This window comes from Nicotiana tomentosiformis, chromosome 9, assembly GCF_000390325.3.
Source record: "Nicotiana tomentosiformis chromosome 9, ASM39032v3, whole genome shotgun sequence".
Taxonomy (NCBI): domain Eukaryota; kingdom Viridiplantae; phylum Streptophyta; class Magnoliopsida; order Solanales; family Solanaceae; genus Nicotiana; species Nicotiana tomentosiformis.
In genome coordinates, this window is record NC_090820.1 from 42,036,698 (window position 1) to 42,108,786 (window position 72,089).

General features: G+C 39.6%; 3 protein-coding genes across 3 annotated transcripts; all 3 read left to right on the top strand.

Moving 5' to 3' along the window:
* Nucleotides 1–1,700: 1,700 nt before the first annotated feature.
* LOC138898661 (uncharacterized) lies at nucleotides 1,701–5,702 on the top strand. Its single transcript, XM_070184742.1, has 5 exons — nucleotides 1,701–1,983; nucleotides 2,685–2,845; nucleotides 3,396–3,593; nucleotides 4,092–4,661; nucleotides 4,905–5,702. Exons 1-5 carry the CDS (start codon nucleotides 1,701–1,703, stop codon nucleotides 5,700–5,702), a joined length of 2,010 nt encoding a protein of 669 aa, XP_070040843.1.
* Nucleotides 5,703–8,380: 2,678 nt separating this feature from the next.
* Nucleotides 8,381–8,917, top strand: LOC138898662 (uncharacterized). The gene has a single exon (XM_070184743.1). It carries the CDS (start codon nucleotides 8,381–8,383, stop codon nucleotides 8,915–8,917), a length of 537 nt encoding a protein of 178 aa, XP_070040844.1.
* A 27,353-nt stretch (nucleotides 8,918–36,270) lies between these two features.
* Nucleotides 36,271–37,323, top strand: LOC138898663 (uncharacterized). Its single transcript, XM_070184744.1, has 2 exons — nucleotides 36,271–36,343; nucleotides 36,569–37,323. The coding sequence occupies exons 1-2, from the start codon at nucleotides 36,271–36,273 to the stop codon at nucleotides 37,321–37,323; spliced, it is 828 nt and encodes a 275-aa protein (XP_070040845.1).
* The last annotated feature ends 34,766 nt before the right edge of the window (nucleotides 37,324–72,089 follow it).

The following is a 72,089-nucleotide window of genomic DNA, read 5'->3' on the forward strand; positions in this document are numbered from 1 at the left end:
TTGTATGTCGCTTAGTATTTTCCCTTTTGAACAGCCTAAGTTAAAGTCTAGAACCACCCTAAAATAGAGGTCCAAATGCCTCTTGGACCATAGGCATGGGACGGGTAGTGCACGCATAGGGTACGATTTAGAATTAAATAGAGCACTTTAGGTAAATAACTTAAAGATAGTAATTGTGTAGCAGGAGATGATAGTTTGTGCCCGCTGAATAATATGAGTAACACCCCGTCTTGAGGGAGTTACGAAGTATTATTTATGTTACACGGGGTGACCCTTTAGGCTAAAACACTTAGGACCCCCCCCCTCCCCCCTTTTGTATAAAGTAATTCATTTATTGCACTTGTCCAAACTGTTTCCTTTCTCTTAGATTAATTCATATAATTCGAGTTCGGCCGGGACCCACCGTTGTGTACCTCGAGGAGTACCTAACACCTTCTCTTCGAGGTAATTTGAGCCCTTACCCGATCTTTGGTGACGCAAGCTAGTAAACCCGAGTCATTTGCAAATAGGTTCCCTAACGCACCTTAATCCATTATGTGGCGACTCTCTCTTTTAATAACCCTTCCTTTTAAAGAGTTGTCAACGTCGAAACCCGATTTCGCGAGAAAAAGGGTCGAAACCCGATTTCGCGAGAAAAAGGGGTGCGACAGCATGGCGACTCTGCTGGGGATATCCTTAGGCTCTTACCATAATGAACTTGGTCTGTGTGAATTAGTCTCCCTCGATAAGCACGTCTTTATTATTTTATGCTCAAATTCACCATTTATTTGCTACATGCACACCTCCTTCCCTATTTTCACTTTTACATGAATTTACATGCAACTCTTCGTTTAACCTTGTTCGCTGGCTTCAATCTTTATGTCTTTCCCAATCCCTACCCCTTTTACCGCTTTATTATAATTTTTCCATTATGCGAACTAAATCCTTCTTTGTTTTTCTTTCTTTCTTGTCTTTACATTTATTAAATATCGTATTTATCGCTTTCATCATGCAAAATACTTGACAAGGTGTTGTTTTACTTTTTACATAATTACATGCTCTGCATCATATTTCACTCGTGCGTAATTAATACCATAGCGGAACTTGATGAGTGTCCACGCTCTTCCTTTATTACCCTTTTTAAAATTTGGAAAGGCTTATTTGTGGTAAAACTAGTCGATCAGCAGTGCAGTCGACAGTTCCGTGTCTTTCCCTCTCAAGTTGTCCACTTGAGGGTACCGGTCTAGACTTTTATAGAAAACCCCACTCTGATGTTAACTGTGCATGCATCATGTCTTAACCTAGTACGGGTTAGAATATTGTCTGCATAATAACTCTCTAAGGCAAGCCTTATCCAAAACCCATTGGGATTTCCATTATCCCAACAGGGCACAATCATGATATGTGCATTATTTGGAGAAAACATGTTGATATGCTAATCATTAATGGGTAAGTAGTCAAGTCCATAGAGGGAGAGGGCTAACTTTTTTTGTTTTGCAGAAATGAGGCACGAAGTCCCCAGGTTCGACATGGTCCGAAGTATCTCACCTCTGTTTCTAGATTAGTGGAAAAATCTCTCGCCAAGCGACAAAAACCATGTGAAAAGAATTCTGGGAAATTTACCTTCTTTGCTGGACATTCAGCCAAACAATGTACTGATCGAGGCCGCTACTATATTCTGGGATGAAAAGACGGTTGTATTCTGTTTTGGTAACATAGAGATGACTCCCCTTCTTGAGGAAATAAGAGGTTTTTCCGGGCTACCCTGGGATAGCCCTGGTCTGCTAGTACCGGAAAATCGTACTTCTAGGGGATTTCTGAAAATGATGGGTCTTAGAAAGAATGACGAGTTAGTCTGCCTGAAGAAGTCCTACATACCTTCTGACTTCCTCTACGAGCGTTATGGGCACAGCACATCCTACCGTATCTATCATGATGAGTTTTCCATCACTTCCCTAGGCTGGACTCATCGTCGGGTTTTTGTGTTCATCATCTGTTTTCTGGGTATGATAGTATTTCCAATTCAATGAGACAGGATTCACACCGTTTGGCTATAGTTACCAAGACCTTAATGGAAGGGATTGAGGGATAGACTTACACTATTGTCCCAATGATCGTGGCAGAGATATACCGAGCTTTGGACCGCTGTAAGAAGGGATTCAGACATTTTGAGGGTTGTAATTTGTTACTACAAATATGGTTATTGGAGCATCTTCAAAGAGGACAATACCGTCAGGAATTTCTGCGGCAACCATGGAATGACCACATAGCCTTTCACCATCCAAAAAGAATGACTTTCATCCCAGACAGGTTTTCACAACCGAAAAACGTCGTGGATTGGGTACACTTCTTTAGCAATTTGACTGATGACAAGGTCCATTGGATGTTCGAGTGGTTCCCTACTAGCGAGTTCATCATCAACTCCAAGGATGTTCCTCACTTAGTGATGATCGGGTTGAGGGGTATCTACCCTTATGCTCCTATCAGGGTCATGAGACAGGCTGGGAGAAAATAAGTCATACCGTGAGTTTTTAAGATGGTTCACTACAAAGAAGACTTTCAGGGTGGTGCCATTCCATTCAAGTGTGAGGCCCAACACATGTGGCATCTGAAGATTATTGTGGAAAAGGATACCATCGAACCATATCGGTACCACGCCGGTCATGTGTATTTCTACCTATCATGGTTGGATGATGACATAGCAGGAGAAGTCAAGCCAGGGATCGATCGAGGAAACATGGTCATAGATGATGATGCTGAAGCACAAGTAAAATACAAGAGGTTGCGCAAAAGAATCCTTGAGTCTGAAGCCAGACATTTGGAACAACACAAGATAGACATGGAATCAATCAATGAATGGAGGGAAGTTTGTACAAAATCAACAAAGAGGTTGGAGTACTTAGAGCGGGTGTGATGGAAATTGAAGGGAAGATGAGGAAAAGGATCGTGGATTGTCAGAATGCAGAGGGCAACGAAGGAAGACACCTAGCAAGGGCGCATCTACTGATGTACATACGCGACCTGGGGAATCTAATCGATGGGGCCAAGAAGGCCAAGCTTGGAGAGGGTCCCTCCGAGACCAAATAGAATAGAATTGCTGTTTATTTGCTTTTCTAGAGTCATTTTAGAAATTGATTGTAATGAGGCAAATGCCACTAGAAACTCTTTTAATTATTGTCATTTTAGAGGTTTGATCTATTTATTACATTAATGAAATGATGCAGTTATCGGCATCATGTTTCTCCAAATCTATGTGTCGCTAAGCCTACCTCAGGCACAATGAGGTCCCCAAAATTAGGACGTGAATTTATAATTCCGCAATACATGTTTAAATACTGCAAATATCCTTCCAAAATCCCCTACTGACTTGTTTACCTTTTTGCTTTTCTTTGTTTTGATTATTCCCATCCCCTAAGATTGGTTCTTGTATACTGGCATCATCAGCGTATCATACCAGATCCAGAGGCCCTCCAACTCCTCCTCCTCCAAGTGATCCTAAAAGTAAGGGAAAGGCTAAGATGGATGACATGAGTGGTATCAGGAAAGATAATGTTGCGCATGAGGAAAATTTTGAAACTTCAGATGGTCGGAGTACTCCGGCACAGAATGATTTGGTTCTACGGTTGGAGCAGAAAATACTCGGATTGCAAGGGGAACTTGAGTAGGTCCGCAACTTGGCAAACCTCTCCCTCACCTTAAACGTCTCGTATATTAACCAACAGAATGCCCAAAACTCAGCACCTCCTCAAAACATACCAAACCAACATCTACAAAATCCTCCTGCACCTCATCAATACGCCACACCTCCTCAAAATCCTAACCCTCCACCAGTGCCAACTCTTCCTCAATGCCAACATCTTCCGATTCAGTATCCACAAACTACTACCTACCATACTCCTCAAAATACACCGCAACCTACCCCTGATCCGCAGAACTCAACCAATAACCATCACTACACCCAAATCCCCAGTATCCACCAAAGTAACCTCATATACGTAGAAACTATACCTCACCCCACTCAACAAACCCTATATACACCAGAATCCGCCGAGAAGAACCTGCTCATCAAGAATATGGTAGAGGAACTTAAGAAGCTCACAATCTGAGTCCAGGGTGTCGAAGGGGGTAAAGGCATTGAGGGTTTGAACTATGAAGATCTGTGTATTCAGCCAGACATAGAACTGCTGGAGGGTTACAAACCTCCTAAGTTTGAGATGTTTGACAAAACAGGTGACCCAAAGGTGAATCTAAGGACATACTGTGACAATCTCGTAGGAGTTAGAAAAGATGAAAGGATTCGCATGAAACTATTCATGAAAAGCCTCCTTGGAGATGCCCTATCGTGGTACATCAGCCAAAATCTAAAGAAGTGGGTTAGCTGGGTAAGCATGGCATCGGATTTCATGGATCGGTTCAGGTTTAATACGGAGAATGCACCAGATGTCTTCTATATCCAGAATCTCAAGAAGAAGCCAACAGAGACTTTCCGCGAGTATGCTACTCGATCGAGATCGAAAGCTACGAAAGTAAGGCCGGTATTGGAAGAAGAGCAGATGAACAAGTTCTTCGTCCGGGCCCAGGATCCACAATACTACGAAAAGTTGATGGTTATCGAGAATCACAAATTCTCCGACATCATCAAATTAGGGGAAAGTATTGAAGAAAGGATCAAGAGTGGAATGGTAACTAATTTTGAGGCTTTACAAGCTACAAATAAAGCTTTAAAGTAAAGGGGTATATCCAATAAGAAAGAAGTAGGGACCGTGATGGTAGCCCAAGGTCCAAAATCTCCTCTTACATACCAAACACCTCCACCCACATATCAGCCTTCACCTCCCAGATATCCATAACCCGCCACTGCCTACCATACTTATAACACCCAGCCAGCATACTATCACTTTCTGCCAGCCGACCAAAACTATCAGAAACCTAGACCAAATTTCGACCACGGGCCTCCCAGACAATACACCCCTATTACTGAAACTATCGATCAGTTATATGAGAGACTAAAAGCTGCTGGATATGTCACCCATATTCCCGTTGTTGCCATGGAAAACTCCTCTCAATGGGTCAATCCAAATAAGACATGTGCCTATCACTCAGGCATGAAAGGTCATACTATTGACGAGTGTCGTACTCTGAAGGATAAAATTCAGACATTACTTGATACCAAAGTTATACAGGCAAAGGAGGCCGCACCTAACGTCCGCAACAATCCCCTCCCGGATCACAGGGGCGAAAGGGTGAATGTGATAGAGACTGGTGAAGAATGGGACTCAGAGAGGTCAATTGGACTCATTCGAGAAGGGCATAATCCTGAAACATCTCTGGTCACTCTCACACCTATCATGATACAAACTCAGACACCAATCGAAGTTGAAGTAGTTGCACCAACTCTGTTTGAGGTTGAAGTAACAACACCATTCATCGTGATGGTAGCAACTACACCGTCTTATAAGTCTAAAGCTATACCATGGGATTATGTTGCAGAAGCAAGAAGGAAAGGAAAGGGGAAAATGGAAGAAACTGGTGTAGCACAAGGTATGACCAGAACTGGTAGGGTTTACACACCCGAGCATTTGGGGGGAACAAGTGAAGAAGCCGTTTCCAAGCAACCCATCATTGGAAACGGCCCTGATGATATTTGGAGAAAGGTGCAAGCAAGGGAGTATTCTGTGGTTGATCATTTGAACAAAACCCCTGCTCACATATCCATTTTATAACTACTGCAGAATTCGGAGGCACACAGGAACGCGTTGATGAAAGTGTTGAATGAGGCTTGTGTACCCAACAACATTATCAGTGGAGAGATGGTTAATATGGTAGGACAAGTATAAGTTCATTGGCAGAGTCCTGATAGAAGGGGGTTCGAGTCTTAACATATGTCCACTAACTACTTTGGAAAGATTGGGTAAAGGCCTACACGAGATACGAGCAGGAAATATGAATGTGAAAGCATTTAATGGGTCTCAAAGGGCCACAATTAGGGAGACCAACCTCAGCCTACAGATGGGCCCAACCTGGTTTGATGTGGAGTTTCAAGTGTTGGACATATTTGCTACCTACAACCTATTGTTGGGACGACCTTGGATACATGCCACTAGGGTCGTAGCTTCTACTCTACATCAGGTCGTGAAGTTTGAGTGGAACCATCAGGAAGTGATCATCCATGGAGACGGAAGTAATCCCATTTACACCAGTCAAACTGTTCCAGTCATCGAGAATAGAAGGGAGTTAGCGAGACTTATCATCGCATCGAGTGCGTCAATGCAATTGAGAATTACAAGTGGTGGAGAAGCAAAATAGAGAGCATACTAGCATGGGCAGGGTATGAACCCGGTAAAAGGCTCAGGAAAAATCTCCAGGGGATCACCAAACCAATACAGCTAAAGCGTCACGGCACAACCTTTGGGCTTGGGTATGAATACACTTGGCACGAGTATCAGAATTGGTTGCCATCATGAAGTGGTCCTTTTTACCCTCTAGAGCAACCAGTACCACATTTGAGCCAGTCATTTCACCAAGCTGACATGATGTGGGAGTTCGAAGAAGATGAAGTTCTAGCCGGTATAAGGAATCTGTTTCTGGATGATGGAGACATGGATTGCAGTGCAATAGTTGAGGAGGAGGAAGAGGAAGGCCTCATTATTTAGACCGTGGAGAAAGGAGTTGTTCTCAAGAACTGGAATGCTGCACCATCAAGGACCCATCAAGTTCCAGGGTAGCCTGGTAATTTGCATCACTTATTTTTAAAAGCAATTTTTATGAGAATTTAAGACGTTTTCAGCATTTTGTTTTAAGCATGTTTTGTTTTGAAATAATTGCTCGGGTCATCGAGCCACACCTGTTTGACGTTTTAAAGATTTATCTAAATGCATTGATGTTTTTAGTATTTATTATTATTCTTTACGTTTTTTTTTCTCTACAACATTATTATTATCTATCCCGGTGAACTTACGACTGTGACATGTAATGAGACAACGCAACATAAGGATAATGATTCAGAGAATTTGGAAGAGGATATAATGCCCGAGGAAATTGTTAGAAAAGTGGAAAACTTTGAAAACAAGCCTAAGTTCAATTTGGATGAGACTGAAACAGTTAATCTAGGAGACTCCGAAACAGTCAAGGAAACACGTGTAAGCATTCACCTGTCACCATCAGAGAAAGAAGAATACACTCATTTCCTGAAGGAATATGAGGATATCTCTGCATGGTCCTATGATGATATGACCGGTTTGAGCACGTCCATAGTAGCTCATAAACTACCTACCAACCCAATGTGTCCGCCAGTAAAGCAAAAGCTCAGAAAGTTCAAGCCAACTATGAGTTTGAAAATCAAAGAAGAAGTCACCAAACATATCAAAGGTAAGGTTCTCAGAGTGGTTGAATATCCAACTTGGTTGGCTAACATCGTTCCAGATCCAAAGAAGGATGGGAAAGTCAGAGTATGCGTCAATTATCGGGACCTAAACAGAGCAAGTCCCAAAGATGATTTCCCATTACACAACATACACATACTGATCGATAATTACGCCAAGCATGAACTCCAATCCTTTGTGGATTGCTTCGCGGGATATCATCAGATCTGGATGGATGAAGAGGATGCCGAAAAGACAGCTTTTATCACACCATGGGGGGTGTACTGCTATAAATGATATCGTTAGGTCTGAAGAATGTTGGGGCCACTTATATGAGGGCCATGACAACTATTTTCCACTACATGATACACAAGGAGATAGAGGTATATGTGGATGATGTCATCATCAAATCCAAGAAGAGTACAGATCACATAGCAGACATGAGGAAGTTCTTTGATCGGCCTTGGAGGTACAATTTGAAATTGAATCCCGAAAAATATTCTTTCGGGGTCCTCGCAGGAAAGTTATTAGGGTTCATCGTCAGCCGCCGAGTAATTGAGCTAGACCCATCAAAGGTCAAGACTATCTAGGATTTGCCGCCTCCAAAGAACAAGAAAGACGTGATGAGCTAATTGGGACGTCTTAATTACATTAGCCGCTTCATAGCACAATCAACCGCGATCTGTGAGCCGATTTTCAAAATGTTAAAGAAGGATTCCGCAACCAATTGGACTGAAGACTGCCAGAAATCTTTTGACAGAATCAAAGAATATTTGTCCACACCGCCAGTCTTGGTCCCTCCAAAACCTGGTAGACCACTGCTACTCTATCTCTCCATATTAGATGGGGCTTTCAGTTGTATCTTGGGACAACACGACAAGACGGGAAGGAAAGAATAGGCCATATACTATTTGAGTAAGCAGTTCGCACCCTACGAAGCACGGTATTCTTTGCTAGAACGCACCTGTTGTGCTTTGACCTGGATAGCCCAGAAACTGAGGCACTACTTCTATGCCTATACCACGTATCCCATATCAAGGATGGACCCTCTGAAGTACATCTTCCAGAAACCCATGCCTACAGGGAAGCTAGCAAAATGGCAGATATTGTTGAGTGAATTCGACATTGTCTATGTGACTCAAAAAGCGGTAAAGGGACAAGCATTAGTGGATCATCTTGCGGAAAATCCTGTTGGAGGAGAATACGAACCATTAAAAACGTATTTTCCTGATAAAGAAGTATCATTCGTAGGAGAAGATATCGTCGAAGCCTACGACGGGTGGAGAATGTTTTTCGATGGAGCCGCAAACTTCAAAGGAGTTAGTACTGAAGCCATTTTGGTGTTAGAAATAGGTCAACATTATCCGGTATCCGTGAAACTCATATTTCCGTGCAACAATAATATGGCAGAATATGAGGCTTACATATTGGGGCTCAATTTGGCTGCTGACATGAATATCCAGGAATTACTGGTAATTAGCGATTCAGATCTGCTACTACATCAGGTGCAGGGAGAATGGGCTACAAAGAATACCAAGATATTACCATATCTATATCATGTGCAAGATATGATGTAGAGGTTTAGGAAGATAGAGTTTAGACAAGTCTTGAGAATCCAGAATGAGTTCGCAGACGCATTGGCCACTTTGTCCTCTATGATATAGCATCCGGACAAGAATTTCATCGACCCCATTCTGGTAAGGATTCATAATCGGCCGGTTTAATGCGCTCATGTTGAAGAAGAAGCAGACGGGAATCCATGGTTCCATGATATCAATGAGTACTTGGCAAATGGAGAGTACCCGGAGCCTGCAAATCATACTCAAAAATGCACGCTCCGAAGATTGTCCAACCATTTCTTCCAAAGTTGAGGGATTATGTACAGAAGGACTCCATACTTAGGATTATTACGATATGTTAACGCCAAGGAAGATTACAAACTACTCGAAGAGATACACTTTGGAACTTGCGGCCCACATATGAATGGTTTTATCCTAGCCAAGAATATACTCAGAGCCGGATACTTTTGGATGACTGTGGAAACAGACTGCATCCGGTATGTCCAAAAATGTCATCAATGCCAGATACACGCAGATATGATACGGTACCTCTAAATGAACTTAATACAACCAGCGCACCTTGGCCTTTTGCTGGCTGGGGAATGGATGTCATTGGGCCAATCGAGCCCACCGCTTCAAACGGGCACAGGTTCATTCTAGTGACCATCGACTATTTTACAAAGTGGGTTGAAGCTGCATCTTACAAAGATGTTACCAAGAAAGTCATCGCAGATTTTGTCAAGGACCGTATTGTTTGTCGATTCGGGGTTCCAGAATCCATCATCACTGACAATACCGCCAATCTCAACAGTGATCTAATGAAAGCCATATGTGAAACCTTCAAGATCAAGCACAAAAACTCCACAGTATACTGACCCCAAATGAATGGAGCTGTGGAAGCCGCCAACAAGAACATTAAGAAGATACTAAGGAAGATGGTAGAGAATCACAAGCAGTGGCACGAGAAGCTACCATTTGACTTATTGGGATACCATACCACGGTCTGCACATCAACCGGGGCAACTCATTACCTATTGGTCTACGGTACTGAAGTCGTTATTCCCGCCGAGGTAGAAATCCCTTTCTTTGAGAATCATACAAGAAGCTGAACTCAATGATGCTGAATGGATAAAGAGCCACTATGAAAAACTAGCTCTCATTGATGGAAAAGAATGAATGCAGTGTGTTATGGTTAGCTCTATCAAAATAGAATGTCCAGAGCTTTCAACAAAATGGTCAAACCTAGAAAGTTCGCACCGGGGCAGCTGGTGCTGAAATGGATCTTTCCACATCCGGATGAAGCCAAAGGAAAATTCTCACCCAATTGGCAAGGACCCTACATGGTTCACAGGGTACTAAAAGGAGGAGCACTCATACTCGCAGAAATGGATGGAGAAATTTGGCCAAAGCCTATCAACTCAGATGCAGTCAAAAGATATTATGTTTAAACTGTTTACATTTCTTCATATGATGTAATTGAACTACGCTTGACCTGATTCCCATTTAAGAGGGAATACGTAGGCACCCCTGTGGGTTCGGTCACAATTCAATAAAATTTTATTTTCTCCATAATCGAAAATTGGGGCAGAATATTAAGGAGGACCATCAAAATTCCGAAGCAAGTTCAGCCAACGGCACTACATGCGAAACAGCCAGAAATTCGTCTAGATAACTGGGATAGAATTTTGAGGAGGACCCTCAAAATTCTATGGCAAGAAGGTCGCAATGTCTCTGATGGTGTCACAATTACCGATTCATCTAATCAATTTTTAAATAGCATATTACTATGTTTTGAATAACTATGCATGCATATTTTTGAAAACTTTATTCTTACCCAGATGCTACCCATGGTAACTCGGACAGGATTTCAATATGGAACAGAGCAAAGCAAATAGACAAAGGCACGAACTAACCTCTCCCGCAAAACTCACTATTTTTCTTTGAATGCGGAAACAAGAAATAGTCGCCAGTACGTGCGCACCTTAGAATCACTGTCTTCATAACAACAAAGCTACCGAACTCATCTCCGGCTAAGAAATACTTTGCTATCACTTGTTATTTATTCATTGCATGAGACTAAGCATTGTCTCAAAACTTGCATGAGGCTAAGCCATGCCTCCTCAACTGCATGAGACTAATCCCTGCCTCCTTAATTGCATGAGACTAAGCATTGTCTCAACCTTGCATGAGGCTAAGACCTACCTCCTTAATTGCATGAGGCTAAGAACTTCCTTCCCACTGCATGAGACTAAGCATTGTCTCAACTTTGCATGAGGCAAAGCCCTGCCTCCTTAATTACATAAGGCTAAGCCATGCCTTCCCATTGCATGAGACTAAGCATTGTCTCAAATCTTTGCTTGAGGCTAAGCCCTGCCTCCTTAATTGCATGAGACTAAGCATTGTCTCAACCTTGCATGAGGCTAAGCCCTGCCTCCTTAATTGCATAAGGCTAAGCTATGTCTTCCCATTGCATGAGACTAAGCATTGTCTTAAATCTTTGCATGAGGCTAAGCCATGCCTCCTTAATTGCATAAGGCTAAGCATTGCCTTCTCATTTCATAAGACTAAGCATTGTCTCAAATCTTGCATGAGGCTAATCCCTGCCTCTCAACTGCATAAGGCTAACCTCTGCCTTCCCCCGTATGAGACTAAGTATTATCTCCCCTTGCATAACCACAAATGTTGCTATTCCAAAACATTGCATTATTCTCTTCTCTCGAGGCTAAGCTCTGCCTCCGATTTTACACAAGACTAAGCTCTGTCTTGTTTCATCTCAAGCATTATGTCTTTGTCTCTCATGGGTTGATACATAGCCAAATCTTCCGAGGGCGTAAGAGTCCGAAGGCATCATCTTCATAGCCGGAAGACACCATGCCATGGCCTGAGGATCTCTTAATATTACACATAATTATTCAAAGGCATCATGGTTCAGAGGCACCATCTTCATAGCCCGAGAACATCATTTCATCGCCTGTGAATCCCCTATCTCACAACTCATGGCTCGGGACGTCATGGTCTAAGGACATCATCCTCACCGTCCAAAGACGATCTCCATGGTCCATAGGAAATTTGCATCATGTTTAAATTTATGCGATAATCTATATGCATGCATTGTATTTTGAATTTGTAGGTGATCCAGGAATAACCGTTCTCTTAACGGGAGCAATCTTCGCTCCAGTTTCCATTCAATGTTCATATCCTTCAATTATTTCAAATGTAACTAATTACCATACCCGTTCAAATATCCATACACATCCATTCCCAATCCCGATTTGTCCTATCCAGAATATTTTATATGTTCTTACAACTCCATTGATTTATTCCACTGTTGGGTCCGGAACTACACATGGCCTAATTCCTGTAAAACCAGGGATATGTAGGCAGCTGAGAGACTAGGGTGCGGCCTATATTTTTCAAAACACCTCATTCGGTCAAAATCGGTCATATATATATATATATATATATATATACACTTTCAAAATAGTGCATATGCATAATCTTTTGATTTACAAGCATATACAAGTATTTTTCATAATCTTTCATAATTTTTAAAAGATTTAAATCAATTTGTTTCTACATTTTTATTATATAAATATCTATTAATTACCTTACAAATTATTTTTATGAAGATGTTATCTTCTAAACTTATCATTTACACCCATATAAGATTTTAAATATTTTTAGTGCATTTCTTATAATTACATTTGTATTTTTAAGGCTAAATTGCACATTTTGCAATACTAGCCTATATGCATGTATAATTACATTATTTATGCAAAAACAAATAACTTTTTATATTTTTATAATGTTAGATAATTGTTTTAAATCATTTTCATGCACAAATAATAAAATTTTTTTGTTATTTATCTATTATTTTTATAAATTATTATTTATTAAAATTGGGTATTTAAAATCTGACCCTAATTTCATAATTAATTTCGGACCTAAACTACACAAACATAACCCAATCACACCAAGCCCAACACCATTATCCTAGTCCCTTACCCATTTAATTAAAACCCGACCCAACCCCTGCTTAAATCCCAACCGTTGATCAAAAACGATCAACGGCTCATAAACGACCCCTCATTTTCCTTATATCACCCATCTCCCAAACCCTAACCCCATTTACCCTAATACGCCGCCTCTCTACTCCCTTCCTTCTAAAGAACCCTAACCCGCCGCCTCTCCAAAATTCTCCCCTAATCCCGTTCCTAATGGGATTTTCTTCCCATTTACTTACCATTTCGACATATTTCTTTTATTGGTTGATTCTTTGCGGTATTACTTAGTACTTGTCTAAACATGGCAAGTACCCTACTTTGATTCTGTCCTAATCGATCTTCATCTCTTGAATCTGGACGATATTAAGTCCAAACACGTTATTTTGCACTATGTGAGTCCGATTTGTCCGTATCTTGATGATTCATACTTAACCCAGATGTTAGGTTTTACAGATTCTCATTGATTCGAACCTAAATTGGTTCAGGCTTTAATATTAAGTACTATCGCATCTATATTCGCCTTATTATGTATGAATCTGTCTATTTTTGCCGATTATTTTTACTTGCCCTAAATTAGGGTTTCAGATCCTTTTTATTTGAACTAAATCTGGTTCGGTTCTGTGTTTTATGAATAACATTCATGTCTATGTTCATTTTATATAATATGTGATTCTTTGCATTTATTTTCTGCTGATTTTGTGGGGTTTACCTAAAAACTATGGTTTCAAAAAATTTCTTCTTTACTGATTGTTTGAATTAATTATATTTCCATATTTATGTGTTTAGTTCCTACACTATTTAAACCCCTCCCCATTCCCCTTTGGTTAAGTTCAAAAATCCTTAAAAAACACTATAAACTAAGGTTGTACGTTCTTCATTCTTGAATAAACTTGTTCTGTATTTTTGATTCCTGGCCGGCTGAAAGCCAAGGCCAGAAATTGCTAATTTCTTCCTTTGTTTGGTGATACCCACAATACTGTTGGATTTCCTTCTTCCTTGCTTCATCTTAAATGGTGAGTTATCATATCTCTGTCATTTCATTCTGATTATTTGTTTAATGTGCTACTTAAATTAGACTATGTTATCCTAAATGCTATTACATTTGTAGTTTGAGACATGCTTAAATCTACTTTGAGTTTGTTAGTTCAATTCTGCTTAACCTATATGTCACTTATAGCAATCTCTTGAAGTTTAAGTTTGTTATTATCTTGATCTTTGAACATGTTCTCACATCTCCTGCTATAGAATAGTTAACTAGGTATAGATGTCTTCCTTAATAGGATAACAAGTCTATTTCTGAGTGCATCATAATGTGGCATGTTTGACTTTGTTTTTATTATATTTTGACACCCCTAGTAACTGCCCTAATTATTTCCTAACATGTCATGATCTATTGCTAATTGATTTCTTCTTATGACACCAGTTTCTGCACTTAACTTAATCTGGATCCTCCTTTATCAATATAAAGGATATTTGTATGTATATGCTCAATTTGGATTCTATCCTTCAGTGAAATACCTTGACTACATTCTATTCCTTTACTATTTGGTCCTTCTAAATTCTTATTCTTAGCCGGCTGAAAGCCAAGGCTATTTAGGTTCTGTCCTTTGACCTCCCTAGTGTGAGCACTGTTCAGACTCCATTTGAGACCCTTGTGAACTCTGACACACTAGGACATGGTTCATAATCTTTCCCTGAATTGTTTTTGATCAACCTCCCTAGTGTGAGTATTGCCCTGGGTTCTTTAAGCCCTTGGGAACTCTGATATACTAGGGTCTTGGGTTCTGTATGCTCAGCATTGATATATGTTCACTGGGTGAATCACTCAACAATTGACCATTTGTTTTTGGAGTTGTTGAAGGCCTGGCATGTCCAGGTATATTTGGGCTTGTTGTAGGCTCCCTATAGTTATATTTATTTTGTAATTTACTACATTGAATTATGGGTGTGTAATAATTATTGTAATAACAATTCTGAGGTGTTAGTGAAATTGGAAAGGGGTTCTTATCTTACACTTGCAACAAAGTTGGGTAGAAATCCTGCCTATAGGTTCGATACTGTGTTGTTAAATGTTGTATGTTAGAAATCATGTCTATAGGTACTTTACTATGTTCAGTCATCATATGCTAGCATCCATGCCCATTGGTTCAATGCTTGGTTCAATTATGTTCTGTTAGAGACCATGCTTATAGGAAATCGTGTGATTCAATATGTGTGCAAAATCCTGTTTACATACTGTTCTGTTCACAATTTATTGAAACCATGCCTATAGGATCTAAAACTGGATCAAATTGTAGAAAGTATGTCTATAGGTCTGAATCTATTTAATTATCATTTTTGCCCGTTGGTTTTACATTGTGTTGTTACTCTCATTAGAAAACATGCCTATAGGATTAAAACAAGTAATTCTAGATATGTTTATGTGATTACCACTAGTTATTATCACGTGAAACACCTAGATATCATGCTGGTAGGCTTAATCATATTATGCTAAAATTAGTAGGCAAACTTACGTAGGTCATGGTAATCGTATTAAGAAACTGGTTTTTGGGCACAACTGTCTGATCATTCGTTCAGTATCACATAGCGATCCTGCCTATAGGATTCTGCAAATTAGTTATAATCTGTCAACACTAATCAGTTTGGCGTGCATTTGCTGTCTAAATGCGGAGGCTAATTTGAGCCAATGCTTGCTTATATTTGAAAGTCCTAAACTATTTTTGTATGTCGCTTAGTATTTTCCCTTTTGAGCAGCCTAAGTTAAAGTCTAGAACCACCCTGAAATAGAGGTCCAAATGCCTCCTGGACCATAGGCATGGGACGGGTAGTGCACGCATAGGGTACGACTTAGAATTAAATAGAGCGCTTTAGGTAAATAACTTAAATATAGTAATCAGGTAGCAGGAGATGATAGTCTGTGCCCGCTGAATAATATGAGTAACATCCTGTCTTGAGGGATTTACAAAGTATTATTTATGTTGCACGGGGTGATCCTTTAGGCTAAAAAAATTAGGACCCCCCCCCCCACTTATGTTTAAAGTAATTCGTTTATGGCACTTGTCCAAACTGTTTCCTTTCACTTAGACTAATGCATATAATTCGAGTTCGGCTGGGACTCACCGTTGTGGACCCCGAGGAGTGCCTAACACCTTCTCTTGGAGGTAATTTGACCCCTTACCCGATCTTTGATGATGCAAGCTAGTAAACCCGAGTCATTTGCAAATAGGTGCCCTAACGCACCTTAATCCGTTAGGTGGCGACTCTCTCTTTTAATAACCATTCCTTCTAAAAGAGTTGTCAAAGTCAAAACCCGATTTCGCAAGAAAAGGGGGCGCGACAATGGGGGCATGAGCTGCCATGATCGCATTTGCAATCTCAGGATCGCTTTTGCGAAGCGCCTGACTTCGCAAATGCGAAGTCAGGATCACATTTGCGACTTTTCCTAGGTTGATCAGGCGCTGCATTTGTTATGGTTTGTCCCCATTTGTGAGAGTTCACATTTGCAAACCTTGGGTCGCATTTGCGATTTCTACACCTGAACAAAAGGGTTGGAAAACGGGACTTAGCTTCATTTATCATATTTTAGAACCCTAAACCCGGTAAGAGGCAATTTTGAGGAGGTTTCTTTTACATACCCCTTAGGTAAGTGATTTTGATCAATTTTTAATTAAATTACATGATTATATATGAGGTTTAACATTTAAATCATAAGATTTGAAGGGAAATTTGGGATTTTGTCTATGTTTTAAAAAATGAAAAATTAATATTTGAGAGTCGAATTGGACTCAAATTTGAAAACAAAATACATATATGGACTCGTGGGGTTATGGGTAGTCGTGATATACCCTTGGGCTCGAGTTTTGACCAGGCAAGTCAGGAGTTGACTTTTGTTGACTTTTGGAAAATTGTGTAAAGATCTTAACTTTATTTATTAGAATTAGGTTCTCATGCATTATTTGTTGTTATTAACTCAATTTGATTAGATTTAAGCCTAGAGGTGGCAAATTTTAGAGGAAAGGCATTTTTAGAGTATTGATTGAGGGATTTTGAGGTAAGTATCTTGCTTAACTTTGTATGGGGGAACTACCCCCTAAGATTTGGCTTAATTACACTATTTGAATTACGTGGAACATATATATACGATGTGACGAGTGTGTACACGGCCTTATATGTGAAAATTGACTAGTTTAGACTCTTAAGCTTCTTATATACATGTAAATAAAGTCGTCATATCATGTTATATCTTCCATTGTTGAGTTTATTTTTATATGTTTTAATTGAAGTTATTCTTATATATTACCTCTTTGATTGTTGAGCTATTCTTATTTAAATTTGTTATTATATGTTACCTCTTTCATTGTTGAGTTAATTTTTCTGTTACATTGTGTTGTTGTAATTCTTGTGTTGATTTACTTTCCGTACTCTTGTATTATTGTTATTGTTTTTGTACTTGTTATTGTTGAGTTGTAGTTTGTGTATCGTTGTGGTATTGGTATTGTTGTTATGGAAATGTTGTGGCACATGGGCACGTGTGGTGCGAGTGGTTATGTTGTGTTGTTGTGTTTTTGGCACATGTGGGCCTGTTAAGAGGATTGTTAGGGTATTTGCACGCGATTCTACCATGCTATTGTTATTATTGATATTGCACATGTGAAGAGACAATTCAGGCTATATACATATGTTGGGTTTGCGCATGTGGCGAGACAGGGTGGGATAATTATTGATGCACGTGTAGCAAGACAAGACGAGCATTTACTATATTGTTGTGCACGGGGCGAGACAAGGGAGGCTATGTTAGGGATGATATGTAATGTCCTGGGGCATATTATTGATGATATTTGTGTAATGGTATGATGTTCCTTGTGTGTTTCATGCATATTACGTGACTTGTGGTGTGGTTTCCAATGAGCTACTCGATGTCTCTAATATTACTTGTTGACTTGGATTGTGATAATACACTTGCACATGAATAATCCGTAACATGTCATTTATGCTAGTTCAGGAGAATGAAACATGATATGTTTTTATCATGCACGTGTATTCTTGTATATCCGTTTTCTCTACGATATGGTTGGACTATTAGCATGTGATCATGGCGGGCGGATTGTGATATTGGCACGTGAGTTATCCGTGCAGCACGTGAGTTATCTATACAGTCGGGATTGATAATGTGGGCATGAGGTTCCATGCATAAAGGATCCGTGATTCGGGACTCGTGATCTGTGATTTCGAGGTGTGGAACCTCGGGGTGATTCTTGTTGCAAACCTGGTATTAGAACGACTTGAATATTTGGTTGACATTTGTTTTCCCTCATTGGTCACTAGTACTTTAACTGTGTTCTGATTATTTTGTTGTGTTATCACCTGGTTACTCTTTGTTGTCATTTGTTACTTTTATTTCCATTGCTAGTTTTAAATTGTTACTCTTCCCATGTTTAGCCCTGTATTGATGATTGTTCCTTTGTTAGCTTTATATTAATACTTTGCATAGGTTATTATGTCTAGTAGGTGTCTCGACTTATACCTCGTCACTATTCCATCGAAGTTAGTCTTGATATTTACTGGGAACCGTTAAGGTTTACTCATGCTACACTTCTGCATATTTTTGTGCAGATCTAGGTACCTCGGATCGTACCGGTCATTAGTTAGTTGATTGTGAGTTGTTGTGGAGACTTCAAGGTACACCTGCTATTGCGTTCGTAGACCTCACAGTCACCTTCTGTTGTCTTTCATTACCACTGCCTATTTTTATTCCAGAACTGTATTGTATTTAGATATTTAGTGTACTCAGTAGAGCTTATGACTCCGTTCTATCGGTTTTCTGAAAAATGTATAGCTATTGATCGTTTTTAGCTATGTATGTCATTAAACATTTTATGTTCAATGATAAAATAGTTTAAATCTTTTAATAATGCATCATGTGTTAGTCTTACCTAGTCCTAGGGACTAGGTGCCGTCACGATCCTTAAGGTGGGATTTTGGGTCGTGACAAGTTGGTATAAGAACTCTAGGGTCATAGGTACTACGAGTCATAAGTAAGTTTAGTATATTCTTATGGATCGATACGGAGACGTCTGTACTTATCTTCGAGAGGCTACAGAACTATTAGGAAACTTCACTTCATTCATTCCTATTGTGCAGACTTATTGATTTTGGATTTTGAGCATTTGTGCTTGTATTCTCTCACAGATGGTGAGGACATGAGTTGCAGTTACTGACGATGCTACCCCTAGATCTGGAGTTGATAGGGGCCGAGGCAGAAGCTGAAGAGGAGCACGTATTATAGTTATACCACCTACTAGAGCAGCAGCTGAAGATCCACTAGTAACTCTGGTCAGGGGACAGGCACCGGAGGAGCTTGTTGCTACCCCTAGATGTCAGGAGACTTTAGCGCAGTTCCTGAGCATGTTTAGTAAACTAGCTCAAGCGGGGGTAGATTCCAGTTGCACCAACTACTTAACACGTTGGGGGAGGAGCTCAAACTCAGGCGGGTCGTACTCTAAAACAACGAGTCCATGTTGATCAGGTTCTGGGAGTTTTGCCAGCACATGCAGTTATTCCGGTTCAGCCTGAGGCCAGACTAGAGGCATCAGAGGAGGAGAAGAAGAGGCTTGAGGGGTTCAAGAAGTATGATCCTCCTACTTTATATGGCGTAGTTACTGAGGATGCACAGGGTTTTCTAGATAAGTTCAACCGTATTCTCCACACCATGGGCATTATGAAAGTGAGCGGAATCGCCTTTACTACAGTTGAGCTGTCAAGGGCAGCATATAGGTGGTGTCAGGTTTATGAGAAGGGTAGGCCAGCTGATGCATCGCAACTCACATATGCTCAGTTTTCAGATATGTTTTTGAGGGAGTTTTTTCCCCCAGACCCTCCAGGATGCGTGGTGCACAGAATTCGAGTATCTACGTTAGGGGACTACGACGGTGTCCAAGTATGCCATCAAGTTTAGTGAGTTATCTTGTCATACACCTACTTTGCTTTCTACAGTCAGAGAGCGAGTCTGCAAATTTATCGAGGGGGTCAGTTATGGTCTTAGATTCAATATGGCTCGGGATTTGGAGACAGATACTTCATTTCAGTAGGTTGTGGAGATCGCCATGAGGATGGAGCGCATTCGCGGTCTAGAGAGGAATGATAGGTAGGATAAGAAGCCTCGTAGACTAGGAGGTTATACTGATCCCTATTTGGGGGGTAGAGCGCATCATGGTAGAGGTTTTGTTGGTCATCATGTTCAGTCCGCACTTTAGGTTTCACGTGGTGCTCCAGTTTTCCACGTGTCCTAGATTACCCGTTACGGACAGTTTCCACAGCCCTGTTAGTAGAGAGGTTACTTTGAGTGTAGGGATACCAGGCACATGATGAGATATTGTACTAGACTCTGGGCAGTGGTGCATTAGCAGGGTACTCAAGCTATGGGTTCTGCTTTAGTTGCTACACACCGGCAGAGCCAGCTAGAGATAGGGGGACAGGCGAGTAGAGGGCGTCCCAGAGGGGGAGGCTCGACCCGTTGTTATTTTCCTTAGTAGGGCTGAGACCATTGCACCAGATAATGTCCCTATAGGTATGGTTTCGGTTTTTCATAGAGATGCATCAGTTTTATTTTGATCCAGTCCTATTCATCGGTGTGAGTCATCTTACATTACTTCATATATAGGTATGTTTTGTGATTCTTGTACTCTATTTATGTGTCTACCTGTGGGAGCTCTATTGTGGTAAGTCGTGTTTATCGCTCTAGTTGGGTCACTATGAAGGATTATGAGACTAGGGTAGACTTTCTAGTACTTATATGGTAGGTTTTGATGTGATTTATAGATGGTTTGACCACGACTTGTGAATTGGGTGTTCTACAGGTATGGGAAGTCTGTTACGTGTTGTGCTTTTGTTCTACGGGATTGAGTTAGTAGAAGGTTTTTAGTTAATGGGATGTTTATCCTACTAGTGGTTCTAAGTGAAGGATAGGAACCTTGTGTTCCTTGTGGATAGGTATGTTTGGACCGGGCTATATGTCGCGGTGGGGTTATGTTAGGGTAAGATTCATTGTGGTTGTTGCGTGTGTCTTGCTTCTTCCTTGTGGAACAGATTTGTAGTATGGTACCGATGGGGAGTTGTACCTGTTGGACTAGTTTGATAGTTCTCTCATGTGTTTCTTTTCCATATTCAGTCATAATCGAGTTGTGCTTGTTGGGTTTGGATTGCAATATATGTGCCCAGGTGGCGTTTGGTGTGACTTGTTGGTCAGATGAGAAGTTATGAGTTTCACATATTTCTTACCTCATTAGCAGGGATGCGAAGGTCTGGAATAAGTTTCTAGTCGTTATGAGGCTATTTACCAGTACCGGGTGTGGTAAAGGGCAGTTATTGTGGTTAGAGTTGTTGCTATGGTCATATGGTTGATGTCTTACGTCGTGTATTTACACCTTATGGATGTATGCATGAGTTGTTGTGGCTGATTGAGGTTGATATAGTGTGTTTATGTGAGAATTGGAGCTTTGGGTGGATGCTGAAATTTGGTTCTAAGGCTTAACGATATAAGTGGAAGGAATAATCTTTAGTCGAGATGGTATTTTCAGGCTTATATAGATTGAGGTGACGTGGAATCACATGTGTGTATGTGTATGGTGAGTTAATACAATGATTTAATGGATTTGAACTGACTCTTGGCACGTTCAAGGACGAATGTTTGTTTAAGAGGGGGAGAATATAACGACCTGATCGGTCATTTTGAGCTTTAGCATTCCGTTTGGTGGTTTGAGGTATTTAGTGGTTTAATATTATGTATTATGACTTGCGTGCATGGTCGATTTTGGTATTCGAGCGATTTGAGATTGATTTAGAATAATGATTCTCATTTTAGAAGCTTTAAGTTGGAATAATTGATCAAGTTTGACTTTTTGGCTACCAGGTTCGAATTTTGATTTCGAGACTTGGAATAGGTCCGTTTTGTTATTTGGAACTTGTTTGCAAGATTTGGTGTCACTTCGAGTTGGTTTGATAGGAATCGGACGTATGATTGTGTTTTAGAAGTTCTTGAGTTTCATTGTAAATTTCATATGTTTTGAAATCTGATTCGTGGTTTTGGATCTTATTTTGGTGTTTTGATCACATGAGAGAATCCGTATGATATTTTTAGACTTGTGTGGATGTTTGGTGTAGAGCCCCGGGGGCTCAGGTGAGTTTCAGACGCGTTCTGGAGTGTTTAAGTGGTTTTAATTTTTGCTGGTGTTGTTGGTGCCTCAGGTTTTGCAAATGCGAGATACTGTTCACATTTTCGAACACCGCATTTGCAAGGTGGGGATCAAATTTGCGAGGTTCACTAAAAACTGATTAGTTTTCCAATATCGTATTTGTAACGACCCAATCGGTCGTTTAGAGATTTAGCATGTCGTTCAGCGGTGTGAGGCCTTGAGTAGCTTCACTTCAGGTATTATGACTTGTACGCATGGTCGGAATCGAATTTCTGGAAGTTCGAAGTTGATTTGGAAAGAAAATTCTAAATTCGGAAGCTTTAAGTTGAAAAATTAACAAAGGTTTGGATTTGTAGTAAACGACCTTGGAATCAGGAATTCAAGGTTCCAATAGGTTTGTATGATGATTTCGGACTTGGGTGTATGTTCTGGTCGAGTATCGGGTGGCCCGGGAGTGTTTCAACGCTTATTATGGAAGGTTGTATTTTGAATGTTTAAGAATTTTCTAAGTTTGGGTTTAAGTGAATTTTGATGTTATCAATGTCCGTTTGGGATTCCGATCCGGGAAATAGTTTCGTATGGTGATTTCGGTCTTCGGAGCATGTCCGGATGTTGATTTGGAGGTTTGTAGGTCATTTTGGCGTCAATTGGCGAAAGTTGAAAATTTGATGATTTTTGGGAAGTTTGACCGATAGTGGACTTTTTGATATCGGGGTCGGATTCTGACTACAGAATTAGGAGTAGGTCTGTAATGTCAATTATGATTTGTCTGCAAAATTTGAGGTCAATCGGGCTTGATTTGATAGGTTTCGGCGTCGAATGTAGAAGTTTGAAGTTCTAAAGTTCATTAGGCTTGAATTGGGGTGCGTTTCATGATTTTGATGTTGTTTGATGTGATTTGAAGCCTCGAGCAGGTTTGTGTTATGTATTGGGACTGGTCGATATGATTGGACGGGGTCCCGGGGGCATCAGTAGTGCTCAGGGGTGGTTTCAGACCAAGTTTGGCTGATTTGCAACTGCTGGTGCTGGCGTCTGGTTTTCTTTGTCGCGAACGCGAGAGGATTTACGCGAACGCGAAGAAGGATTTTGGAGGCTGCTGATTTTGTTCATCGCGAACGCGGCACAGGGTTCGCGAACGCGGGGAAGGGCCTGAGAAACCTACGCGAAAGGGTGGTCGTGAACGCGTAGAAGGAAAGGGGGAGCTGGGCCTGGAGCAGGTTGGCCTTCGCGAACGCGGCTCGTGGACCACGAACGTGAAGGGGTAGGGGTCTGAGGCTTCGCAAACACAACGAGAAGATCGCAAACGCGTAGAGGAATTTTGGGGCAGTGACATTTGGCCTTCGCAATACGAGGCGTTTCACACGAACGCGAAGAAGGAGCGGACTGGGCACTGTGTAAGTTTCAAAACTGGGTTTTGGCCATTTTCATTTTATTTCCTCCATGAGAGCCGACCTTGGAGCGATTTTGGAGTACCATTTTCACTGTCAATCATGAGGTAAGTGATTTCTACCAGTTGTGAGTTAAATATACGAATTTAGGCTTGTAAATTCATGAAAATTAGTAGAAATTTGGGATTTTGAAGAAAAACCTAGAAATTGGTATTTTTAGATTTTGACAACGAAATTGGACATGAAATTTGGAATAAATGATATATTTGAGTACGTGGTGTTATGGGTAAAGTTTATCTTCAAAGAATTTCGGAATCCGGGCACGTGGGCCCGAGGGTGAATTTTATCGAATCTTTGAGCGGAGTTGGAAATTTCTTAAATTGATTAGTTATAGGTATTAGAACACATATTGATTGATTTTCACATTGTTTGCATAGTTTTGGATTGACAAACATCGGTTTAAGGTGTTAGAGTGGCGTTGGAGCCGGCTATAGAACTTCAGAGCGAGGTAAGTCTCTTGTCTAACCTTGTAAGATGGAATTTACCACATAGGTGAATTAAATTAATATCTGCTTCTAATTGTGGGAGCTACGTACGCACGAGGTGACGAGAGTCCATGCGTAGCTACTAATTATGCTTATGTCCGGGTAGTTTAGGACCCAAATCATGAATTAGTTGTAATGTTTGCATCCTTTGTCAATTGAAGTACCTAAATTATATTGAAAATTGTTAGAGAAAATAGTAAAAGACCGAAATTTCACGTACTTGAATTCTCGTGTGAGTTACTCGACTGTTAATAGAAATTGTACATCCTTATATGTTAGCCTTGTGATAACTTCTCATTCCGGAGGTTTATAAAGTGTCCTCCTTTCTTGTGGAGCCGGCCGAACGCCTCGGCAATATAGATGCATCTATGGATCGTTCTGCACGTCCTTCGGCAGTGTACATGTTATTCTGGATCGAGCCGAACGACCTCGGTAGAATCGTGCATTATATCATTAGTAGCCGAATATTCATGAGCAAATATTTCCATTAATGCCTCGCATTTTATATGGCATTCCTTATTTATTTGATAATGACACTTGACATTTTTCTGAGTTGTTATGGTAGAGTACAAGACATAGAAACTCATGCTTTAAATGAAATATTTGAAAGACTTGTAACTTACAGATTTACCCCATTATTTCTGTATGTTTCATATCTTCTCACACTTTTATTATATTTTTCTATTGGACCTTTAGTAAGTGTCGATGTCGACCTCTCATCACTACTTCTTCGAGGTTAGACTTGATACTTACTGGGTACGCATTGATTTATGTAATCATACTACACTTGCTGCACATTTTGTGCAGGTGCATATATGTCTAGTGGTCTTTTGGGTGCAGAGGCGCGGCTATTGCGGGGACTTATGGTGAGCTGCATTCCATGTTACGAATCCGCAGCATACAGAGTCTCCATCTAAGTTATTTTCATTTTCTGTCTATTTGTATTCCAGACAGAGGTTGTATTTTATCATATTTTCTAGATGATGCTCATGCACTTGTGACACCGAATTTTGGGGGTTCTTTCAGGTTATTCATTATTGTGGTTCGTGCAGATATTTTCATTTACTCTGTAAGTTTCATTTTTTTATACTGTCTAATCCGGAAAAAATTTGATTTCAAATTTCTGAAATGGGTAATTAAATTGGTAAAATTTCCGTTGGCTTGCCTGACGACGGCGTTAGGCTCCATCACGGCCTATAGTGGATTTTAGGGTGTGACGGTATTTGCAATATCAGGATCGCTTTTGCCAAGGGCCTGACTTCGCAAATCCAAAATCAGGGTCGTATTTGCGACTCTCCCTGGGTTCATCAAGCGCCGCATTTGCGATGGTTTGACCGCATTTGCGAGGGTTCGTATTTGCGAACTTCTGCACCTGAACAAAAGGGCTGAAAAACGGGACTTAGCTTCATTTATAATATTTTAGAACCCTAGACTTGGTAGGAGGCAATTATGAGGAGGAATTTTCACATACAACTATTGGGTGAGCGATTTTGATCAATTTTCGATTATATTACATAATTATATATGAGATTTAACATCTAAATCATGAGATTTAAAGGGAATTTTGGGAATTTTATCTATGTTTTGAAAAATAAAAATTTGAGATTTGAGAGTCGAATTGGACTTAAATCTGAAAACATAACACATATATGAACTTGTGGGGTTATGGGTAGTCGAGATCTACCCTTGAACTCGAGTTTTGACCGGGCGAGCCCGGGGTTGACTTTTGTTGACTTTGAGGGAATTGTGTAAAGATTTTAACTTTATTTATTGAAATTGGTTTCTCTTGCACTATTTGATGTTATTAAGTAGATTTTTGTTAGATTTGATCCAAGCAAAGGCGAATTTTAAAGGAAATGTATTTTTAGAGTATTGATTGAGGGATTTTGAGGTATGTATCTTGACTACCTTTGTGTGGGGGAACTACCTCGTAGGATTTGGCTTAATTATACTATTTGAATTACGTGGAAGACGTGTACACTAGGTGATGAGTGTGTACATGGCCTTATATATGAAAATTGACCGATTTAGACTATTAGGCTTGTTATATGCAATTAAATGAAATCGGCATATCATGTTCTATCTTGCATTGTCGAGTTTACTCTTATATAATTTAATTAAAGTTATTATTATATGTTGAATGTTTCATTATTGAGTTATTCTTATTTGTAGCCGTTATTACATGTTACCTCTTTCATTGTTGAGTTAATTCTTTCATATCATTGTGTTGTTGTAATTCTTGTGTTGATTTACTTTCCGTACTCTTATGTTATTGTTGTTTTTTTAATACTCATTGTTGTTGAGTCGTGGGCTCTATATCATTTTGGTATTGGTATTGTTGTTATGGATATTTTGTGGCACATGGGCATGTGTGGTGCGCGTGGTTATATTGTGTTGTTGTATTTTTGGCACTTGTGGGCCTGTTGGAGGATTGTCAAGGTGTTTGCATGAGATACCGTCATGCTATTGTTATTATTGATATTGCACATGTGACGAGACAAGGTGGGCTATATACATATATTGGGTTTGTGCATGTGGCGATAGAAGGTGGAATAGTTATTGATGCGTGTGTGGCGAGACAAGGAATGCATTTACTATATTGTTGCGCACGCGACGAGACAAGAAGGGCTATGTCAGGGATGATATGTTATGGCCTGGGGGCATATTATTGATGATATATGTGTAATGGTGTGATGTTCCTTGTGTGTTTCATGCATATTATGTGACTTGTGGTGTGGCTTCCAATGTGCTACTCGATGTCTCTGATATTACTTGTTGGCTTGGGCTATGATAATACACTTGCACATGCATACACTGTAACATGTCATTTATACCAATTTAGGATTATGAAACTTGATATATTTTTAGCATGCACATGTATTGTAGTGTATTTGTTTTCACTGAATATGGTTGGATTGTTAGCTTGTGATCATGTCGGGCGGATTGTGATAGTGAGCTTGTGACCATGTCGGGCAGATTGGGATAGTGATCTTATGACCATGTCGGGCGGATTATGATATTGGCACGTGAGTTGTCCGTGCAGTAAGTGAGTTGTCTGTGTCGGTATTGATAATGTGGGCACGAGGTGCCATGTGTATATGATCCGTGATTCGGGACTTGTGATCTATGATTTTGAGGTGTGGTACCTCGGGGTGATTCTTGTGGCAAACTTGGTATTAGAACGGCTTGACTATTTTGTTGACATTTATTTTCACTCATTGGTTTCACTGGTACTTTAAATGTCTTCTAATTATTTTGCTGTGTTATCACATGGTTACTCCTTGTTTCCATTTGTTACTTTTACTTCCATTGCTAGTTTTAAATTGTTATTCTTCCCATGTTTAGCCTTGTATTGATGAGCGTTCCTATATTAGATTTATATTAATACTTTGCACATATCATTATGTCTAGTAGGCGTCTCGACTTGTACCTCAGCACTACTCTATCGAGGTTAGTCTTGATACTTACGGAGTGCCGTTTTGGTGTGCTCATGCTATGCTTCTGCATATTTTTGTGCAAATCCAGGTTCCTTGGAGCGTGCTTGTCATTAGTTAGCTGATTGTGAGTAGCTGCGGAGACTTGAAAGTATACCTGCTATTGAGTTCGCAGGACTCAGTCTCCTTGTGTTGTCTTTCATTACCACTGTCTATGTTCATTCCATAATAGTATTATATTTAAAGATTTAGTGTACTCAGTAGAGCTTATGACTCCGTACTACCTATTTTTAAAAAAATGTATAACTATTGATCATTTTTAGCTATGTATGTCATTTTACCAGTTTATATTCAACTAAAAAATGGTTTAAATTTGTTAATAACTCAGTATGTGTTAGGCTTACCTAGCCCTAGGGACTAGGTGCCATCACGATCCTTAAGGTAGAATTTTGGGTCGTGACATTAGAATCGTGTTTATGCATTATCAGGCCGACAGACCTAGAGTCATCTCCGGATGTAGTGATAGGTATATTATCCATATTCTCCCTTAATGTATATGCCTTGATAAATTCAAGTTCTACTTTGTTGTACATTACTCCCTTTGTTGCTGGTAAATGTGGTAAAGAACCTGAATTGTTACATCGGTCATTTGAAGTGTCTAGACCCGTAGGTGAATCTGTGATAGTTAGGTGAGTATATCGGGGTTGAGATGTGATGATTTATGATCATCACACCTTAGCCGATTTGCACGAATAAGAAATGGTGGAGTTCGGCGTTATTATGGGTAAGGACTGGCTGGCTTCTTGCTACGTTACATGGATTGTTGCTCATCACTGAATGGAAGGGTAACATTGTAGCAGCTAAGGGGAGGTTTATTACTTACCTTACGGCTCGGAAGATGATCTCGAAAGGATATATCTATCATCTAGTGCGAGTATAGGATGTGAAAGAAAAGTCTTTAGCCCTTCAGTCGGTTCATGCCGTTAACTAATTCCATGATGTATTCCCTGATGAACTTCCTGGCATTCTTCCCGAAAGGGAAATTGAATTCGCTATCGGCATGTTTCCTAACACCCAACCTATATCTATTCCTCCTTACAGAATGGCCCCTGCTGAATTGAAAGAATTGAAAGCTCAGTTGAAGGATCTTTTGGATAAGGGGTTTATCAGGCCCAGTGCTTCCTCGTGGGATGCCCCAGTGTTATTTATTCAAAATAAATACGGTTCACTAAGAATGTGCATTGATTACCATCAGTTAAACTTGGTAACTATTAAGAATAAATATCCGCTTCCAAGGATCAACTACATGTTTGATCAATTGCAAGGCACCAAGTATGTCTCAAAGATCGATCTCAGATCTAGGTACCACCAACTAAGATTCAAGGAGAAAGATATTTTGTAGATAGCCTTTCGGACTAGATGTGGCCATTATGAATTCCCAGTTATGTCATTTGGCCTAACCAATGCACCAGCGGCTCTCATGGACTTGATGAATCGGGTGTTCAAGCCATTTATGGACATCTTAGAGATTCTGTTCATAGATGATATTTTGGCGTATTCCCAATCCAAAGCGGAGCATGCATATCTTTTGCGAACGGTGTTACAAACGCTCTAAGATCGTAAGTTGTACGCTAAGTTCTCCAAACGCGAGTTCTAGTTGAACTCTGCGGCTTTCCTTGGTCATGTAGTATCGTATGATGGCATAAAAGTTGATAATCAAAATATTGAGGTAGTTAAGAACTTGTTGAGGCCCACAACTCCTATGGAAGTGCGTACTGTTTTAGGCTTGACTTGTTACTATCGGAGTTTTGTAGAAACTTTCTCTTCTATTGCCGCTCCACTAACTAAGTTGACACATAAGGCAGGTAAGTTCCAGTGGATCGATACTTGTGAAAAGAGATTCCAGGAGTTAAAGAATAGATTAACATCAGCACCTATTTTAGCCCTTCTCGAAGGATCGGAGAGTTATGTTGTGTACTATGATGCTTTCAGAGTGGGGTTGGGTAGTGTTTTGATGAAGCATGGTAAAGTTGTCTCCTATGCTTCAATAAAACTAAGGAAACATGAGAAAAATTACCCGACTCATGACCTTGAGTTAGTAGTTGTTATATTTGCTCTAAAAATATAGAGTCACTATTTGTATGGAGTTCATGTTGACATATTTACGGATCATAAGAGCTTGCAACACATATTCGGGCAAAAAGAATTGAACCTGAGACAACGAAGATGGCTGGAATTGTTGAAAGATTATGATGTTGATATTTTGTACCATCCCCGCAAGGCAAATGTTGTGGCCTACGCGTTAAGTCGGAAATCTATTGGCAGCCTGAGGCATGTGATAACTGATAAATTATAAACAACTAAGGATTTGTACCGATTGTTAGTTTTAAGTGTACGATTGCTTGATGCAGGCAGCAGGGGAGTCACGGTTCAGAATGCCGTCGAATCCTCGTTAGTGGTTGAAATAAAGGTGCGGCAATTCGACGATCCAGCCTTAGTAAGATTAAGGGAAAGCATTTCCTTTCAGAAAAAGTAGTTGTTCAAATTATCTGAGAACGGAACCCTTAGATATAAGGAATGATTGTGTGTACCCAATGTCGGGGGACTCCGAGGACAGATTATTGGGGATATTCACCAGTCCCGAAATTCCATTCATCTAGGGTTTATGAAGATGTATTATAACCTTCGACAGATATACTTGTGGAATGATATGAAGAGAAACATTTCTGAATACGTCATTCAGTGTCCATATTACCAACAAGTTAAGATCCTGACCTAGAAGTGGGTGACAATCAATTTGGATTTCATTACGAGATTACCGAGTTCTCACCGGAAGATCGATTCTATATGGGTTATCGTGGATAGACTTACAAAGACATCTCATTTCTTACCCTTTAGGGCTGCCTTTTCGACTGAGGATTATGCCCGACTATATTAAGGAAATAGTTCGACTTCATGGAGCTCCAATTTCTATTATATCGGACAGAGATGCCTAGTTTATACCTGACTTCTAGAGGTCCATCTAAAAGGTTTGGGTATGCATATCAATATTAGCATAGATTTCCATCCGCAAACAGAGGCTGAGCGCACTATTCAGATGCTCAATGATATGTTTCGAGACTGTGTCCTAGACTTCAAGGAAATTTGGGAAGATCACCTACCGCTCATTAAGTTTTCAATAGTACCTACCATTCCAATATCCGGATGGCACCGAATGAAGCCCAATACCGATGGAAATATAGGTCTCCTATAGGTTGGTTCGATGTTGGCAAGACAAAATTATTAGGCCCTGATTTGGTGCAACAGGCCACAAAGAAGGTGAATATGATTCAAGATCGATTATTGACCGTTCAGATATGAGAAAAGTCCAACTCAGATAACCGGCATCGAGACTTAGAATTTATGGTGGGAAACTGAGTTTTCCTGAAGGTTGTCGCCTATGAAAGGTGTAATGATGTTTAGCAAAAGATGAAGCTTAGCCCCCAGTATGTCGGACCATATCGGATTATCCAGAGAATTGTCCAAGTAGCGTATAAACTTGAGTTGCCTCCGAAATTGGGAGCAGTTCACTCGGTGTTTTATGTATCCATGATTTGTAAGTGTTTGGGTAATCCCTCTTATATTACCCCCATTAAATATGTTCAAGTCACAGAAGACCTATGCTATGAGTCAATTCTGGTAGCTATCCTAGATCGCCAAGTTCGTAAGTTGCGAACCAAAGAAGTGGCATACGTTAAAGTACTTTGGAGAAACAATAATGTAGAGGAAATGACATGGGAAGCCGAGGAGGATATGAAATCCATATATCCTCATTTGTTTCAGATGACAGGGGTAATGTGGAAACAAAATATGGCAAGCACAACTCAAAGTACGGCGAAGGATGGTTGAGGAATATTGGGAGTTAGAATATCATTTAACATTCGAGGATGAATGTTCCCTAGAGGGGATGATGTTACACCCCATACTTTTGACATTTATTTCATTCATAAGTTTGTTGAATTTGGGATCAGCATTTTTCACAAGACTGCATGTAACAGCCGATTTGGGCGACGGCCAGTTGCGCTGCCCAGTGCGCGGCGACTTGTTTAGCACCCTCGGGGCGGTGGAGTTTCCGCTTCTTTCTAGATTTGCTGTAAAAATCAGGGCAGTCCCTTTATCTTTCATTTTACACGATCCTAACAACTTCACACTCTCCCAAAACACTCCCAAATTCTCTCTAAGAGTTTTCATACGACCAAAGGCTAAATCAAAGGCTAACCCAGTGAATTTAACATGAGGGATTTCGTGATCATCACATTATGATCTTTCTTTTGTTATACTGATTTTTGGAGACTCATTGGAAGTGATGTAATCTCAAAACTGAGAAGGGATTCTTGTGTTTGGAAGTAGTCGCCATAGAATGTAAGAGGGTTTGTAGGACATAATTAGCTCCATAAACAAGGTATGTAAGGCTACTTTCTTTCTTGGCATGATTGATGGAAATATTCCCTTTGGATTCATCTTCATATCGCAAGATTTAATAGTCATAAGCCTTCCCTGACAAAATATTGATCAGGTTCTTGTTTATTTCCTTCCGATGGCATTCTTCTGGATTCATGATATCTCTTGTGATTGGTCTTGCATATATATATGTATATATACCGAGCCATGCTATAGTCAGTCAGGTACGGTACCTATTGTGCAACCACTGATCAGTTGGGTATAATATGAGATATTAACGAGCCCTTTGTGGCCGAGTACGACCGAGTCCTCCACTAGGCCGGGTATGTAATGACATGTTATGAGATATTACCAAGTCGTTTTTAAAGTCCAAGTATGACCTAGTCCTGTTGAGGCCGAGTACGACCGAGTCCTATCAAGGTCGGGTACAATTGAGCCCTCTTGAGTCCGGGTACGACCGAGTCCTGTTGAAGTCGGGTAAAACCGAGCCCTCTTGAGGCCGAGTACAATGTGATGAGACATGAGACTCTACCGAGATCTCTTGAGGTCAGGTACAACCGAGTCCTATTGCGGCCGGGTACAACTGATCCCTCTTGAGGTCGGGTATGGTATGATATAAATTTCCCCACAGAGCAGCTTAATGTTATATTGTATGTCCCCATTGAGTGGATTGATTTATACAAAACATTCATATACATATGTTCATGGTTACAGCAGTTGTACGCCCTCAGTGGTTCCTTCAGAGTTCAGGTTGATTTCTGTGTCCATATCTCTGGTACTATATCTTTTGTTTACACATGTTACCAGCTTTACATATTCAGTACATCTTTCATACTAACGTCCCTTTTTCTAGGGAGTTGTGTTCATGCCCACAGGTACAGATAGAGCGAATGACTTACCTCCTCAGTAAGGTCCCCGTTTCAGCTAATGGTTGTCGCACTCCAATTCTTCGGAGTAGCCGTACAGGAGTCGATAGGTACCATTGTATATATGTTTGTCATTTTGGGTACGGCTGGGCCATATCTCAGCCTATGTATGTATTGTAGCACTCTTAGAGGCTTGCAGACTAGTGATTAATGTGTATACGTATAGTTACGGCCTTTTCGGCCTTGGTTTTATGTATATATTCTGTGTTGGGGCCCATGTGCTTATAAGTTATTGTGTGTTTTTGTTTTTATTAAGTTGTTCATAGGTCTTATCGGCCCAAGTTCCATGGTAGAGGTTCTAAGCACTATAGTTGGTTCGCATGGGCCTTCGGGCGCCGTGTGTCGGCCACAGCCCCAAGGTTGGGGTGTGAAAGTTGGCTAGTTAAGAACTCTCATATCCATAAGATAAAAGTAGTGAAAATAAGGATACTGATATTGATGTGTGGGCATACTAGAAGAGATATGATTAGGAATTAGGATATTTGGGACAAGGTGGGAGTGTCATTTATGATGGACAAGATACGGGAAGCAAGGTTGAGGTGGTTTAGGCTTGTGAAGAGGAGATGCATAGATTCCCTGGTGAGGAGGTGTGAGAATTTGGGATTGGTGGATCTAAAGAGAGGCAGAGGTAGGACAAAGAAGTATTTGGAGAGGTGATTAGGCAGGACATGAGATATTTTCAGCTTACTGAGAACATAAATTCTTCAAAGGAGGGTGTGAGGTAAGAAGTGTTTTGGAGCTAATATGGAGCATTGAAGGCCAAGTAAAAGTTTATGGAATAAATTGGGATCCCATTTGAGGATCGAAGGAGGTTAGCGCACTTAAAAAGAAGAACAAAAAAGAGTGCATGAGATTGCCCAGGTGCGCGGTTAGTGCACGGCCGTGCACTGGGCTGCGCAAGTCAGGCAGAAACTGGCCAAAGTGTGCGGCCAGATGCGCGGTCACCTACCCAGGCGCGCGGCCGCGCACGACCCTCGGAGAAAAAAATATTCCAAGGCTAAAATTGTAATTCTAGAGGCGACCATCCTTGACCTATATGAAGCCCAGCTCGCCCAAAAAGAGGGTATCTAGGTTTTTAGAAGAATCTTGAAGGCAAGAACAGGCAAGGAGTAAGGCGGAAGATTCAGAAACGAGTTTTTATCTTTCTTTCTCCCTTTTTTATCATTGATGATGAATTCTTATGTTGTGATTGTTAAAACAATTATGAGTAGCTAAACTCTTTGTTCTAGGGTTTGATGAAATCTCTTGGAGGATGAATCTTTGTTATGTTTAATATAAATTCGCCATTGAATTTTCTCCACTTGTTCAACTACGTGATTATTGTAGTTGATTGTAGGGCCCTCAATCGGCCATGTCTATTTAGTGTGTATTACTCGAAAAAGGGTACACGTTTAGGTAGTTGTTGAACAACATCACTCCTAACGTATATGAGGGATCAATACGAAGGGTTTAAAGGTGGGTTTAGGAATAACGAAACCTTGGTGTGATTGTAGTGAGCGGTAAACCAGTGCTAGCTAGCGTAATTCGGAAGAATACGTTTAGTAAATTATTGTATTTACTCGAAAGAGAATTACGACACGTAAAGTGCTCACGATCGGTAAAGAGTATATAGGCGAATTTGTAGCAGACGTAGCAGGGAGGATTTTGATAAGAGGGGAAATCGTAACTCTAGATCTTCCTAATCTTATCTACAACAGTTGCTTTGTTAGTAATAAAATTTACAGCTTTTTAATTACCTTGTTAATTATTATTAAACACTCAAGTCATTATTCTATCTTATTGGAAGTTGAGTATATGGATTCTTGCTGAACTAAAAGTTGTGATTAGTACGTTAATTCCCTGTGGGATTCGACTTCGGACTTGTAAAACCGGATTATATTTGCAACGACCGCTTAGTCCTTTTTATAAGGCATAGTTGGGCGTGATCAAATTTTGGCATCGTTGTCGGAGAATTAACGGTGTGATCAATTGCAGCAAAAAGAAGAGCTAGAATTCTTAGTGTAGTCAATTTTCTTCATCTTAAACTAAATACATTGAATTTCTAACGTTTGTAGTCTTGGGCGTTACAGGTGCATGCCTAGAAGCTCTTCAAGAACTGGTGAATTACTCGACGCATTATCAGATCTTGAGAAAGTTTTCAAGGCATTGAATCGTGCGAACAAGAAAGACAAACAGCAACAGAATTCAAAAGAACAAATCGAACCAGAAATGGATGACGGAATAGAAAATGCAAACAACAACAGAAACAATGCGAATGAACCAAACAATCAGGGTGTGGTGCCTCTTAACCAGAAGCAGCCTTGTATGATTGGGCACAGCCCACCGCCGAAGATCTGGCAATAGCAATTGCAGTCCCTCGGATACAAGCAGAATCATTTCAAATCACGAACAACATGCTACATTTGTTGCAGAACAAGGAACTGTTCTCAGGGTCTTACATTGAAGATCCTCAGCAGCATTTGAAAACTTTCCTGTCGATATGTGTCATGCAAAGGCAACCAAATGTGACACCGTAAGCAATAAGGTTGTTGTTGTTTCCATTCTCGGTAACGGAAGAAGCTCAGACTTGGCTCAATTCACTCCCCATAAATTCTATCACTACTTGGGAGGAATTAATCAAGTAATGTTTGAACAAGTTCTACCCACCTAATAAGACTGCCAAACAAATTGACGAGATATTAAGCTTCAGGCAGAGACCAACAGAGACACTACAAGAAACGTGGGAGAGGTTCAAAAATATGCTAGTTAAGTGTCCTCATCGTGGCATTCCAGATCAGATGTTGGGGAAAAGGTTCTACATGGGATTGGCAGACATCTTGAAGGCTAATGTTCATGCTTCAGCAGGAGGAGCATTTTTGAGCAAATCATTCATAGAATGCAAGATTTTACTAGATAAAATGGCTCAAAACTCAGGATGGATGACAAGAGACTCTACGATCACTCCTGTTGTTCACTCAATGGCTTTGGATCCAAACAACTCCATAGCTGACAATATGGTCACTTTGATGACGCAAATGAGTATCCTCACCAAAACGATTGATGAATCAGGCCAGAAATAGAAGGTACATATAGTTGACGTGACTAGTGGGGGTTTATGTAGACCATGCATCAACCAACCTTATGTATGCTCGTGGAGTGTGGAAAGTGACAACCAGAACCATCAGGAGAATATGAACTATATGGCCAACTATGGAGGACAGCGGTAAGGTGGTCAGAATTGGGGGCAGCAGAATCAACAGTATAGACCAGCACAGCATCAGTACGATAATGGTAACAATCCTGGAGCCATGAGACCACAAGGTCAAGTTGTGTCGTACCAAAGACAACAGAGCTACAATCAGCAAAATCAGCAAGTAGCTTATCAACAGCCTCAACAACAACAGATTGTGAGACAAGATGATGGGTTTGTTGAACTTAAGGGAATGCTGGACAGCAACAACTGAATGTTGCAACAACTGATTGGGTCTACTGGAAAAATGCAAGAGAGAGTGGACTCACATGAATCAGCGATAAAGGGTATTGAGATTCAGTTAGGGCAGATCTCTATGGCTCTAAACAATCATCCCCAAGGGATGCTACCTGCAGATACACAAGTCAATCCAAAATAACATAGCCCGAAGCAGCTTATGGCGGTGAAATTAAGAAATGGTAGAGATCGTGATCTAGAGTAAGAAATTGCTCGCGAAAGTCAACCAACTGAAATACTTGTGCCAGTACCAATCGATATAGATGATTCGACAGGGTTAACAGAGGTGACGGTACAACATGCACCAGCTGAATCTAACAAAGAAAAAGAGATTGCGAAGGAAACTGAGTTAGTGAAAGAGAAGACAATCGAAGCAGAGCCCGAGCAGGTTCAAACTCAAACCACAGGAAAGAAGCGGCCTCCAGCACCTTTCCCCCAGAGATTGGCCAAATATCATAAAGATGAGCAGTATAAGAAATTCATGGAGATGTTGAAGCAAATCCAGGTGAACAGCCCATTGATTGATGCCTTTAAGGAAATGCATGGTTATGCTAAAATGATGAAGGACTTGATATCTCGTAAGTTCGACTTTCAAGACTTGGCCACGGTTACACTTACTCAGACATGTAGTGCTGTTGTGACAAGACTCATAGCTGAGAAGCTGTCTGACCCAGGGAGTTTCACAATTCCATGCACAATAGGTAACTATGCTTTTGCTAAGGCACTTTGTGATTTGGGGGCGAGCATAAACCTGATGCCATTGGCTATTTATAAAAGGTTAGGCATTGGAAGAGAAAGACCCACATCCATGTTACTACAGCTAGCCGACCGAACGGTGAAGAGGCCCTCAGGTATACTTGATGATATGCTGGTGCAGGTTGGAAAGTTCGCATTTCCGGAAGATTTTGTCATTCTGGACTACCGAGTTGACGAGGAGATTCCCATAATTTTGGGGAGGCCATTCTTGGCCACTGGGAGAGCTCTAATTGATTGTGAAAACTGGGAAGCTAAAGATGAGACTGAACGATGAAGAGATAACGTTCAATGTGCAGAAATCTATGTGGCGACCCAGTGAGTTTGCTAACTGCTCTATGATAGAGGCTGTGGATGTAATTTTGGAGGAGGAAGATGAGACTCTGAACGCAAAAGACCCTCTAGTAGCATGCCTCATGAACTTAGAAGAAATAGATGGTGAGGACTTGGCAGAGTGGGTTTTGGCCCTTGAAGGGCGAGGGTACTGGAAAAGAGAGCTTGAATTCGAGCCCTTACACTTATAAGAAATAAAAATACCTCCAGCTAAGCCATCAATTGAAGAGCCACCACATTTGGAGCTAAAACCATTACCGTCTCACCTCAGTTTGTTAGATGTGCAGGCAGAATAGCTTTTGCAGGTGTTAATGGAATACAAGACTGCAATTGGCTGGACCATTGCAGATATTAAGGGGATCAGCCCGGTATTTTGTATGCATAAGATTCTACTGGAAGATGGGCACAAACCTTCCAGAGAACATCAAAGAAGGTTGAACCCTACAATGAAAGAAGTGGTGAAGAAAGAAGTGATCAAGTGGTTAGATGCGGGAATCATCTTGCCAGTTCAGTGTGTGCCAAAGAAGGGTGGAATGATTGTAGTGCAAAATGAGAATAATGAGTTGATCTTGACTCGTACAGTCATGGGTTGGCGAATTTGCATGGATTATAGAAAACTGAACACGGCCACCCGGAAAGACCATTTTCCCTTGCCATTCATTGACCAAATGTTGGATAGATTGGCAGGGAGGTCTCACTTCTACTTTTTGGATGGATATTCGGGGTACAACCCGATTTCAATATCCCCTGAGGATAGAGAGAAACGTCATTTACTTGTCTGTATGGCATCTTTGCCTTTCGGAGAATGTCGTTTGGCCTATGCAATGCACCGACCACCTTTCAGAGGTTTATGTTAGCCATTTTCACTGATATGGTTTAAGGTATTATGGAAGTCTTTATGGATGATTTCTCAGTGGTGGGCGATTCATTCGAAGGCTGTCTTCACAATTTAAGAAGAGTGTTGAAAAGGTGTGTGGAAACAAATTTAGTGTTGAACTAGGAGAAGTGCCATTTGATGATACAGGAAGGTATAGTGTTGGGGCATCGAGTGTCTAGTAAGGGTATTGAAGTCGACCATGCTAAGATTGACGTAATTGAGAAGTTTCCCACCGCCCACTTTGGTCAAGGAAGTAAGAAGTTTCCTTGGGCACGCCGGTTTCTACAGGCTATTTATAAAGGAATTCTCTAAAATTGCTAACCCATTATGTTAACTCCTTGAAAAGGATCACTCCTTTTGTGTTTTCTGATAATTGCAGGTTAGCATTAGAAGAGCTGAAGAAGAGACTGGTGACTGCACCAATCATCGTTGCACCCAACTGGGAGCAACCGTTCGAGGTCATGTGTGATGCGAGTGACTATGCTATAGGAGCAGTTCTGTGGTAGCGAAAGGACAAACTGGTGCACCCAATTTACTATGCAAGCAGAACGCTAAGCGGTGCACAACTCAATTATACCGTGACTGAAAAAGAGATGTTAGATGTGGTGTTCGCATTCGACAAATTCAGGTCTTATTTGATTGGTTCAAAAGTGATTGTTTATACTGACCATGCAGCACTTAGGTACATGATAGAAAAGAAGGAGTCAAAGCCACGATTGATCAGTTGGGTTCTTTTGCTACAAGAATTCGATTTGGAGATCTGCGATAGGAAAGGGGCAGAGAACCAAGTGACAGACCACCTTTCAAGGTTGGAGGGAGCTAAAAAGAAAGTAGAGGTAGAAGATATAACTGAGACATTCCCGGATGAACAATTACTAGCAGTGGAAATGGAGGAGGCGCCATGGTATGCAGACATTGCAAACTACTTGGCGAGCGGTATTGTCCCCTATGACCTTTCCTCTGTCCAAAAGAAAAAGTTCTTTCGTGACTGTCGCATGTATTATTGGGATGAGCCTTATCTACTCAGGATTTGTATTGATAACATGATCCGGAGATGTATCCCTGAGATAGACCAATCTTATATTGCAGGCTTGCCACGCGTCACCATATGGTGGCCATTTCGGGGGAGTAAGGACAGATACGAAAGAGATGGAGTTGGGATTCTACTGGCCAACATTGTTCAAAGATGCACACTTATGGGTGAAGTGGTGTGATGAATGCCAACGAACCGGGAATATTTTCTGCCGGCATGAGATGCCTATGAACCCAATTCAGGAGGTAGAAGTGTTTGACGTATGGGGAATCGATTTCATGGGCCTTTCGTTAGCTCATATGGCAACAAGTACATACTCGTAGTGGTAGACTATGTGTCAAAATGGGTGGAGGCTAAAGTGCTCCCTACAAATGATGCAAAGGGGGTAATTGGTTTTCTGAGAAAGAATATATTCACCCGATTTTGCATCCCAAGGGCAATAATCAGTGACGGAGGTACTCACTTTTGTAATCGCACCTTCGCCAAGTTGTTAGAAAAGTATGGTGTACGCCACAAGGTTGCCACCCCATATCATCCCCAAACGAGTGGGCAAGTGGAAGTTTCGAACAGAGAAATAAAGAGCGTTTTGACAAAGACTGTGAATGCCACGAGAACAGATTAGGTGAGAAAGTTAGATGATGCACTCTGGCTTATCGTATCGCTTTCAAAACTCTAATTGGCATGTCACCGTACAAATTGGTATTTGGGAAGACGTGTCACTTACCAGTGGAGTTGGAGCATAGAGCCTTGTGGGCATTGAGGCAGTTGAATCTCGACGTAGAAGAGGCAGGTACAAGTAGAGTCACTGAGTTGCACGAGCTTGATGAGTTTCGCTACTAGACTTTTGAGAGCGCAAGACTATATAAGGAGAGAATGAAGATGATGCACGACAAAAATATTATTGAGCGGAACTTTAAACTTGGAGATATGGTATTGCTGTACAATTCAAGATTGAGGTTGTTTCCAGGCAAGTTGAAGTCAAGATGGTCGGGACCATTTCGTGTGGTAGAGACACATCCAACTGGAGCCGTCGAGATTACATCGAAAGATGGCTCACGCAAGTTCAAAGTTAATGGACAAAGGCTAAAACATTACCAGGGCATGGATGAGGAAGACAAAATGATCTCGACCGTGTACTTGAAAGATCTATGTTAAGAGATAACCCGGGTCGTACCGTGATGTTAAATCATGCGCTTCTTGGGAGGCAACCCATGAGTTTGTTGTAATTCATCGTGTCGCGACATTAAATTAAGCGCTACTTGGGAGGCAACCCAATTTGAATTGTAGAAGTATTTATAGGTTTATAAATGTGCAGGGATGAATGTGTGCGGGCTGGAATGACTCGGGGTGAAGAAATCAATCCGAAGAGTTTGCTAAAAGTGGCTCAAGTGGAAAGGCTGGAAAGACAAACGTGCGCGGCCGCGCATAGGCCGCGCATTTTTGAACCACCACTGTCACACATGCGTGGCCGCGCATATGGTCGTGCATTTTTGGACCTTCATTGCCACACATGCACGGCCGCGCACCGACCGCGCACCGACCACAGACTGGGCGTCGTTTTGTAGGGTATTTAATTAGTTTTATTTTATTTTATTTTTTTTCTTTTCTTTCTTCTTTATTTGTTTTTATTTTATTAATACCCGACCCCCCCCCCCCCTATTTGCCTCTCCTAAATCTGAAACCCCCATCTCTAAACATAAGAAACAAATGCCCAAACCTTCTCTTCTCCCAATTTCAAAATCAAAACCTACACCCGTCCCCTCATCTCTCCCACTCAATCATTTCCCAACCTAAATCCTCACAAGTTCCCTCAGGCAAGTGCCGTGGTTTCCGTTTCCCTTTTAATTTAGCTAGTTTTCTGTTTCTTTTTTTTCTTTTCTTTCTTTGTATTGTAGTAGAATTCATTGTTGTTCTTTTCTTTTCTTTGTATTGATAGTATACTTGTTTGTATGTGAGGTGATAGTTGAATTTCATCTTGTTGGGTTGGATTAGACATTGGTATAATTGTGCTGGATTTGAGGTTATAATTGGGTGTTTGGGGAGTTTGGGTGCACTTGCACATCAAGTGTTTGTATAAATGCCACAGTGAGTTCGTGAATGTAATTTTGTGACCAATTATGCTGGTGAAGTCTGAGTAACCGCTCTTGGTTCACACATCGTGCCTTTTACTGAAAGTGGTATTTGTTTCAGGTAGTATGACACTTTCCAAGAAATGATGAACCACAGGTGCCTCTTTTAGTGGTCACGCAGGCTCATCTCGGGCGCGGTCCTTGACCAATGCACCTCAATTTGACAGCACAAGGTTCGTATCCAGCTCAGCCTAGGAACGTTTTAGTCAGAAGGCCCCTAAGAAACCCATACCGGAAAGGGGAATTGATATGGGGTCCCTTCAGAATGACTGTCCCAATATGTATCGGGAATTGGTTTGGCGCAGGCTGGGTATCTTCTTTGAGAACCCGATGACCCAAATTTAATGTTTGTGCGATAGTTCTACGCGAACTGCTCCGAACATGTGGATCATGTCTGCATGGTACGACAGAAAAGTGTGGATGCGTCTATCGACGCCATTAGGAGGGTTTACCGGTTGCCAGTATTTGATGGGGCGGAGGACTATTATGATACCTATAGCAGAGAACCAACCTCCTCGAATTTGTTTTTTAGAACAATTTGTGTGCCAAACAAAGACGTAGTGTGGATTATGTAGGGGCGAAAGTTTCACTCGGCTTCGCTCACCTTTGAAGGGATGTGTTGGCTTTATATTATCAATAGCCGCATGTTGCCTTCGTCTAACACCACTGAGGTGAATGGTCCCCGAGCTGCACTGATCTGGTGCTTTATAAATGGCCACGATTTTGATGTGGCTAAGGTTATTCATGACAAAATGTCCATTCGTTGTCTAGTGCAGAGGTATGGGTTCTTATTTCCTTCCCTAATCACTAGATTATGTCGTGCACTACGTGTACCGGAGAACAGGCACTTGGATGGAAAAATTAAAAAAGAACAGAAGTTCCGGGCTGATAAAGTGACCATTAGGAAGAATCTTGTGGTACTTGTTGAAGCAAATAGCGATGAGTCTGATGCTTCAAATGAGGATAATGAAGGGCAAGCTGAGGTTGTGGCTGCTTCGCCCCCGCACGAGCATGTTGCTGAGGGAACATCGGTTGTCAGATGGGACACGAGAATGAAGGCCTTATAGCAAGAAATGGCAGGGTAGCATACATCTATCAAGGACGTGGGAGCTAGAGTGGATGACTTTGCTACCCAAAATGCAAAATCTGAGATGAGGGTCATGGCATGGCTACGTGCACTTGGCAAGGCTTGCCATCTCGACCCCGACACTGTCTTCGACCAGGACTGACTCTATCAGGGAAGTCCTTTACCTTGTATTTTTTCTTTGTGTGACATGTGGACATGCCGCCATTTAAAGTGTGGGGTGGGAGATATCTTGTATTTATGTTGTATATATATATATATAGTAATGTAGATTAGTGTTAGTTTCTTTGGTTAGTTAAATTTAAAAAAATGAGTGAAAAATTTAAAAGTTTCGACTTTTCCCGACGATAGATATCATTCGACGGGTTTCTTGAGGAATTAAAGTCGAGTAAAAAAAATAAAAGATTTTCTTTTGTTGGTAGTGTATCAACTCCCATTTGGTTTTTCTTTGAGCCGCGGTTCTTTTCCAAGGGTTTTGTTTGAACTTGGTGTAGTTAGTTTTATTTTTTTTAGAAGTAGGAACTCGTGGGCTATAGGCTGAAATGAAAACAGGGTCTCTCAACTTCGTTATGCCTTGAGAATAGCGAGTGCGGTAGTGTGACGCTTAGGTTCAGTTGTTGACTCCTGTATATGTGCCTTAAATTGTATGTTCTTAACTTGGCTTAAGTGCTTTGACTATAGTATTTTGATGATCCAATCTGGACTGAGTCATGTGTCATGTGTGTGTGTGAGGTTTGTTGTATTCTATACATTGCATTTGATATCTAGAACTTGTCATGTTTGTTTGCAAAGCGAAATAGTAGTTTTGTTCAGTCTTGGAAGTGATATAGGCGTTTCTTTGTTGAGCCAGATATGTATATTTTACCCACCTAATTGTTATGTATCGTAGTTAACCCCTTTGAGCCGCAATCCTGTTTCTTTGGCAACCACATTACAAGCCTTACCTTTTTGTTTGAATTAGCCATCTATTTGAACCCTTTAACCTCGTATGAGCACTTGAATAGTTATGAACTTGGTAAAAGTTAAAGTGTGGGGTAGTTGGTTTGGCTTTTGAGTGGAAATAATGAAATAAGAAGAAAGGTGCACTGTTTTGAAAAAGTAAGAGTCATTTGAAGTGGAAAAAAAATATATATATATATATATATATATATATATATATATTCCTTGATAAGTGGTTATTCATGATGTGAGTGTGCTTAAATAATTGGGAGTTAATATATATTGAGTTGAAGGTGGAGTATGGTTTGACATAAGTGTGGGGTTCTGACTACTAAAGTGTATGTAGCAAAGTGCTTAGGGAGGTTGAGTCACTCTTTTATACAAATGTATCATACCCGTCCTGCAGCCTACATTACAACCAGTTAAAAGTCCTACTTGATCCTTAACTGAGTGAACTTGATTAGTAGAGTAGTACACTACGGTCAAGCTTATGGAGCATCTTTTGTGGCACATGAATATCGTTTCTGAGAGTGAGTGAATTCTGTCTATTTTGAAGTTCCTCATTGTTCGTGAATTTTATTAATTGTGGGACGAGTCTATTTTGTTGTGAGCAGGCACTTGATTCATGAAGGAATATAATTCTTGACCTCTGTGTTAGAGTAAGTAAATAAGTTGGGAGTAATGCGTAGTGCTTGTGAGTCAACTCTTGAGGTGAAGATGTTACACTATCGTGCTTAATCTATGTGAAATATTCTTGGTGTGACGAGTTAGGAAAGTCGCTTAGTGAAGTTGTGTCTATGTAGAGTGTGGTTTGATTGCTCGAGGGCGAGCAATGGTTTAAGTGTAGGGTATTGATAGTAGGCTATAATTATGTAGTTTGGCCACTATTTGCGCTCTAAATTGGCTGCACTTTATTGATGTTTGACCGTTAAATGATAATAAATTGCTCTGATTGAGAACTTTATGCCTTGCAGGAGTAATTCCGGGCTATGATGAAGTTAAAGAGCGTTTTGGAGCTAATATGGAGTATTGAAGGCCAAGTAAAAGTTTATGGAATAAATTGGGATCCCATTTGAGGATCGAAGGAGGTTAGTGCACTTAAAAAGAAGAACGAAGAAGAGTGCATGAGATTGCTCAGGTGAACGGTTGGTGCGCGGCCACGCACTAGGCCGCGCAAGTCAGGCAGAAACAGGCCAAAGTACGCGGCCAGATGCGCGGTCACCTGCCCAGGTGCGCGGCCGCGCACATCCCTCCGAGAAAAAAATAGTCCAAGGCTAAAATTGTAGTTTCAGATGCGACTATCCTTGACCTATATGAAGCCCAACTCGCCCAAAAGGAGGGTATCTTGGTTTTTAGAAGAATCTTGAAGGCAAGAACAGGCAAGAAGCAAGACGGAAGATTCGAAAAGGAGTTTTTATCTTTCTTTCTCCCTTTTTTATCATTGATGATGAATTCTTATGTTGTGATTGTTAAAACAATTATGAGTAGCTAAACTCTTTATTCTAGGGTTTGATGGAACCTCTTGGAGGATGAATCTTTGTTGTGTTTAATATAAATTCGCCATTGAATTTTCTCTACTTGTTCAACTACGTGATTATTGTGGTTGATTGAAGGGCCCTCAATCGGCTATGCCTATTTAGTGTGTATTACTCGAAAAAGGGTATACGTTTAGGTAGTTGTTGAATAACATCACTCCTAACGTATATGAGGGATCAATACGGAGGGTTTAAAGGTGGGTTTAGGAATAACGAAACCTTGGTGCGATTGTAGTGAGCGGTAAACTAGTGCTAGCTAGCGTAATTCGGAAGAATACGTTTAGTAAATTATTGTATTTACTCGAAAGAGAATTACGACACGTAAAGTGCTCACGATCGGTAAAGAGTATATAGGCGAATTTGTAGCAGACGTAGCAGGGAGGATTTCGATAAGAGGGGAAATCGTAACTCTAGATCTTCCTAATCTTATCTACAACAGTTGCTTTGTTAGTAATAAAATTTACAGCTTTTTAATTACCTTGTTAATTGTTATTAAACACTCAAGTCATTATTCTATCTTATTGGAAGTTGAGTATATGGATTCTTGCTGAACTAAAAGTTGTGATTAGTACGTTAATTCCCTGTGGGATTCGACTTCGGACTTGTAAAACCGGATTATATTTGCAACGACCGCTTAGTCCTTTTTATAAGGCATAGTTGGGCATGATCATGATACATATTGTATTGAAAGATAGTACTCCCTCTGTTTCAAATTAGATGAGGTACTTTCCTTTTTAATTTGTTTCAAAACAAATGACACATTTCTAAATTTAGAAATAATTCAACTTTAAACTCTTCATTTCGCCCATTTTACCCTTAATGAGAAACTTTTATAACCACAAAAATATTATGGTCCCACAAAGCTTTTACCCCTTAAGCTTTTAAAATCACAAATTTAAAAGTCTTCTTTTATTTCTTAAATTCCGTGTCAATTCAAATTATCTCATCTAAATTGAAACGAATGGAGTACTAAATTCTTGAAGAGATTCAGGACTCCACTATCTAGCATAAACAAGTCCAATAAAAATAGATTACCACAAGAATTTAAAAAAAGGTACATTATTCTAATGTATCTAATTTGTAGGTGGGCCTTATCAGCTTTTAGGTCCAGACATGCTTGACTTTTGGGCTTGCAATTGGGTTACTTGTTGGCTGTCCACTGTGAACCATGGTAGTTTTTGGGTTTATTTGTGCCTGAGTTTATTTGTAAGATTGTCAATCAAGGTCAAATATTACTCTAAAAATCAGTCAGAGAGAGCCATATTCAACTAGGCCACCTCAGACGACGGGAGTAGTTAATTAGAAAACAAAACTAGATGCTCTAATCGGGTGATTTCTTATCATAGAAGACTTAAGCTATTGAATTGTAAAATGGACAAATAACTAACACACAAATAATTTAGTATCGTAGGGTTACCACTTCCTTATTGTTATAACACATACACAATATTTTAGAAATATATATAATTTGTATTTGACTCTAAAGGTAGAAATAAATAAATCATTGTGTTTTGCCTAATTTAAAGAAAGTCGAATACCAAATATATCATCATTCTCCTTTGAACTTTCCTTTTCCAATTAGGCAAGAGAAACAATCAACGCATGACCCCTTTTGTATAGGAGTTTACTTTTGTGTAGAGTTCTATTTAGGTGATAAAGTTATTTGTAATCCGTGTTTGCATAAATCATATCAAATATAAGATGAAGTGATTTAATTTAGTGAGATAAAAATATATATTAATCAACCATGATTAAAAAAGAAGTTATGTGCAAATACATATGATGCATTTATTTGATTTATCATAAATATCTTAAGCTTTATGCATAGACATGTATAAAATTTCCTACACCATTAGTATAAGTTGACTTATACTATAGATAACTCTTCATAAAAAGTTTGTTATGGTAACCTAAAAAATAAAATAATAGCATGTTATAATCAATTAAATTGAACTGATAACATAAAAAAAATTATACCGTCATATATCATGCATTCTCTATCTTGTAGGTGCGGTAGCAACCACTGTATTCAGTTCAAACATATAAATATTCAAACGAATCGATTTTGAATTCTTGATCTGCGTCTATTATTTGTATCTCTTTGGTTACATATATTAAAGAAAAAGGAGGAGGCCAAGAAAGGAGAAAGAGAGTAAGTAATAAATTGGAGAATAATGCATAAGAAGTCCATACCCAAGTTTCAACGTGGCCTATCAAAAGTCATGAACACATCTGCAGATTTTGAGTTTTTGATTGATTAATTTGTCCTTAGAAAATATACAAGTCTAGATGGATATTTTTCTTTATATTTAAATACTATTTACTTCAACCCCCAACATAATGATGTATCTTTCTTGACAAAATAAACCACTTAGCATGACCCAACTTGTCGTGTGCCTCTACCAAAATATAGTTTAATAAACAATATAATATTATATGTACACATAAAACTATAATGTAATACATATACATATATTAATTATTCGTTATGGTTAGGTTAGGTCAAAATAATGCTACATTTTTTTGTTATAAATTAGAATAACAAGGACATCAAATGATTATTTTATTTAATATAAAATTCGTTTTAGTCCTCTAGAATTTCTTATTCATGTATATATATTTGTATTGCCCCAAATGAAAGCGAAGATAGGTCCTACACTAAGCCACGAAGCAAGTACCACCACTTTAACATATAAATAAACTATATATATATATATATATATATATATATATATATATATTGTGTATACCAATATTAAATACTAATACATCTCACATAGATAAGATCACAAAAGCTAGAGCTACTTGGGACTTTGTTAACTACACTAAACTAATGCCAACTAAAACGTATATTAAATCTAAAATACTTGTAAAGTCAGGGTATCATATTACACGCTTGTCGCACTTTGTGGAACTTTTTGTACTTTTATGTATATCTATATATCAGTCATTTCATGCGAAATATAACAAGAATTAAGACATTTCAAAACGTTAAAATTTAGGAGAGATCCATCAATGATGTCGATATTTTCTTTTTGGTCTTTTAGAAGTGGAGAATTTCTGTTTTGTTTTATCCTTTAAAAGAAATACAAATTGCTTAAGGAATAAAGCGGATGATTTGTTTTCCCCTTATATATCAAAAGCATTTTCCACTCTTCTGTATATGGTAAAAATCGGTTAATCCTTCGTACGGATTGGTTTGAATGGTAATATATTGGATCGGAGAAGCGTCTTCATAGTATCAGCGTGAGGTTCGAAGTCGGGTCACCAAGCTTCGAGCCCGAAGGACCGATCAACGTCGAGCTCGATGTTATTATCAAGCTCGAATCCAAATCGAACTATGATGCGAAGTAAAGTTATCGAACTTATGATTCAGAAACCGACCAACACTGACCCCGAATCAATACAGGGACCCGAGTCAGACTCGAGCTCGAGTCAAGATCGAGAGCTCGAGTTAATAACGAGCTCACAGACAATAGTCGTTGCAATCCCACTAGAAGAGAGAATCTTGGCAGAAATCATGGAAAAGCTGATTTATCATGGGTCTCCCACTATATATTTTTAATTATATCTAAAAGTAGGATCCTCCACTATATAGAGGAAGGCTACATTTGTGTAAAGGACAGTTTTTGTTTACATTGTAATTCAAACACCATATTCTCCTATATTCAAGAGTTATTCTTTTAAGCTTCATTAATTGATTATCTTGCTTAGTCTTAAAAATCATCTTCTTTCCAACCTTGTTTATTTTGCATTCTTTACAATCCATATTTGATATTTCTCTTTATCCTTACGATTTGTATCAAGCTATATCACATATCCTTAGAACTACGTACAAATTCAACTATATCCGTTTTTCGGGTAAACAGTTTGGCGTCCACCGTGGGGTAAACACACCGTTTTGCGCTTGTTTCCGAAAGTATCTTGGATTTCGGATTAGCAACGACCAACTATCAATCGAATGGTCTTACCTATCGACAACGAAGCTGGTCTTCAGGATGAGAACAACAACTTGACACCCAGTACCGAAAGACCACTTGTCAACGTCGTCGGAGCTCGAATCGAAGTGCTGATAGACATCAATTCGCATGTGGCCATTGAGGGGAACCTACATTTTGAACCTGAAAATAGCATTTATGGTGGCACTCGGTCTGCAGCTCGAGATACCCATAACGTCGAGGAAAATGGCGTCAACATACGTATAATTTTCGAAATATTGCAAGCCCAGCAGGCAACAATAGCTCAGTTGCAAAGTCAAACTCACATACCATGTAGACCGGAGCCCGGTCAACCCCGAGAAATCGCCCATACAACGGAACCAGCTATAGTGAAATCAAATGAGCAGGAGTCGGGGACTAATCCCGAAATTGCTAAGATGTTCGAAGAACTGACCAAACGAATAGAATCGGGAGAAAGGAGGATTGAAACAAATGACAAAAAGGTGGAAACATACAACTCCAGGGTTGATCAGATCCCGGGGGCACCACCAATATTGAAGGGCTTAGACTCCAAAAAATTCATACAAAAGTCATTCCCCCCAAGCGCGGCTCCTAAACCGATCCCAAAGAAATTCTGCATGCCCGAGATTTCTAAATATAATGGAACTACCGACCCCAATGAACATGTCACCTCATACACATGTGCCATCAAAGGGAACGACCTAGAGGATGATGAGATCAAATCCGTATTATTGAAGAAATTCGGTGAAACCCTATCAAAGAGAGCAATGATATGGTATCATAATTTACCATCTAATTCTATCGATTCTTTTGCTATGCTTGCAGACTCATTCGTAAAAGCACATGCCGGGCCATAAAAGTCGAGACCAGGAAGTCGGACCTGTTCAAGGTAAGACAAAAGGATAACGAGATACTAAGGGAGTTCGTATCTCATTTTCAAATAGAACGAATAGATCTGCCACCAGTCACAGACGATTGGGATGTTCAGGCTTTCACTCAAGGTTTGAACGAACGAAGTTCGACGGCTTCACGGCGGTTGAAGCATAACCTGATCGAGTACCCAGCTATCATTTGGGCCGACATGCACAATCGGTACCAATCAAAAATTAGAGTCGAAGATGATCAGTTGGGGTCTGAACCCGCTGCTCGAAGGGATATCAATCGATAGCAAGGTCCGATCAGGGAGCGATACCGACCGTATAGTGAAAACCACAGAGTCAATGAATCGAGATGTAACCCCGGACATAGCAACAAAAGAAGTGATCGAGGTCAAGGGTCTCGGGGGCTGATGAATAGAAGTGGGTTCGACAGGCCTACCGGATCTAAGGAAGCACCACGGTTATCGGAGTATAACTTTAGCATTGATGCATCCGCCATCGTGTCGGCTATCGGACGCATCAAAAACACTAAATGGCCTTGACCTATGGAGACCGATCCTACCCAAAGAAATCAAATGTGCGAATAACATGGCACCCATGGCCACAGAACGGAAGATTGCAGGAAACTAAGAGATGAGGTAGCCTGATTATTCAATAAAGGGCACCTTCGAGAATTTTTAAGCGACAGGGCAAAGAACCATTTCAAAAACAGGGATTTCGGCAAACAAAATGAACAAGAAGAACCACAGCACGTCATCCACATGATCATCGACGGCGTCGATACCCCTCAAGGGTCGGTGCTTAAACGCACTAAGACATCGATTGTGAGGGAAAAGCGATCTCAAACTCCGGATTACGTACCCATAGGAACTTTGTCCTTCAATGATGAAGATGCAGAAGGAGTCATACAACCTCATAACGATGCACTGGTAATATCCGTACTTATGAATAAAATTAAAGTTAAGCGTGTGTTAATTGATCCAGGTAGCTCGGCCAACATCATTATATTGAAGGTCGTAGAGCAACTCGGTCTACAGGACCAGGTCGTACCCGCAACCCTAGTTTTAAATGGATTCAATATGGCATGTGAAACCACCAAATGCGAGATAATTCTGCAGATAAACGTGGTCAGGACCATCCAGGAAACGAAGTTCCACTTAATCGAAGGCGACATGAGGTACAACGCCCTTTTTGGCAGGCCATGGATCCACAACATGAGAACCGTACCTTCGACCCTACACCAGGTTCTTAAATTCCCAACATCAAGGGGAGTCAAAATAGTGTACGAAGAACAACCGGCCGCAAGAGAAATGTTTGCCATCGAGGAAGCGAATCTGATATCCTCGCCGTCGCCAAAAAAGGGATCAGACTCAAAAGAGGAACGGGATGCCAAATAGCAATCACAGACACCAGCTTTAACCCAACTAGAAAATCAGAAGATCGATGAAGATGATGATCAAAGGATCCCTCGATCCTTCATGCTTCCCGATGATTCTGACGCTACCCAATCAACGATTGAAGAGTTGGAGCAAGTCATACTAATCGATCATTTGCCCAAACGAAACGTATACCTGGGAACGGGATTAACCCCCGAACTCAGGAAAAGGCTTATTCAATTTCTTATTGATAACATAGATTGTTTTGCTTGGTCCCATTTAGATATAACAGGGATCCCACCGGATATAACAATGCACCGGCTAAGCCTGGACCCTAGGTTCAAATCGGTAAAGCAAAAGAGAAGACCCCAATCCGAGGTAAAGCACGTATTCATAAAGGACGAGGTAGCTAAACTTCTCAGAATAGGGTCCATTCGGGAGGTGAAATATCCCGAATGGTTAGCCAATGTAGTTGTAGTCCCTAAAAAAGGGAACAAACTTAGAATGTGTGTAGATTACAAGGATTTAAATAGGGCATGCCCCAAAGATTCTTTTTCACTGCCTGACATCGATCGCATGATCGATGCCACGGTCGGCCACGAGATCCTTACTTTTCTTGAAGCCTATTCCGGGTATAATCAAATCCAAATGAGCCCGGAAGACCAGGAAAATACTTCATTTGTCACCAAATATGGAACATATTGTTATAATGTGATGGCCTTCGGGCTAAAAAATGCAAGAGCTACTTACCAACGCCTAGGAAATAAAATGTTCAAGGAACAAATAGGTAAATCAATGGAAGTTTATATTGATGACATACTAGTTAAGTCCATGCGCGCAGAGGACCATTTGACCCATTTGCAGGAAATATTCTAAATTTTAAGGAAATACAACATGAACCTCAACCCCGAGAAATGTACTTTCAGGATCGGTTCGGGCAAGTTCCTCGGTTTCATGGTGTCAAATCGGGGGATCGAGATTAACCCCGATAAAATCAAGGCCATCGAAGACATCGCCATCGTGGACAGCGTAAAAGCTCTGCAGAGGCTGACGGGACGGATTGCAGGCTTAGGCCAATTTATTTCAAGGTCGTTAGATCGAAGTCACAAATTTTTCTCTCTACTCGAAAAGAATAACGATTTCGCTTGGACCCTGGAATTCCAACATGCATTAGAGGAATTAAAACGATATCTATCGTGCCCACCACTGCTTCATACTCCAAAAGCATATGAAAAACTTTTCTTATACTTGGCAGTATCAGAAATTGCAGTAAGTGGAGTCCTAGTTCGAGAAGAGCAAGGTACGCAATTTCCTGTCTATTATGTAAGTCGAACCTTAGGGGAAGCAGAAACTAGATATCCACACTTAGAAAAATTGGCACTTGCACTGATAAGCTCCTTTAGAAAGTTAAGACCGTACTTTCAATGTAACCCCATATGCGTATTGACCACTTACCCACTCCGTAATATTTTGCACAAGCCCGAACTATCAGGCCGATTGGCCAAATGGGACGTTGAACTCAGTGGGTACGATATCGAATATCAACCATGTACGGCCATCAAGTCTCAAATTTTAGCGGACTTCGTGGCCAATTTCACGCTGACCCTCGTACCCAAAGTTGAAAAAGAACTCTTATTGAAATCGGGTACAACATCGGGGGTATGGACCCTTTTCACAGACGGGACTACGAACGTGAAGGGGTCTGGGCTGGGCATCATTTTAAAGACACCCACGGGTAACACCATTAGGCAATCTATCAAAACTACTAGGCTGACTAACAACGAGGCCGAGTATGAGGCCATGATTGCAGGTCTCAAACTAGCTAAAGGCTTGGGAGTAAAAGTAGTTGAAGCCAAATGTGACTCTTTACTGATGGTGAATCAAGTAAACAAAACCTTCGAAGTTCGAGAGGATAGAATGCAAAGATATTTGTACAAACTACAAGTAACTTTGCATCGTTTCAAAGAATGGACCTTACAGCATGTATCTCGAGAACAAAATAATAAGGCCGATGCACTTGCAAATTTGGGATCATCGGTCGGGGAAGATGAGATCAGCTCGGGGACTATCGTTCAACTCACAAAATCCGTGATCGAAGAAGGTCATGCCGAGATAAATTCTACAAGCTTAACCTGGGATTGGAGGAATAAGTATATTTAATACTTAAAGAATGGAAAGCTCCGATCGGACCCTAAATATTCGAGGGCCCTACGAACCAAAGCTGCTCGATTCACATTAACTGCAGATGGAACGTTATACCGAAGGACATTCAATGGACCATTGGCAGTATGCTTAGGTCCAGGAGACACGACTACGTCCTACGTGAGGTGCACGAGGGCACTTGTGGAAATCACTCCGGTGCCGATTCATTAGTCCGAAAAATAATCAGGGCATGGTATTATTGGATCGATATGGACAAAGATGCAAAGGAGTTTGTTCGAAAATATGACAAATGTCAAAGGTTAGCACCAATGATCCATCAGTCCGGAGAGCAACTTCACTCAGTCCTATCCCCGTGGACATTCATGAAATAGAGAATGGATATCGTCGGCCCTCTGCCATCGGCCCCAGGTAAAACTAAGTTCATTTTATTTATGACTGACTATTTCTCTAAATGGGTTGAAGCACAGGCGTTCGTGAAATTAAGAGAGAAAGAGGTTATAGACTTTATCTGGGATCATATCATATGTCGATTTGGGATACCCGCTGAAATAGTGTGTGACAATGGGAAACAGTTTGTCGGTAGCAAAGTGACAAAATTCCGCGAAGACCACAAAATAAAAAGGATATCATCAACACCGTATCACCCCAGTGGGAATGGATAGGCCGAATCAACCAACAAAACTATCATTCAAAACATAAAGAAGAGGATGAACGACGCTAAGGGAAAATGGAGAGAAATCCTACCCGAAGTTCTTTGGGCATATCGAACAACATCAAAATCTAGTACGGGGAAACCCCGTTCTCCTTAGTATATGGCTCCGAAGCCTTGATTCCAGTCTAAGTCGGGGAACCTAGTACCAGGTCTTGATATACAACAGAAGAGTCAAATAACGAGGCTATGAACACTAGCCTCGAATTATCGGATGAAAAATGAGAAGCTGCTCTCGTCCAATTGGCCGCCCAAAAGCAGTGAATCGAAAGAAACTATAATCTAAGAACCAAGCTTCGCCATTTTAAACTCGGGGACTTAGTGCTAAGGAAAGTCGCCCTCAGTACGCGAAATCCAAACGAAGGAAAACTAGGACCGAACTGGGAAGGACCGTATCAGATTCTCGAAAATATCGGAAAAGGATCATACAAGCTCGGTATTATAAACGGCAAATAACTATCAAGCAATTGGAAGGTGTCACACCTAAAACGATACTACTGCTAAGGTACAACCCTCCCATATTCATTTACATTTTGAAACTAACCCCTCCAGGAGTCCGATCAGGAGCTAGAATGGATCCTTCAATATGGAGCCCTAGGTCTGAAAGCACGCGTTGCACTCTTTTTCACTTAGACCGGTTTTATCCCAATTGGGTTTTTCGGCAAGGTTTTTAATGAGACAACCATTGATCGTGCTAACTTAGAAACAAATCGGCAGTATCCGAGGCCTCTTTACAATCGACCTCGAACAATGGGGGGCATTAGCCCTCAAATATATCAAGTTCATTGCAAGAAAGTTACTTCATAACAACAGGGTTCTGATAGGAAAAATTGTAAGAGCTAAATGGTCAAAACGAACCATGCTCATGTAGTTGGCCTGAGCCTTGACACAAAACATGGACACGTGTACAATGACTTGCAAAGAAAAATTTCTTCTTTACCGATATCTTATATCCAAGATTTATTACGCAAGCAGGCTTAAGGTAAATCAATGAGTTCAAGCAACACTCACTCAATTAATAAGCCCACAGGCTATAATTACTTCGAGTTCAAAATCACTCACTCGACTATTAAGCCTACTGGCTACATTTTTTCGAGTTCGAAATCACTCACTCGACTAATAAGCCCACGGGCTACATTACTTCGAGTTCGAATCATTTACTCAACTACTAAGCCTACGGGCTACTTTCATTTCAAGTTCGAGCAAGCACTCATTCGACCATTACGCCTACGGGCTACATTACTTCAAGTTCGAATCATTTACTCGATTACTAAGCCTACGGGCTACTTTTATTTCGAGTTCGAGCAAGCACTCACTCGACCATTACGCCTACGGGCTACATTACTTCGAGTTCGAAACATTTACTCGACTACTAAGCCTACGGGCTACTTTTATTCCGAGTTCAAAATCACTCACTTGACTATTTAGCCTACGGGCTACATTACTTCGAGTTCGAAATCACTCACTCGACTATTTAGCCTACGGGCTACATTACTTCAAGTTCGAAATCACTCACTCGACTATTAAGCATACGGGCTACATTACTTCGAGTTCGAATCATTCACTCGACTACTAAGCCTACGGGCTACTTTCATTTCAAGTTCGAGCAAGCACTCACTCGACCATTACACCTACGGGCTACATTACTTCGAGTTCGAAATCACTCACTCAGCTATTAAGCCTACATGTTATATTACTTCGAGTTCGAAATCACTCACTCGACTATTAAGCCTACGGGATACATTACTTCGAGTTCGAAATCATTCACTCGACTATTAAGCCTATGGGCTACATTACTTCGAGTTTGAAATCACTCACTCGACTAGTAAGCCTACATGCTACATTAGTTCGAGTTTGAAATCACTTACTCGACTATTAAGCCTACGGGCTATATTATTTCGAGTTCGAAATCACTCACTCGACTATTAAGCCTACGGGCTGCATTACTTCGAGTTTGAAATCATTCACTCGACTATTAAGCCTACGGGCTACATTACTTCGAGTTCAAAATCACTCACTAGACTATTAAGCCTACGGGCTACATTACTTCGAGTTCGAAATCACTCACTCGACTATTAAGCCTACGGGATACATTATTTCGAGTTCAAAATCACTCACTCGACTATTAAGCCTACGAACTACATTACTTCGAGGTCGAAATCACTCACTCGACTATTAAGCCTACGGGCTACATTACTTCGAGTTTGAAATCATTCACTTGACTATTAAGCCTACGGGCTACATCACTTCGAGTTCGAAAACGCTCACGCGGTTATAAAGGCTACGAAGTCCAAATTCGATCAAATTGCCTAAATCCTTATGAAAACATTCATAAGGCATGAACAAAATCTTCACAAGACAGGAAACAAAACAGAAGCAAGTCGGTAAAAGAAAAAGATATATATATATATATATATATATATATATATATATATACACACACAAGATTGTTTACATGATTGATTACAACATAGAAACTAAGGGCTAAGTTTCTTGGTTATCTCCGGGAGCAGTCTCTTCTCCACTGGGATCCCCCCGTTCTCGGACCCTATCTTCTCCCATCATCGTCATCATCAGAAGCCAATGCTTCAGCATCGGCTGTGAGTTCTTTAGCCCTTTCTATCTCTTCAGCGAGATCGAAACCTCGAGCATGGATCTCCTCGAGGTTCTCCCTCCGAGATCGGCACTTAGCAAGTTCAGCGACCCAATGTGCTCGAGTATCGGCGGTTTCTGCTGCCTCTCTTGCTTGGACCTGGGCAGCTTCAGCATCGGCCCGATAAACAGCCACGAGTGCATATGCATCGGCCTTTACCTTTTCGGCATCAGATTCTGTCTTGGCAAGTTCAGAGGCCAACCGAGCCTCGAGCTCCTCTATTCTTCTTGCTTGAACCGAGCCTTTCTCCTTCATAGTTTGAAGTTGTTTTTCGGCCGATGATAATTGAGCTCGAGCAACTTCTTACTCTGCAGCAAAGCGGTCCATACCTTCTTTTCACTTCAAAGACTCCGCTTTTATCACATCGACCTCCTCACGGAGTTTCCCGATCATCTCAATTTTCTGCTGCACCTATGAGACCGAAAAATTAGCCATCGTTCCGGTATCGAGCCCATAGGCTTTTAAAAGTATCATTACCTGCTCGGACAGATCGGTCTGATCTTGGTAAGCCTTGGCCAACTCAGCTCGGAGGTCTTTTATTTCCTCTTCCTTTTGCCCTAAGAGGAGTTTAAGGGAGTTCCTCTCCTCCGTAACCCGTTGAAGGTCGGCCTCGTATCAACGCAGCTCGGTTCGGGACCGAGAACATGCTTCTCGATGAACTGTCACAGCCTGCAAAGAAAGAAGAAACGAAGATAGAAAAGAAAAGGAAACATAAAGGTAATACCAACAAAATAATTTAAGGCTTACCTGATTCAAAGGCAATTGCAGCCCGTGAAAAAAGATCTGACATATCACTAGAACCGGCAACGTCCTCGACACCGGTAAACAGGTCACGAAAAGGATCCTCTCCATCATGAGGCATGTCTAGTTTGAGGGCCTCAAAGCCTGGGCTTCCCAAATTTCCCCTACGGAAAAAGCAGGGAAGGTGGGCGAATCTTCGATTGCTACTGCCCCAAGTGAATCACTTAGAGCATTCTCTTCGGTTCAAAGAGATTCGGGGAGAGCCCCTTCAGACATATCCCCCATCAGTTGGCTTCGATGGAAAGCATCTTCGATATCTATCAACTCGAGAACTCTGCCCGAATATTTCTCCAATATATCCTTAGTTCGAGACGGAGCCTTATAAACCACTATCAATCCAGCTACCTGTGGAACGTCGGTGGTCTTCTTCGTTCGGGCCGCCAGCGCGGATCCATCATTTTCTTCTTCTTCTTCTTCTTCTTCTTCTTCTTCTTCTTCTTCGTCTTCATCCCTTTGACACAGAACTGATTCTACGGTCAAAGGAATGGTATTCTTGTTCGGCTTACGAGCCGTCCTCTTCTTTGGTTTTGGATCTTCGGGAATGAAGGCCCTTTTTCTCTTATTATCTTTCACCGGCTTTGGGACAGAGGCCGAAGCCTCTTCCTCCACGGACGAGGGTCTCAAAACCACATCTTTTCCCACACTTACATAAGGGAAAATTTATTAAAATATATGGAAAGCATCTCGTTCAAACTGTCAAAAAAAAGCGAGAAAGGGGCTTACCGTGATTTTTGGCCTCCCATCGGCCCTTCGACAAATCACGCCATGAACGCTCGGCGTATGTGGAGGTCAAAAGCATATCTCGTACCCAGTTCTTGAGATCGGAAACTGTACCGGACATCCAGGGAACCTCTGCATTACAAAAAGGGGGATATCGGTGAGAAAGGAAATGAAAGAGCAAAATAGTAGGAGGTAACAACAGAATTACACTTACGCTTCATGTTCCACTCCTCGGGAAAAGGCATCTTTTTAGCCGGAATCAGGTCCAAAGTCCTTACTCGGATGAACCTGCCCATCCAGCCTCGATCATTGTTCTCGTCTATGCTCGAGAACAGAGCCTTGGTAGCTTGACGCTGAAGTTTTATTAACCCTCCTCGAAAAAGGCAAGGACGGTACAATCGGATGAGATGATCGAAGGTCAAAGGCATCCCCTCGATTTTGTTCACGAAGTATCGGATCAAAATAACGATCCGCCAAAAAGAAGGGTGAATCTGACCTAGGGTTATTAGGTATTTTCGACAAAAATCTATGATAACAGGGTCGAGAGGACCTAACGTGAAAGGGTAAGTGTACACACTTAAAAACCCTTTCACGTGAGTAGTAATGTCCTCTCCTGGAGACGGTACTACCACTTCTTTGTCCCATCGGTTATAGTCTTTTTTTATCTGCTCGATATATCCCCCGACTATCGAACAAATATATCTCGATACGTGCTCACATCGATCGAAAACCGTCGAACCTTTATCGAGTTTGAAATCGGAGGTAAGAACACACGCCGCCGGAACACACTCCTCAGACCGTGGATCCACCGGTGCTTTGTCGGCGGCGGATTGGGGAGAAGAAGCTTTTTCTTTTTGGGGGACTGTTTTTGATGTCTTCACCATTTTTTGATTTAAAGAAGGTGATAAAGATTTGGTGGTTTTTTAAGAAGAATTTTGCAGAAAAGAATTACAAATATGCGAATGAACTCACAAGAGGAGAAAAGGAACTTAGAAAATTTGGAGGATTGAAGACGTAAAAGTGATAAATAGTGAAAGAAAGGGCTATTTATAGATTGAAGCAATGACGGTTCAATATCAGCGGTGGTCGACCACCTTCTGACATGCATTAAATACCTTGGGAAGCTAAACCGACGGACAGCTATCGCATACGTCACGGTCGGGCTCAATGCAAACGTCAGCTTATATCTGATCGAGCCATTATGAAATCATGTCATTTCTCGCTATATCCTTCTCGAAAAACGGGAGGACTATCTGTATACTGTAAAAATTGGTTAGTCCTTCGTACGGACTGGTTTGAATGGTAATACATTGGATCGTAGAAGTGTCTTCATAGTATCAGGGTGAGGTCCGAAGTCGGGTCACCAAGCTTCGAGCCCGAAGGACCGATCAACGTCGAGCTCGATGTTATTATCAAGCTCGAATCCAAATCGAACTATGATGCGAAGTAAAGTTATCGAGCTTATGATTTAGAGACCGACCAACACTGACCCCGAATCAATACAGGGACCCGAGTCAGACTCGAGCTCGAGTCAAGATCGAGAGCTCGAGTTAATATCGAGCTCACAAACAAGAGTCGTTGCAATCCCACTAGAGGAGAGAATCTTGGCAGGAATCATGAAAAACTGATTTATCATGGGTCTCCCACTATATATTTTTAATTATATCTAAACGTAGTATCCTCCACTGTAAAGAGGATGGCTATATTTGTGTAAAGGACAGTTTTTGTTTACATTGTAATTCAAACATCATATTCTTCTATATTCAAGAGTTATTCTTTTAAGCTTCATTAATTGATTTTCTTGCTTAGTCTTAAAAATCATCTTCTTTCCAACCTTGTTTATTTTGCATTCTTTACAATCCATATTTGATATTTCTCTTTATCCTTACGATTTGTATCAAGTTATATCACATATCCTTAGAACTACATACAAATTCAACTCTATCCATTTTTCGGATAAATAACATTTCAGAAATTAATTATGTTATTTTTTCAGCCAAGATTCAGACAATAATTATGTCAAAAACAATTATTGTATTATAGATACATTCTTTTGTTTATAGTTACTTCATCTTTTGAAATTAATTATTTAGGTTATAGCTATTTCATAGCCCAGTCTTGGTGATATTCAGAAAATATATAATTAAAGTACTTTTACTGTTTCCCTTGGAAAGTAGAGAGAGACTAAGGTTATGTTTTGAAAGTCATATGTACGTAATTACTACTGAAGTATTTATACAGCCAGGCAATTACGAAGTATAGCAATTAGAATAGCGTGTTTGTTTGCCAAAACATAATAACACTATAATCCTACAGTTATTTTTTGTTGCACAAGTATAATTTCAAGATTTTTTATTTTAAAATAAAAGATAAGTATAAAAATTAAATAATTTTTCAGGAGAACATGTAAATAAATTTTAATATGTGACAAATATATATATATATATATATATATATATATATATATATATATATATATATATATATATATGTACATATAAGACAGAAATATTATGTATTATCTAGGTATTTAAAGTATATATTGACTTTAAGATTTATTAATAATTATCTATTAGTAATTAATATAGTATATAATAATCAATATCTTTCGAATAAAAATATTTTATCTTAAGTTGTTTAAAAACTTCCAATAAAAATTTAATATCTTACCTGTGAATATAATATGAAAATTATGGTTTTTTGCACTTTTAAGTTAAGTAAATAAATAAATATATGAGTTTAAAAAGCACTAATATTTATATGAATAAAATAAAACTATCTATAAAACAAAATACAAACAATACTTATTAATCTATCCACAACATAATTTATATAAAACTCATTATTATAAAGCTAGTGATAAAGCATAATATTATTTTCAAACTATCATATCATCCAGATACAAAATCCTACCACCAGTATTAGTGTGCAACGATTGCATTTGCAATAAAAAAATAAAAAATAAAAAGAAGAAAAATATGTAAGTAGTTATGAAGTGCTAAAATCTGGAGTGGAGCGATAAAGTGGCACGTTTTGAAAAGAAAATTTTGAGAAGAGGAAAGAAAAGAAGAAATGATTTGAAAAATCATGTGGTAATAAAACTATAATTATCACTAATTCTCATGTTTTTCTCTAAAATTGAAGCGTATAATTACTACTCTCAATGAACCTTATTTTATATTGACCAAGTAATTAGCCAAACAAACAAGTTAAACGGTATAATTATATCCAATTATATTCAAATTCAATTATAAGGCAGCCCAAATGAAATCAAAAGTTTTCCATTACTTTTATATTTATTTGTTTATTTGTTTGAAGAATACTTTTTACCTTGATATCCAACTTTCTTTTAAAAAGAATCAAGCCCCATCAATAGTAGGATAGGAAGTTCGTGAAGAAAATGACTTCTTTGTTGTATAAGGAGCGGATCCATAATAAACTAAATATTTAAGTGCCAATATTAAATACATTATTTTATTTTATTGGAAAGACTGAGAAAATTAAAGAAGAAGCCTATGACCCACACACAACTTGCTTGCCAGCCATGTCACAACTACATTGCACAAAGAATTAAAAATAGTGCAACCATTACTGTATTTAAATATTCTATCTAGGTGCAGTAAAACAAATCATTACGTGGTTTATTAGCTAAAAGATTGTGATAAGCAAAGCTAAGTTCCCATATTTAGAATTTCAAGATGGCATATTTTATATGATGTTAGCATTAAAGTAGTAAATGGCATTACATAATAAAAGTAATATACACTATATATAATCAAAACTTTAATTATTCTAATTTTCGTGTATTTATAATTAAGTATTTTATTTATCAAGGAATAAATGTACAAGTAATTGTTATTCTAATTTTTGAAAACTCTATTTATATAAGGTTCATATCTTATGTGAGCAACTTTATCTTTACAAAATCATGAAGAACAACAGCGATAAATTAATTTTGTATTAGTAAATTGTGATAAATTTGATTTTAAAAAGTACATAAATTAATTTCAACTAATTAATTATTGAGGTACAATATTTCTTACATAATTCTGAAAATAAAATGTATTACTCGTTAAGTAAGCAGTAAGCTAGCTAAGGGCATTGGTGGTGTCAATAGGTTTTTGTATCCTCGCACTCCCACGGTCATAGGGCAAGCCACGTAAGCTAAGATGGCGTAGCATGTCGTTAGTACACGTGGCAGAACAGAGCGAATTTTTTAACGATAAAAAAACCAGAAGCGACAAGAACAAAAGCAAAATGGCGGGCTCCACGTCAGTGGGCCATTCTCTTTTCCGGTGGTCCCACTGTGGGTCCCACCATTCCTACGTGGCCTCAACAGTCTATAATTATAATGGTTTTCCGAAATGGGAGGGCCGGAGCCGGTGTTAAATTTACGCGCCTGTGACACAAAGCTGCTTGAAGCTAGCGGAGATATTTGACTGCCACGTGCTCCTATTAGGCAGTGACGTTATCATTTCCGCAATTTTCTTAAGCAAAAAGATATTTACAGGTGAGAGTGAAGATGAGAAAGTAGTGGGCAGCCAATAGCAAGATCCAATTAAGAGATTTTTTAATGAAAAAAGGATAAAATAGGTGTCAGTAGATTTAGAAAGACACGTAATGAAAAGATATGCCACATAAGACACGGCAAATTTAGGTGCAAAGTTAGGTGCATGAATCTGAACCGCAATAGTTGCCCTGTTAAGGAAATGCATAAACCAGAAAACCAGTAAGATGCTTTGACCAAGTGTAAATGTGTAATAGTTGGCAAATATTCACACAATTATATATATATATTAACGAAAATTATATTGACAACAACAACAACATACCTACTAATATCCCACACCATGGGATCTGGGAGGGTAGTGTGTACGCAAACTTTATCCATACCTTGTGAAGATAGAGATGTTGTTTCTAATAGACACTCGACTTAGGAAAGCATAAGCACCGCATTACAACAACATACCAAGTAATATCATATTAATGAAAATATAGACAAGAAGGGACAGTACCAACAAGCCATATAAAAGCAGAATAAAAACAACCAGATAGTAAGGTGATCAACAATGAAAAAAACAACAGTTATTCATAAAAACCTACTACCAACAGAAAGCGAGACTGCGTGTCAATACTATTGTTATGAACACTCTAGACTACCTACTTTACTACCCTAATCATCGACCTCCATACCTTCCTATCAAGGGTCATGTCCACGGTCAGCTGAAGTTGTGCCATGTCTTGCCTAATCACCTCTCCCCACCTCTTCTTTGGCCTACCTCTACCTCTACGTAAGGCCCTCCAATGTCAATCTCTCACACCTCCTCACCGGGGCGTCTGTGTTCCTCCTCCTCCTCACATGACCAAACCACCTAAGTCGTGCTTCCTGCATCTTGTCCTCAATAGGGGCCACATCCACCTTGTCACGAATAACCTCATTTCTGATCCTATATAACCTGGTGTGCCCCCACATCCATCTCAACATGTTCATCTCTGCTACCTTCATCTCCTAGACATGAATGATATTGACTTGCCAACACTCATCCCCATACAACATCGTTGGTCAGACTACTACTCTATAAACTTACCCTTAAGTTTTGGTGGCACCTTTTTGTCACACAAAACACAGGAAGCGAGTCTCCATTTCATCCATCCCGCCCCAATACGATGTGTGACATCTACATCAATCTCCACATCCCCCTGAATAATAGACTCAAGGTACTTAAAACCCCCTCTCCTAGAGATGACCTACGAGTCCAGCCTCACCTCCCCTTCCCCTCCTTGAGTCTCGCCACTGAACTTATACTCCAAGTATTCTGTCTTGGTCATGCTCAACTTGAAACCTTTAGATTCCAGGGTCTGCCTCCATACTTCTAATTGTGCGTTGATATTGTCTCGCGTCTCGTTAATTAATACAATATCATATACAAATAGCATTCACCATGACACCTCCCCTTGGACGTGGTGCGTCGGTACGTCCATCGCTAGAGCAAACAAAAAAGGGCTGAGTGTCGACCCCTTATGCAACCCCATCATAACCGAAAAATGGTCTAAGTCCACACCTACCGTTCTCACTCGGGTCTTTACTCCATCATACATGTCCTTAATCAACCTAACAAAGGCAACGGGTACACCTCTATCCTCCAAACATCTCCACAAAATCTCCCTCGGAAGTTTATCGTACGCATTTTCAAAGTGGATGAACACCATATGCAAGCCCTTCTTTCTCTCCCTATACTGCTCCATCAATCTCCTAATGAGGTGGATGGATTTTATAGTCAAACGCCCTGTCATAAACCCAAACGGATTCTCAGAAATAGACACACGCATCCTCACCCTTAGCTCTACCACTCTCTCCCAGACTTTCATAGTATGACTAAGCAGCTTGATACCCTGATAGTTATTGCAATTTTGGATATCATCATTGTTCTTGTATAAAAGAACCATCGTGTTCCATCTCCACTCTTCGGGCATCTTCTTCGTTCTAAAATTGACATTAAATAACCCAGTGAGCCACTCCAAGCATGCCTTGCCCGCACTCTTTCAAAACTCCACCGAGATTTCATCCGGTCTAGTTGCTTTGCCCTTGCTCATCTTACGCATAACCCCCTCAACTTCATCAACTCTAATCCGCCTACAATACCTAAAGCCATAACGACTCCCGGAGAGTTCCAAACCACCCAGGACAATGCTCTTGTCCCGCTCCTCGTTCAAGAGACTATAGAAGTAGGTCTCCCATCTCTGACGGATAAGCCCCCCATCCAACAAAACTCTACCTTCTTCGTCCTTGATGCACATCACTTGGTCCAAGTTCCGCGCCTTCCCTATCACGCCTTGGCTAACCTGAACAACCACTTATCCCCACCCCGACCCTCGAGTTCTTCATACAAATGACTAAAAGCTGCAGTCTTGGCCGTCGTAACTGTTAACTTTGCCTCTTTCTTAGCCAACTTATAATGCCCCCTATTCGCCCTCTTCTCCTATTCGTCTACACTTTCCACTAGCTTCAGATACGCTACTTTCTTGATTTCCACTTTTTCTTGCATTTATCCATTCCACCACTAGTCTCACTTGTGACCACCAGAGTAACCCTTTGAGACCCCTAATACCTCTCTTACGGCTTCCCTAATGCATTGCACATTCGTGGTCCACAATTATATTGAAATTTAATTAATTTAAATTAGTCCCTTTGGGGACATCTGATAAAAATAATTAATTTAAATTTATATCATGTAAGACCCATTAAAAGGAAATGCATTCCATAAACTAATTTCTTTCATTTTCATGTCTAATTACATTTATTATATAATAATATCATACCAGTATAGTCCCACAAGTGGGGTCTGGGGAGGGTAGAGTATACACATACCTTATCCCTACCTTTAAGAAGGCGGAGATATTTTCAATAGACCTTCGGCTCTAGAAAGATAAATGGAAGGGTCATTAACAAGCAAACCAAATCTAACAACCGAAGTGAAAATGCAAAACTAACACTGCAAACAGAAAATCGAAACAAAGACAACATCAAGTAATAACAGAAGTCTAGGACTACAAAAATACATAAAAGACACGGAGCGACTACCTAAACCTTTACCTTTATTCTCAACCTCCACACCTTCCTATCCATGATCATGTCCTCAGTAAGTTGGAGCAACGTCATATCTCGCCTAGTCACCTCTCCACAATACTTCTTCGGTCTGCTTCTACCTCACTGTTTGCCCTTCAATGCTAGTTTCTCACACCTCCTCACCGGTGCATTTGTGTCTCTCTTTTTCACATGTCTGAATCATCTAAGTCTCGTTTTCCGCATCTTGTCCTTCACAGGGGCCACGTCCACCCTGTCCTAGATAACTTTATTTCTAATTATATCTAACATGGTATGTCCGCACATCTATCTCAACATCCTCATTTTAGCCACCTTCATCTTCTGAACATGGGAGTTCTTAACTGGCAAGCACTCCGCGCCATACAGCATAGTCGGTCTGACCACCATTTCATAGAACTTTCCTTTAAGTTTTGGTGGCACATTCTTATCACATAAAACACCGGAAGCGAGCCTTCATTTCAACCATACCGCCCAATACAGTGTGTGACATCGTTATCGATCTCCCCATTCCCTTGTATAACTGACCCAAGGTACTTGAAACCTTTTCTCTTAGGAATGACTTGTGAATCAAGCCTCACTTCTTCGTCCACTTCCTGAGTCGCGCCAATAAACTTGCACTCCAAGTGTTCTATTTTGGTCTTACTCAATCTGAAACCTTTAGACTCCATAGTTTGCCTCTAAACCTCTAACGTCTCATTAATATCACATCATGTCTTGTTAATCAATACAAAGTCATCTGCAAATGACATGGCTCATGGGACCTCCCCTTGAATGTGTCGCACCAATGCGTCGATTGCCAGGGCAAATAGTAATGGGTTAGGGCTAACCCCTGGTGCAACCCCATCACAACTGAAAAGTGTTCTGAATCCCCTCCCACTATCCTCACCCGAGCCTTAGCTCCGTCGAAAATGTCCTTAATAGCCCTAATGTATGTAACATGAACTCCTCTAGTCTCCATATATCTCTATAGCACCTCCATCGGCACTTTATCATAAGCGTTCTCTAAGTCGATGAACACCATATGCAAATCTTTTACCCTCTCCATATATTGCTCCATCAACCTCCTAATAAAGTGAATAGCTTCCGTAGTCGAACGTCCCACTATAAATCCGAATTGGTTCTTTAAAATCGACACAATACTCCTCACCTTCAGCTGCACCACCATCTCTCATACTTTCATATTATGGTTTAGTAGCTTGATACCCCAATAGTTGTTACAATTTTGGATATCACCATTGTTCTTATACAACAGAATCATCGTACTCTATCACCATTCTTCAGGTATCTTCATCGTCCTAAAAATGACATTGAATAACCCAGTGAGCCATTCCAAGCCCGCCCTACCCACGCCCTTCCAAAACTCAATCGGTATTTCATCTAGCTCGGTCGCTCTCCCCATGCTCATCTTGTGCATAGCCCCCTCTACCTCATCGACTCTTATACACCTACAATACCTAACATCTCGACGACTCTCGGAGTGTTCTAAATCACCTAGTTGCAATGTTCCTATCCTCTCTTCGTTCAAAAGTTTACGAAAGTAAGTCTATCATCTCCGTCGAATAAGTGTCTCATCCAACAACACTCTACCTTTCTCGTTCTTGACGCACTTCACTTGGTTCAGGTCACGAGCCTTCCTTTCTCGCACTTTGGCTAGCCTGTACAGTTTCTTACCCCCCTCCTTTGTCTCCAAGTTCTTCATACAAGCGTTCAAACCCGACAGTGTTAGCCGCTATAACTGCCAGCTTCACTTCCTTCTTAGCCACCTTACACCGCTCCCTATTTGTCCTCTTCTCCTCCTCGTCCACGCTCTCCAAAAGCTTCAACTATGCCGCTTTCTTGGCTTCCACTTTACCTTGAAAGTAAGAAAATGACCAAGAATAAATATTAATTATCTTTATTTAAATAATGAAAATGATCTTAAAAATACATGTGATATATTAATTAGCTTAATATAAGCACTAAGTAAGAGTAAATGTGTTTCTTTTAAATTATTATCTTAATTAGCTTTTTTTTACCGCTCCCAAAGTGCTCCCCATTTTACTTTTTTGGTGACTCATACCCACAACATAAAGGTTGGAGGTAAATAGTGCTTACCATTTGAGCAACCTTCTCTTGTCATACTACAGATATCATTCTTCTTTTTATAAATACTGATTTAAGATTAAAAGGAAAACTACCTTAATCAAACATCATCATATAAACCGAAATGAACAAAATATTTTATTTTGGTGGGGTTAAGTTGTCAATAATTTACCATTTACGTCGAATGGCAACAATTGAAGTTGTAACTTTATTCCAATTGTGAGTTATCTTTTTTGAAGAATTAACCCAAATAGTTGTCCATCCAACAACTTAAACTAAAAATAGTTGATGGAGGTATAATATAGACATAATTTATGTATTATATATGTATAATCATGTATAATCAATATGTAATCTATATACATAGCTAAAAAAAAGTAAATAGTGAATATGACTAGCTATTTATGTAAAAATCCCTTATTTTTTCTCCGGAAATTTATAATGTAGTTTGAGACTTTTGAGTATTAAATACAAGTTAGCTGCATTGGGTGCTTCTCACTTTTAATTGTGATCGTCGGATTCATAGATTAATTCATCAAGAGTTTTAATAAGTAGTTATGTTAGTCAATTATTTATTTTATAATGTAATCTTCTAATATTATCAGTTTTATAAGACTAAGGTTAGTTAAAATATAATTAATGCGTTTATTTGTTTATGCAAAGAAATAATATCTAGGTAGAACTTTTGATTATCCTCGTCTAATATACTTTAGCCAGCTGACCATATCTTTTTAATAACTTTATGAAGCCAAGCAACAAAAGTTGGGACCTAGGTGGTGGGAAAGTGAAATAAAGAGAAAGATGTACTAGTAAGCAAGACTCGATCGACACAATTTATTTATATTTGATATTTCTATTAAATCAATATATTCGTCATATGTTTACATATAAAGTTATTTTTAATTATAATTAACGAATATATATTATTTTAATCATAATAAAATAATATATTTTGGTGTAATACCATATATATATATATTTTTTTGAACTTGCTCGTAGTAACTGGGGGTGATTGATAGAAACGACCTCATGATGGGTTAGTCTTAGCTGAATGCCTCCAAAATTGACGGTATTTGAAAAATAGACTTGACCCGGACATAGTTATTGCTCTTCATCATTTCTCCATCAAATTGGTAGCGTTTATGCTATATTATCTATCTGTTAAAGTTGTTGATCAAAGTCTATCAGGTTTGCATAATTTTTCTCTTTAGGAATTTATTTACCGGATTAGTAGAATTTATGTTATATTTACTCTACCTATCTGTTAAGTTGTCCATCGAAGTCTAGCCAATTGTCATAATGGTTTTGATGTTGTTTTAACAAAGTGTTCTTTCAATTTGCAACTTTAATTTCGATCAAACTATCCTAAATTTGCTCCAAATAATCTTAAATTTGAATTAAAACTTCCAAATACCAACACAAACGGCCCTCAATTACCAATTTAGTCAAATAATCAAATTAAAAGGCCAACTTTGTCTTCTTCAATACTTTCTAAGATTTAATAATGAAGTAGTTTTAAGCTTTTTATAGTAAATTACCAAATTAGTATTTAAACTTAAAATTTAAGCATAAATTATTAATATTTAAACGATTTTAACAATAATGAACCTTATCGTGCTATTTCTCACTGTCAAACACGAATTTCAAGCTTTAAATATTGAAAAACTATGATGTTCAAATAAAAAATGGGAAGATTTCGCTAAGAGCAAAAAAAACGTGTACATTCGGCAAGACCAGTCCTGTTGGGGGACATGTCGTGCGATTACTTGGGTAACTGAAACCAATTTATAACATTTGATATTGAATCGTAGTTTATTAATAAGACAGAATATCCTGTTAGACACTTCTATGTATTCGATTGTGACATCAAGACCTTTTTACTCCATAAAATTTCAACAAAACACTTTGTAACTCAACTAAAACATGAATTTTAAACCGATTTGATATCGTGTGTTGCTCACTCACCCTAACGTGGAAGATAAATTAATGCCACAACATCATTTACTTTTAAAAAATATAATCATGTATTTTGTACCAAAATAATGTCTTCTCTTATATAAACTCTGTATTTTCCAATAGCACTACTATCTCCTTCAGATCCAAAATCCTTAGGCGGAGAAAGAGCTCCAACATACCAAGTCCTCAAATCTTTCAAGACTCTCCAACTTAGCATTCATTTGAGCATTGTCTCCAAGTTTGAAATTGCTTCTTAACACTTAATTATATCCTCTTTAAATAACACGTTCAAGCTTGCTGTATAAGCAGCTTAAACGCTTGGCCATCTCAACCAAAGTCCAAAACGGCTTTGTTGTTGACCTTAAGAAAATTTAATAATTTTATCCTACATCTTTCAATCTATGGGGGGAGATGGCATAAACTCATCATAAATAATGTTGCTACTGTACCGGCAACGTCAACCATCCAAATCAAATATTTAATATTTTTAACCTACTTGCTCGCCTAAACGAGCCCATAATCTCTAAATTCTCCATCGACAAGATTTTGAAGAACTAATCAAATTCAGCTACCGTTCATGTGAATAATTCTGACCAAAAAATTTCGTACAAATAGTATTGAAAATTGGGCATTTTTGTTGTGATTTGTGGAAAGGATGATGGCCACGTGGTGAGGAAAAGAATAATTTTAGTGGCTTTGAAGGAATTTTAGGAATCAATTAATTGAGTTTGGAAGGGGGAAAACAAGAAGAGATAGGGAGGGGCAGAGGAAAGGAGGGGGTGCTGAGGAGAAATATGTTTAACAATTTTTTATTGAGTTTAATCTCTTTATAATAAAAATTACTGAAAAGGGCCAAAGATGCCCCTAGGTTATTGAAAATGGCTCAATTTTGCCATCCTTCCACCTATTGTACTTACCCCTATATATAACAGAATTATCAATTTTTTAACTTTAACTTCGCCATGTGGCATTTTCTTAATCTGCCACGTGTATTATTTATATTAAATAAATCCACATATATCTTTTAAAATACCTAACGACCCTAACCCGCTCCTATATATTTGGACGGTCAACTAAAAATAATTACATTTGCTAGTTAAATATATAAAAAAATATACATTAATTATATATAAAAATATGTATATTATACATTAATATTTTAATATATATTTTACATGATATTATTTTTAGGAGAAATTATACGGTGTAGTTTTTCCTTCAATTTTTGCAAATCTTAACAAGTTTAACGAATATAAATTTTAATTTGCAAACATAAAAATGATAATGTTCTATTTATATGATTCTAAAGGAGAAGCAAAGAAACAGATGGAAAGAAAATTATTTAAAACCTTTAATTATATACATACCCAACTGCTTAGCACGTTAATGGACTTTACATGATCTTTTCAATGGGAACTAATAGTGTTTTAATATGTAACAATAAAACTAAAATATTAGCAAAAAGCTGTCGTTCCATTGTCATATTTGCTTAATAAATTAGAGTTATAGATCATAATTAATAGGAAAAACTACACCGTATAATTTCTCCTAAAAATAATATCATGTAAAATATATAATAAAATATTAATATATAATATACATATTTTTATATATAATCAATGTATATTTTTTATATATTTCATTAGCGAATATAATTATTTTTAGCCGACCGTCCAAATATATAGGAGCGGGTTAGGGTCGTTGAATATTTTAAAAGATACGGGTGGGTTAATTTAATACAAATAATACATGTAGCGGATTAAGAAAATGCCACATGGCGAAGTTAAAGTCGAAAAATTAACCAGGTTAGTTCTGTTAGATATAGGGGTAAGTTTGAGCCCAAAAAATAAATGTTAGGGGCATTTGCGGACCAAAAAGGTTAACGGAGGGTATTTTTGATCCATTTTCAATACGTTAGGGGTATTGTTGGCCATTCTATTAGATATAGGGGTAAGTTTGAGCCCAAAAACTAACGTTAAGAGCATTTATGGCCCAATAGGTGGAAGGAAGGCAAAATTGAGCCATTTTTAATACCTTAGGGATATTTTTTGCCCTTTTTCGTAAAGATTAATACCATTAGTTGCTTTTATAAGCGTGTAATCACACGTTTTGCCGACTCAGCAAAACAATGACTACATAAGCTTTGCCAATAGTTCGAGGGTTTGAAATTTATGATTTGATCGAGTTCGTATGTGTGATTAAAACTTCAA

What these genes read in the sequence shown, in the direction of transcription:
- LOC138898662 (XM_070184743.1), top strand. Translation starts at nt 8,381, where the DNA reads ATGGACCCTCTGAAGTACATCTTCCAGAAACCCATGCCTACAGGGAAG.
- LOC138898661 (XM_070184742.1), top strand. Translation starts at nt 1,701, where the DNA reads ATGACTCCCCTTCTTGAGGAAATAAGAGGTTTTTCCGGGCTACCCTGG. An exon ending in GTTCATCATCTGTTTTCTGG is followed by an intron (nt 1,984 to 2,684) that starts GTATGATAGTAT and finishes ATGACATAGCAG; the next exon opens with GAGAAGTCAAGCCAGGGATC. An exon ending in CTCCGGCACAGAATGATTTG is followed by an intron (nt 3,594 to 4,091) that starts GTTCTACGGTTG and finishes ATCTGAGTCCAG; the next exon opens with GGTGTCGAAGGGGGTAAAGG.
- LOC138898663 (XM_070184744.1), top strand. Translation starts at nt 36,271, where the DNA reads ATGTTGCAACAACTGATTGGGTCTACTGGAAAAATGCAAGAGAGAGTG. An exon ending in ACATGAATCAGCGATAAAGG is followed by an intron (nt 36,344 to 36,568) that starts GTATTGAGATTC and finishes ATGATTCGACAG; the next exon opens with GGTTAACAGAGGTGACGGTA.